Below are 72,089 nucleotides of genomic sequence, written 5' to 3'. Positions count from 1 at the left end.
GGGATAGATGGAATGAGCTCAAATTGGATGAAAAGCAATTAAGAATTCTTGAATCTATCTGAAAGGGGGAACTCGAATGATTACTAATAAAGAGCAGTTAAGTATTCTTTACTAAATAATCAAAATGGACGAACTAGAAAACATGAGCAATTAAGATTTCACTATTTATCCTAATTCAGAAGAAAACATAGAGAATAATAACGAGTGAAAATAGAGTGCAATCAAGCATATTCCGAATTACTCTTTTTCGTTTATCATTCAGATATGAAACATAGATGATATAATAAACAAGGAAAACTTTAAAACATAAGGTATAGAGGACTTATTGATCCGGGGTTTGATTCAAGAAATCCGTGGAAAGTCCTTTGCATCAATTCTTTATCCTGCAAACGATACAAAGTTGGTCCAATCAGCACTTTATTCCAAAATAATCAATACTACAGAAATGTCTAAGAATCCACCCTCAATACTCCAATTGAGGGAGTATTTAAACAAAAAATTTTACAAAAAATATCTCATAACAGAGTGAGATATATTCTAGGATGACTAGGAATAAGTTACAAGAAAGTAGAGACAACTAGTCTCGAAGATAGGAGAAAGGTAAACTGATGTTGTGCTGTTCCTTTTCTTGCTGAATGTGCTGAGGCAGGCCTTATGATTTGGCTTGCTACTGTCTTCTTTAGTAACTCTGTGCTGGCTGCCCTATTTTGACTGATACTATTTACCTGTTCTGGTACACTTCGACCTGTTTGATCTTTGTTCACCTTTGTTTATTTTTACCACAGTAAATAACCAAAATTTACGTTTTATCAAGGATAAATTTACAAAAGTTCCAACATGTCTTCCCACCATTTTTTCTCTGGCAATCTGTGTTTCTGAAGTTTCCTCAGGGTCTCATCAGTTTTTGTATATCTGAAAAATGTGGTTTGAATTGGGAACAAGTGTTTCAGCTCATGCTTGACATAGAATAAGTTCTCTAAACTGTCATAAAGAACTCGACCTATGGGGAGTGCTTTTACTCCTGATGCACTTGTTGATGAACTAGCTTGATTGCCAACATATTTATTTAACATATCTACATAATCTCTATGCTTCATCAATATGTCATTGTAGAGCTATAAAAAGGGTCTCTTTCACCTCTAGTTACCTCACATTAATATGTCAATTCGGGATCGTCTGGTTATTTCAAAGGGTGTCTCAGTCTGAGGCTAGCATTTGCCAGAGTAATGCTTGTAGTACAGCTATATACAACTACGAAAGTAAACTAATGCAAGTCTACAACTTAACTACTTCAAAGGACTAAATCACACCAAGTATTGCATCAGCCAAAGGTTCGGTAGCAATAACCCATCCTTTTCATAACTGATGAGAATAGATCAGAGGTCTGGGAGCCAAATAGCAGATGCTGGGCTCGCTACAGCCTAGGATCGTTCTTAATGATTAGAAATGAAACAACAGATGAAAGAAGTGATAATGAAATGGAACAGCACATCAGCCAAGGGCTTGGTAGCAATAACACATCCCTTTCATAGCTGACGGGAGCAAATCAGAGGTCTGGGGACCAAGTAGCAGGTGCTGGGGTCTTCTACAGCCTAAGTCCGTCCTCAAGAAACAGCAAATTATCAATCTAGAAATGGAACAACAAATTGAAATGGAACAACAAATAAATGGAACAACAAATAAATGGGACAACAGATAAATGGAACAACAAATAAATGGGACAACAGGTAAATGGAACAACAGTTCAAGAATAGAACAGTAATCGAAATAAGTAATAATTGAGTTCTTTAAGCTGCAAATCTATTTAACCATGCCAATCAAAACACCAATCCCTCAATCTTATATGATGGAATAATACTATAGAACCTTAGAAACACACCATACTTAATCTGCTTCTATTAAAACACATACGACTGTATCTCATAATAAAGGATAGTCACATTCGATACCCATGTAAAACAGATCTTTCCAGATGACTTGTTATAATGCAAAACACAATCGTGAAGAACTCTGTAATAAAGTAACAGTGTCCTGTAGGGATTAATCAATGCTTAAAGAATTGGTAAAATAACATAGCATCAATATAAAGTTCAAGAACACAGAATGACTTAATCACAACAGAGCATGTAATAGAATATTCTCAAAACACAGCAGATTACCAGAATACGTCTATGAACAAACCACACGGAAACCACGCGTAATGATACAAGAGCAAGTGTCCTCCAGGGCCGGGCCCTTAGCCTCCAGGGGTACACCGCTTAAGATAGATCCAGGCTCAAAGATAAAAGGGTGAACAAGTCTGTATTAAAGCATGCAATAAAATTACAGGAACTCAAGTCTTCAACCGAACATAAAGATCATAGTCCTGATCTTCCTTAAAAGAAATTACACTCCCCCAAAAGATCCTCCCTGAAGCCAACAGTGCTACCCCTTTTATAGGGAAGATGGCGGAGATATCTAGGTACAAAAAATAGGCAAAATAGTGATCCCTCAGGGTCTCAGATCCTGAGGGATTCGCAGAATCATTAATACTGCGTTACTTCTTTCTTTTTCTGTTTCGTACTGGTATCTCCGCGTCCTTTCTTGGGTTGATTCGTTGTGATCTGGTTTGTTTCCAGTCTTCCGCCAAAGGGACAACAGTTAGCTTAGCTTTGTCTTTACTTTTGGAATGGCCAGTTCTCGTATTTCCTCCCTCCTGCACACAGAAATGACGACTATCAGTGCTTTTCATTAATCTCTCATGTTTCGTTATAAATTCTTATCATTATCTAGATTTCTCATGCAAAAGGCTTCTGAGTTCTGATGAAAAGATACCAAAATGACCATCGAAACATACCTTCCTAGGTACTCCACACACCCCCCAGCTTACCTTTTTTCATGGCCTCATGAAAACATTGTAGTTGACATGCAGAGCAGTGAGGGAGTAGGCTGGAGATGGAATTTCGTGTGGGGGCCTACACCCATGATGTGAAACTAGATGATCAAAGAAATGGCTTGTTTGGCCCTCGGGCATTTCATACAGGGTTTGGTATCCGGGTGCAGGATGCCAAATGATTGGACTCCGGAACCTATATCCTAACCAGGATGGCCCTGCCCTCAAAACAATTTCACCATAGAGGGGGAATCGGTTAGCAGCAAGCTTAAAATTTTCATACTTAAACGGCTCTCGAAGCTGAATATTTGGATTAGATACCCGATATCGAAATTTAGCTGCTTCAATGGCAGGGTCTTTAATAGAAGAAAAGAATTCAAGCCCTTGCCGAATGATGGCTTCATGCATGGGTCCTAATGCTTCAATTACGCCTGGAGCCCTCATGAGATTTCTATGAATTTTCCATAACTGTTCCGGGTCTCTAGGCTCAGCGCTTACCCATAGGTCTAATCCATTTTCTTGTCCCTAAAATGCATTGTAGGCTTTGAGCCATTTAATCTGATTAACTGCAAATGAAATGAATGCTTGTAATTGAATATCTCCGACAAAAGGGCCAGGGTTCAGTTCGGTCTCCTGTTCTAGTACAAGGTTATGCAGGTAAAATTCACACAATAACCTTTGTAATTTTACCCCATAATGCTTACAGCCGTTTATAAAATCGTCTATAGTGTTAATTTCTATGGGAGCACCTACCCTAACGGCTTTAATTTTCAATTGTAAGTATCTTTCCATTAGAAACAGGGCATAATTTTTGGCAGGAGCTCTACATGCTAGGGCATCATTGTACAGAGCACACAAGGTATCTATTTGTTTAATGACTACATCTAATCTACGGGTTACCTTGGCAACTTTCTCTTGCTCCTTTTGCCATCCTTCGAAGGCTTGGCTTTCTGACAGGTTGACGTTCCTTAACTGCTGCTGTAATTCCTCATATTTTTCACGGAGGATCGTTTGTTCCCTGAGCTTTTCTGCTTCTTGCTGAGCCTGCTTCAAATGATGGTGGAGGGTTCTTGTTTTTGGGTCCTTTTTCCATGCATCTATGGAGGCTGGGAGCTTTACTTGGATTTTCTTACTATGCTGCTTTAAATTCATAACCCTTATTACTCCCGAAGGTGGTGCCTCCGTCTGAACCTCCTTATCATCTTTTTCAATTTTAACACGAACTCCAGCCCACTGCTGTTCCTTTTCAAATGGAACAATAGTCTGTCCTTCTATTTTAATTGGAATAGCAGTTTGTTTTTCTGCTTCATTAGGGACAGCAGTTTGGCTTCTGTCAGGATTTTGAATAGTGGAACGACTCCCGGTTCTTCGCCTTTTATTCTTACGGGGTCTCATTGGCATGGCCGAATTTTTTCTTGTTGAGGTCCCTACCCCCCTTTGGCTTACTTTTAGAAGCCTAATCTGCTGGCAAAGCCTGACTATCACGTTTAACAGTGTCCCTTTTTCCTTTTGCAATTCCCTTATTTTCATCAACTTCTCAGAAAGAATAGCTGACTGTTTGCCGTGGGTTGGAGTGTGACTAATTTCCAGATTTTCTTCTTGAGGTGGCTGATCCAGGGTGAGAACCTTTCTTGGCTCTGTTGTTTCTTGGGCCAATTCTTCCTCTGCCCTTATTTCCTCCGGATTCTCCTCTGGTGCCTTCTGATCAGGAACGGGCCGTTCATGCCTGATATTTTCTGTTTCCTTCTCATCATGGACGGGTGAAATTTCTACTTCTGCTTCTTCCGTATGCATTTCCTTGGGTGCATATTTTTCCTGGGTTTCTTCTTCAGAATAGAGGTTGGATGGACTCAGGGGCTGGCCATATTCGCCCATATTGGCCAGAATATTGGCCAATTCCTCTTCCCCCATTGGGTTTTGTACTGGGCTTCTTCCCAGCTGTTCTATTTCTTCCTCCTGCTTGGGCCGCTCAACTTCTTCTTTCTCGTCTCCTTCTTCTTCTTCATCCTGTTCTTTTTCTCCTCCTGTTCCTATTTCCACTAACTGTTCTTCGTCTTCCTCTTCTGTTTCTGCCTTGGCGGACTGCTCTGTTTCCCTGCTATTTTCTTCTTCCGCCTCTGTCCCTGTGGACTGTTCTACTTCCTCATTACTTTCTTCTTCTGTATCTGTCTCTGTCGATTGCTCATCTATAATTTCTATTGCTTGGCTCGTGCGAGCCCGGGGTTTCTTCAGCTCTGCTTGTAACCCTGCAAGCCGTGCCGACTTTCTATGTTTTGCTGGTTGCTTAGATGTACCAGAGTCGGGTTGTTTCTCAAGTTGCTTTTCTGCTTGTTTCTTGGCTTGTCTTTCAGCTTGCACTTCTGTGCAAGCATCCTTCTTTCGCTTCTCTCGGCGTTGGGGTGTGCTATCAATTTGTTTCCGTTTTTCTGGGCGTCCAGACGTGGCCGTCCCTTTATTAATAATATCAATTAATTCTTTCTAGCTGCTCTGCTGCTGGGTAAGACTATGGTTTACTATCAAACGAATTAATCGGTGGTGGCTAACCACAGATTCTTTGTGTTGTGCCTTTTTCATGCTTCGTGCCACATCATGCAATAGCGAATTAAGCAATGCAGGTAAATTCACAGAACATTTTTGTTTTAAGACAGCTAGGAGTTTTAGATGTCGCTGTCTTACCACATCTTTTCTGCCTTCGCAAGTAATGTAGCTCTAGACAATTTTCGCCAATTCCGCCCATGGCTCTCCTAGCGTTGCTGGCAGCACCCCTTTTCCTCGAACCGTTAAGCTCTGGTCCTCATCCTGAAAGATTTCCACAATCTTCTGCAGCCTTTCCTTCTTTGTTGTCCACACAGGCCCTGTGTCCGGTAGTCCTGTGACTTTTGCTATTATATCATCCGTGACCTCTATTCGTTTTCCTCTGATTGTGGAATGTTCTTCCCTCAGGTTTTGTAAAAATTCCTTCGCCACAATTTCATTAGACTCCTTCAGGTGGTTGAGGTAGGTCAACCATCCTGCTTTCTTCAGAATTCTTCGGGCTGCAGTTGAAACAGTCAATGTCTGTGGTTCTCTGCGGACTGACCTTCCACCCATGGCTTTACTTGTAGATTCTCAGCTGTTCGTTAAGACGCAGAGAAGCTGGTGGCGAGTTTCTCGCTCAAATTTAAATACAGCGGCGTATGCAATGGAAATAACTTCGAACAACGATTCATGTAGAAGAAACAAAAATGGCAAATGATCATACCATTGAGTCGTGCTATGCTCGAGTACAAGGTCTTCTCGAATAACGGGCTGACACGTATTCTGGGGAATAATGAGGTTACTCCCCCCCGCAATATGATAGGCTGTCCCAGTCGTCAAATAAAGGAGCAGCGTTTGCTTCGTTCGCAAGGCCTTTATGGAGCAGCTTATGAAAATATGCCATGTTCGCAAAAACAGCGTAGTACGGGGATCGAGGTGAAAAGTTAAATCACTTTTAATACGTAAGCGACTGCGGTGAGTTGATGGAAGTTCGGGAATAGACATTTGCCATAATTAGTGAGCCCCATGCGGTCACTGTCACTAGCTCCGTAATGATTGGCGGTAATAAATAGTCATGCGGGATATGGCTGGGTAATTAAATTATCACGTTATAAGATACAAAGGTTATAATTTCCTTACCCATTGGTATAAAGGTTACGACTTCAATACCATTAACAGAGCTCTGCTGCCAACAGGTGTCCATAACCTTGGCAGAGTTGTTTATTTCACCCCGGGAACCATAGTCCTTTGTGTATGCGAGGAAGTGTTATGTGATGTCAAAACTGTAGGCCACTATGCAGGCTTGGTAACCAGTTAGTCATAGTGCCATTCACGAGGAAGGAGCGAATAGTGGGCAGGCCGGCTCGTGGTGAGACCTCCTGTTTCAAGGGTTATTTGTTTATTTTGATATACCTTTTGGACCATTTCCCGGGTGTGGTGGCCCTAATGGGAATGCAACTTCGCTTCCATCCTGATGATCATGGTAGGCCAGCTCGTAATGAGACTCCCTATCCTGCAATTTGACAAACTGCTTTGGTTGCTTCTTTTTTCTTTGGTTTCAATAGAGAACCTTTCCTGTTTATACACAAAGGGTGATTCCACACTCCTTAAGAGTAGGAATGGTGGAAGAAGTCTTAAAATCCCAATAGGAAGATATAAACTCTTTGATCTTATTGGTGAATGATAATTAAAATAGATAAAAAAAATCAGCATGATAGAGATTACCAATCAGAACAGAGTTAGTAGAACAATGGAAACAAAAGGTGATAAGTAAGCATATCTTTCCCCTACATCCTTTCATCAATTCAGGGCAGTTGCTTAAAAGGATAGCGATTTATGATTTACCGATTTCCGTATACTGTGCTTTTGTTTCCATCACATAAGTAGATAGTTGTATTCTAAAGACCATTAGCACTCTACATCCTTGAGAAGGGACAAGCTGTAGTGCAGTTTCAAGGGAAGATACAACAGCAGTGGAAATCAATGGTGCAGTTCAATAAAATCAAACAAATGTCGTTCCTTTGGAAAAAGATCGACAGAAATCAAACCGTGCTGTTTTTTTCAGAGACAGCAAAAACACACAAATGTTGTTCTTTTTTGAGAAAGGAACAACAAAAACACTCAAGTGTTGTTCATTTTTAGAAAAGGAACAGAAAAAATCAGAAATGCTGTCCCTTTTGAAAAAGGAATAGCAAAAATCACAAGTGCTGTTCCTTTTGAAAAAGGAACAGCAAAAATCGCAAGTGCTGTTCCTTTTGGAAAAGGGAACAACAAAAATCACAAGTGCTGTTCCTTTTGAAAAAGGAACAACAAAAATCACAAGTGCTGTTCCTTTTGAAAAAGGAACAGCAAAAATCACAAGTGTTGTTCCTTTTGGAAAAAAGGAACAGCAAAAATCGCAAGTGTTGTTCCTTTTGGAAAAGGAACAACAAAAATCCCAAGTGCTGTTCCTTTTGGAAAAAGGAACAACAAAAATCCCAAGTGTTGTTCCTTTTGGAAAAAGGAACAGCAAAAATCACAAGTGCTATTCCTTTTGGAAAAAGGAACAACAAAAATCACAAGTGCTGTTCCCAAAAATCGCAAGTGTTGTTTCTTTTGGAAAAGGAACAACAAAAAAATCACAAGTGCTGTTCCTTTTGGAAAAGGAATAGCAAAAATCACAAGTGCTGTTCCTTTTGGAAAAAGGAAAAGCAAAAATCACAACATGCTGTAAAAAAATATGTACAAAAATAATTCAAAGAATTATGTACAAATTGTAAAGAAAAATAAACTTCTTAGCGAGTTACAGGTGGAGGAGACTTGCCTTCCTCCCTTAAGATCTCCATATCTGAATCTTGGCGTAATTGTTGGCAAAAGGACTCCCGAGTAAGTGGTTTGCGATAGAGACGGACTCGATGGCCGTTTGCCTTAAAGGTATACCCAGAACCATCAATAGTAATTAGTGTGAGGGTACCATTGTCATGTACTTTCTGAATTTCATATGGTCCCAACCAACGAGTCTGGAGTTTCCCGGGGAAGTCCTGAAATCTAGAGTCATATAAAAGAGCCCAGTCTCCTTCATGGAAGACTCTGTTTTTGATGAGAGCATCATGCCACTTAGCTCTTTGCTGCTGTATGAGGGCAGTATGTTGAAGTGCAGAGAGTCTAATTTCATCCAGCTCATTAATCTGTTGCAATCGATTAGTTTGCGCCTCGGTTAAGTCTAACCCTACTTCTTGTGCTGTTCGTAATGTCTGGATTTCAAATTCTATAGGGAAGATAGGTTGTTTTCCAAACATAAGCTGGTACGGTGAGTGGCCAGTGGTGCTTCTCCATGTTGTTCTATAAGCCCACAGTGCTTCTGGTAGTCTGGCAGCCCAATCGCGTCTATGTGATGCAACTGTTTTGGTTAGAATTGTTTCTATTATCTTGTTGCTGCTTTCTACTTGCCCATTTGCCTGTGGGTGATATGGGGTGGTCATTTTATGCTGAACATGATAATTGTTGAGTGTTGCCGCTATCCTGTTTCCAGCAAATTGTGGCCCTCCATCTGTGATTATCTCTCTAGGGAGGCCATAGCGGACAAATAGATGGAGCAGGAACTGTATAACAAATTCTTCTGTAGCCCTGGGCAAGGCTTCCGCTTCAACCCATTTAGTGACATATTATGTTGCCATTAGAATGTATGTTTTCTGGTTTGACAGTGGGTTGATTGGCCCCACGAAATCAAGGGCCCATCGCTCAAATGGTTCAATGACTAGCTGTGGTTTCAAGGGCATCTCATCTGAGTGACTAGGGCGTCCCGCCCTCTGGCAACTATCACATGCTTGGACAAATTTCTTTGCATCTTTAAAAATTGTGGGCCAATAATACCCTGTGTGTAATACTTTATGTGCAGTCCTGCGATCAACAAAATGTCCACCGCATGGTTGGTCATGGCATGCTTTCAATATATCAAAGATTTCATCTTGTCGAACGCACCTCCTGATTTGCATGTCTGCCCCTGTGTGAAACAAATAGCCCCCAATCCAGGAAAATCTGGTACTTCGCTGGACAATCTGTTTTCGTTCATTAGGGGTTAGATGTTTTGGTAACTTACCTACTGCTAGGTAATTGGCGACATCAGCATACCAGGGTGTTTGAACAACAACAACAAAGAGATGCTCATCTGGAAACTGATCTTCAACTGCTGCTGCATCGACTGGTTTTGGCATTCTTGAGAGGAAATCAACTACCGGGTTTTCTTTGCCAGGTCGATCCTTGATTGTAATGTCAAACTCCTACAATAAAATCAACCATCTGGTTATTCTGCCGTTTGTGACAGGTTTATTCGCTAGATACTCTATAGCAGAATGATCTGTGTACAAGATAACGGGATATCCAGTGATGTAATGTCTGAATTTATTGAGAGCATGTATAACAGCTAGAAATTCCTTTTCAGTTATAGTATAATTTAATTCAGCAGGGGATAGATTTTTGCTGATGTAATAAATGGCGTATGGTTTTCTATCCTCCTCCTGACCAAGGACCGCTCCAATGGCTGTATCTGAGGCATCGGATGATATTTGAAATGGCAAATCCCAGTTTGGTCCGCGAAGGACTGGGGCTGTAGATAGAAGCTTTTTCAGGTCATTGAAAGCACGTTCACATTTCTCTGTCCAAAGGAAATCAATATTACCAGTTAGTGCATACAATGGTGCAGCAATACGTGAATAATGTTCTATAAATCTTCTGTAATAACCAGAGAATCCAAGAAAGCTATGTACCTCTGTTTGAGTAGTAGGAGTAGGAATAAGCAAAAGTATTTAGATTTTGGCTGGGTTTACCTGTATGTCGGCTGCTGAAATATAATGCCCTAGAATAAGTCCTTTTGTCATCATCATGTAGCACTTTTCATGGCTTAGACAAAGCCTGGTAGCTATACAACGTTGTAGGACTTTTTCTAGTGTTTCCAATGCTGGATCAAACTCTTCTCCGTATGGAGTGAAATCATCCATATATACTTCCAATCCTTCATTTATTAGATCTGCAAATATGCTAAGAATAACCCTTTGGAATGTGGCAGGGGCATTACATAAACCAAAAGGTAAAACTCGGTAGGCAAATGTTCCCCAAGGACAAGTAAAAGTAGTTTTATCCTGATCTTCAGGGGAAATTTGTATTTGGTTATACCCACTGAAACCATCAAGAAAAGAAAAGGATTTCTTGCCTGCCAAAGTGTCCAATACTTGATTGATGAATGGGAGAGGAAAGTGATCTTTCTGCGTTGCCTTGTTTAATTCTCTATAGTCCACACAGATTCTCCACTTCCCATTCTTTTTCGGTACCACTACAAGCGGGGAGACCCACTTACTATCAGAGATAGGGTAGATAAAGTTAACATCTAAAAGTTTTTGGAGCTCAGCTTTTACTACTTCTTTTAGATGAGGATTTAATCTTCTCTAAGGTTATCTAATAGGTTTTGCATCATTCTCTATGTAGATGTGGTGTGTACACAATTGAGGATCAATTCCTTTCATATCGGGGTAATCCCATGCAAATGCATTTTTATATTTTGTTAAAACATGGATGAGTTTTGTTTCTTGTTCCGGTGTAAGGTTGGCGTTAATGTTTAAGGTCTTCCCAGGTTCGATTTCCACTATTTTACTATGTGCAACTGACGTGACAGGGATTGTATGGTCATGCACATCTTTCAGAGGTTCCTCCTCTACTTCGTTATCAAATGCTGCTTTTATCATATGACACTGGGTACGAGATGTGAGTTCAGTTTGACTAATAAAATTACTGATGGCATCATCTTCTGTTTGATTTTTGAACTCTAGTGCTTCTTGTATAGTTAATGGAGATCTAATGTTGTCAGTAAGATATGATACAGGGTGCCTATTAGTTTTGACTATTGTGATGCTTGGCTGCATTGGGGGATATAGTACTAAGTTCTTAATATCTGCCCCCTTAGTTATGATCATGTTTCCTTGTCGACAGCCGATGTAGGCATCAGCGGTAGCGAGCCAAGGCCTTCCTAAGATCAATGGATGTCCATCTAGTCGGGTTTTAGGATTTATTATCAGGAAATTAGTTGGGTATTCCCAGGAGTCAACTTAGACCATAACATCATGCAATATGCCTTCTGGCCTGACCACAGATCGATCAGCCAATTCCAGCAAAGTTGAAGTAGGTTCTGCAGATGTAATTCCTAACTTTTGGCAAGTGGAGGTGGTCAATATATTGATTGTAGCTCCAAGATCAACTAAGGCATTAGTTAAGGTTTGGCCATAAATTTGAACAGTTACTATTGGGTTTCCTGGGTCTTCATACTTAATAGGTGTTTCCTTTCCTAATAATAGGTCAGATAAAGTGCTGACTACTTGAACTCTTGGATTATCTATTACATTCCTTCTTGGTCTTTTTATGCACAGTTCCTTAATAGTTTTAGCGTATATTGGGATGTCCTGAATGGCCTGAAGGAACGGGATTTTTATGTACAAATTTTGTAATTCCTCGAGAATGTCAAAATTAGGTTGCTGTATAGGTCGAGGTACGACTAAACGTTCTGGGAACGGGGGAGAGGATGTAGTTGCTTGATTCTGAGTTTGTTGCCTGTTTTCATCCTCTTCTTGTGACTGATGTTCTCTAGGTAATTGATCTTCAATCTGAACTGTTTTGTTTCCCTCTGTTTGAATGATACGCCCAGATCTTAACTGCAGATCATTGCATTCCCTCAGATCGGGTCCTTCTTCTGGTGTTTCTAAAATTTGGAGTGCTTGGACCGGTCTGTTATTTGGATTGGGATTGGGCTGGGCTGGGAGTTGGGGTCTGAGATTAGATTGGGGGTTTTGCTGTAAAGCTGGTAGTGTAGGTTGAGGGCAAGGAATGTTTCCTACTGGCTGCTGTGTTGGTCTCTGCCAGTTATTCTGCCAGCTTGAACTTTGTGAAGTGGGGGGAGTCCATTGCGGTGGATAAGGGTTGTTTTGCCAGTATGGTGGGGGATAAGGAGGATTTGACCAGCCAGATTGGCTTGTCTGATTTAGCCACGGGTTTGCAGAAGGGTATGACTGTGATGACCAATTTGGAAATGGGGGTTGAAACTGACTTTGCCATGTATTATACTGTTGAGTATTGTATTGCGGATACTGAAAAGAAGAAGTTGGGTCTGAAAACATACCAGTTTGTCGCTGCTGCCACTGACGACGCTGGTTAAGTAGATACACTGCTTCTGGTTCTTCTTTCGCTTCCTTATATACCGCTTTTAGTCCAGGTAATGAGGGACAATTTTCTGTAGAGTGATCCCTTGTGCAAATGGCGCATGTCTGAACTATATCTAGTGGGCATTCCTTGTGGCTATGCTTCTTCCTGCATCTGGGGCAGAAAATTGCTAAATTCTATTTTGCCTCCATTTGTTTCTGCTTAGCCTGCAAAACGTCCAATTGTGTAGTCAGTGTTCCTAGTATATCAGTTTTAAAATTTTCAAGTAAATTCCCAATTTCCACATGTGTTACTCCTTCTGATGAAATTTTATTTTCCCGTGCAAATCGATCATGTTCTGCTGGTTTGATTCGTGTACTGCCTCTCGAACTCCTGATACATAAATCAATTATGTCAGCCAAACTTTCCTGATATATATCCCCTTTCCCCATAATGTTTAATGTTTCAATCCATTGTTCTTTCATGCCCCTTGTTAATGCTGTTTTCAACACGTTATCAGGCAAGGGCAATGATGCATAAGGGGATCTTTGCAGATTATACTGGAAACGTTCCACGTATTCTTCTAATGTTTCATTTGGTCTAGCTATCATCTGAAATATTTCATCTTTCAGTTCTCTAGACCTACAGCAATCTTGATATTTCTTTAGGAAAGATTCTTTCATTTGCTCCCAGTTATTTATAACTCCACCACCTAAACCCATAAACCATCTTAAAGCCACCCCTTTCAAAGTGGAGGGGAACAATTTTAATTTCTGGGGGTCAGTAGTGTAATCATATCCCCTGCATAGCACATCAAATTCAAATAAGAATGCATCGGGGTCCTCTGATGTCAGTCCGTGAAAGGTAGGAATGTGTTGAAGGGGGATTGCTTTCATAGGAGCATTTGCTGCGGAATCCACTATGGGGTATTGTAATGTAGAAGTTTGGGTGTTTGGCGGATTTTGAGCCATTGGGTCAAATAAATGCCAATAACCTTCCGGAAGATCTAAGAGGGTATTCCTAGGTTGAGGAGGAATATTTTCAACAGGAACAGTTTTAATAGCACTTCCCCTATCTGGAATTTCTGTCTGAGGAAATAGGGTGTCTTCAATAATAATTTTTACCGCGCTCCCCTTATCTGGGCTATTTAATGGCTGAATTATCCTAGGAGGAGATTTTGGCTCCCCAACTTCCCCTGTTTCCCCTTCTCCTTCACAAAGATTGCTTAGATTCCCTTCCTGCAGTCATTCTGGAATAGAACTTTCAATTTCTTGAAAGTCCTGTTCGTCAGTCTGATTATGCACCTCAGCAAAGGCTTTAGATGGTGAGCCTGAGGCCTGAAGGGAACTAGTAGGTTGTTTGGAAATAACTTTCCTGGGTCCTACTGAAGGCTGAGATTCGGCTTTCTTATAGATTTTGTCTATGTATGTCGATTGACCAAGGGTCACCGGTCCCTTAGCTTTTTCTGGTTTCGTTAACGGTCTGGGATTTTTCTCTAGCTTTTTCTGCTTAGTCATGCACTCAATTTAACTACTAAATTTTAAGCAGATAACAGCAAATCTGCAGGAAAGCGGGCAAAGGAGCAGGGCTTTTACATGCTCCATACGTAGGTTCTTACCTTCCGTTTTCAAAACCCAATTCTTCCCTAGCAGGTTCGTACACTACTCTGAAGAAGACAAATAGCTACACTCCTTCCTCGGCAATGGCGCCAAAAATGTAAAGCTATAAAAAGGGTCTCTTTCACCTCTAGTTACCTCACATTAATATGTCAATCCGGGATCGTCTGGTTATTTCAAAGGGTGTCTCAGTCTGAGGCTAGCATTTGCCAGAGTAATGCTTGTAGTACATCTATTTACAACTACGAAAGTAAACTAATGCAAGTCTACAACTTAACTACTTCAGAGGACTAAATCACACCAAGTATTGCATCAGCCAAAGGTTCGGTAGCAATAACCCATCCTTTTCATAACTGATGAGAATAGATCAGAGGTCTGGGAGCCAAATAGCAGATGCTGGGCTCGCTACAGCCTAGGATCGTTCTTAATGATTAGAAATGAAACAACAGATGAAAGAAGTGATAATGAAATGGAACAGCACATCAGCCAAGGGCTTGGTAGCAATAACACATCCCTTTCATAGCTGACGGGAGCAAATCAGAGGTCTGGGGACCAAGTAGCAGGTGCTGGGGTCTTCTACAGCCTAAGTCCGTCCTCAAGAAATAGCAAATTAGCAATCTAGAAATGGAACAGCAAATTGAAATGGAACAACAAATAAATGGAACAACAAATAAATGGGACAACAGATAAATGGAACAACAAATAAATGGGACAGCAGATAAATGGAACAACAGTTAAAGAATAGAACAGTAATCGAAATAAGTAATAATTGAGTTCTTTAAGCTGCAACTCTATTTAACCATGCCAATCAAAACACCAATCCCTCAATCTTATATGATGGAATAATACTATAGAACCTTAGAAACACACCATACTTAATCTGCTTCTGTTAAAACACATACGACTGTATCTCATAATAAAGGATAGTCACATTCGATACCCATGTAAAACAGATCTTTCCAGATGACTTGTTAAATGCAAAACACAATCGTGAAGAACACTGTAATAAAGTAACAGTGTCCTGTAGGGATTAATCAATGCTTAAATAATTGGTAAAATAACATACCATCAATATAAAGTTCAAGAACACGGAATGACTTAATCACAACAGAGCATGTAATAGAATATTCTCAAAACACAGCAGATTACCAGAATACGTCTATGAACAAACCACACGGAAACCACGCGTAATGATACAAGAGCAAGTGTCCTCCAGGGCCGGGCCCTTAGCCTCCAGGGGTACACCGCTTAAGATAGATCCAGGCTCAAAGATAAAAGGGTGAACAAGTCTGTATTAAAGCATGCAATAAAATTACAGGAACTCAAGTCTTCAACCGAACATAAAGATCATAGTCCTGATCTTCCTTAAAAGAAATTACACTCCCCCAAAAGATCCTCCCTGAAGCCAACAGTGCTACCCCTTTTATAAGGAAGATGGCGGAGATATCTAGGTACAAAAAATAGGAAAAATAGCGATCCCTCAGGATCTCAGATCCTGAGGGATTCGTAGAATCATTAATACTGCGTTACTTCTTTCTTTTTCTGTTTCGTACTGGTATCTCCACGTCCTTTCTTGGGTTGATTCGTTGTGATCTGGTTCGTTTCCGGTCTTCCGCCAAAGGGAGAGCAGTTAGCTCAGCTTTGTATTTACTTTTGGAATGGACACTTCCCGTATTTCCTCCCTCCTGCACACAGAAATGACGACTATCAGTGCTTTTCATTAATCTCTCGTGTTTCGTTATAAATTCTTATCATTATCTAGATTTCTCATGCAAAATGCTTCTGAGTTCTGATGAAAAGATACCAAAATGACCATCGAAACATACCTTCCTAGGTACTCCACAGTCATTAATCACTGAAGGACTTGGTAGCCCTTTATTCTGAAAAATAGTAAACTTCTCCATGAAAGCATTAATCTCTACCTGCATATCATGACATCTTCTTTCTAAATTCTGCATCAAAGTTTTTTTGGTTAGCACCCTTTTGATTTCCAAAATGGTTTCTGTTCTATCTGTGATGCCAAGTGCTTCCAGCTGTTCACTATTCTTAGTATTCAAAAAGTGTATGAGCTTGTTGGCTTCATGAGAAATTTGTCCTAATAGTGCTTTTGTCTTTTGAATTTCTTCCTGTGCTGCTTTCACTAGATCATTCTGCTAAAAAATTACTTGAATGGATGGCCACACATCATTTATAGATTGAGTGATGTTGGCCCAAAGAATCTTCTTAATTTCTGCCAAAGGCTTGTCAAAAGTGAGATCTTTTTCTAATGTTTTTGCTTTATTTTCTAATGCTTTAATCTCCCTAGTTTTTTCCACAATGTTTATCTTTTAGAGATCATAATTTATTTCCATCTTAGCAAACTATTCTTTTACCTGTTTTAATTCTAAAACTTGTAGTTTCATGTCTTCCATTGACTTTATTAGCTCTTCTATGCTCAAATTGGTGCTATTGCCCTGTGCTGCTCCTGCTGTTGCTGTACCTGTGACCACCTCTGCTATGGCTGATGGGATGTTTGGGGCTAATGCTGTCCCAAGTGTAGAGGGGATTGCTATTGAGACTATTGGTATTAAATCAGGAGGCTGAGAGGTCGACTCTCCCTGCTTTTCCTTCAGTGTTTTTTCAAACGCCTGCTCTGTTTCATTCAATATTTCATTGAGTTTTAAGAGTAGATCCATCATCTCTTCTTCAGATTTTTGCTTTATGAACTCAATAGTCTGTGGATGCCTTGAAGGAGGCAACTTAGCTGCTTCCTCAAGGCAGTGATATCTTCATCATCCTTTTTGATTAATGCTTCTATACCCTTTACATCTTTGGGATCATGTCCCAATCCAATGATGATTTCTTCTAATGACTTTATTTTGTTATACTTAGCCTGAGAGGAGGCTTTTTCTAAGTTTAGCTAGGTAGTTGTATTATCCAAAGAATTTTGAAGCCTGTGGGCCATCATTGCTTTACCAGTTAATGTTGAATAGACCATTTCTTCGGTTTGCTTGTGCAGTTCAATTTGATCCATAGGGTGAATATCCTTTGCCAAGACTTCCAAATTTGTTCTAAGGTAATCTGCTGCTGATTGAGGTTGTTGTATCTTTGGCTTGAAGTAGCTCATTATCATCTTGCCTTCTTTAATGTCATAGGCTGACATTAATCTTTACTGATTTGTGGAGGCCATTTTTACATATTGATTGTAAATTTGGAGCCTCAATGGATCATTCCTAGCCTTTATTTCTGTGAATGTTTTCTTGATATTTGAGGTCTCTTTAACTGGTGGCCTGAGGGATGATACTTCTGTGCTATGTTGTCTTTCCAGCTCTTGCCTCTGTGAGCTAGTGGATGTTCCTTCCAATGGGAAAGTTTGCTAGCTTACTACTCTTTCTTCTCTTTGACCATCTGTGGTTTCTTCAACAATTTCCTCCTTTGAAAGAGGATTCAACCTTTGCCTTTTTGTCCCAGGCTATCCTGTAGGTCCACTGGCAGGGGTAGTAGTTTCCCTGTCGCTGTTTTTATTCGTTTCCTCATTTAGAGGAGTCTGTAAATTTGGAGTTTCTTCTACCCTAGTTTGAGTTGGAGGAGTTGGTATTTGGACCTGTTCTTTGGAAGTTTTAGGCTGCTTTGACATTGTAGGCTGTTTTGTGGTCTCTACTTCCTTGCCTTTAGATGTTGCTATAGCTGGTGTGCTTGTTTCCTGTGAAGGCTGCTGAGAGGTTCCAGCAATGGAGGCACCAATTCCTGATCTTTGAGATGGCTCAAATGGTACTTGCCCAAAAGAATCCAGGTCAAGGGTTTTCTCAAGATCTCTCATAGCATTTTCTATTTTGACCTATTCACTGACATCTTCTACTAGGGTCCCCTCTCTCCATTCATCCATATTTGCAAATTGTTCAATTTCTGGGATCCCATGATGTATGTATGGTGACAACGTGTTCTTCATTCTTCTATCATTTATAAAGCTATTAGGTTCATATGGCCTCCACCCAAAAATCTTTTGTAACTTAAGATGTTCTTCTAAAATTTTCTCTGCTTCTCTCCATGCTTTTATATCATTGCAAATATAAGGGCCTAACTGATTCTTGATTCTAAGCTGAGCTTTCTTTTTGGCATTACAAAAATGGACTAAGTCTGTATGCAGCATCTGTCTGAAGTATTCCAATGCAAACAGTCTCATTGGAACATACTTTGGGAGCTTGAAGGGGCAGAGTTCACACCCATAGATCTTGATTTCTGTATGGTTCTTATATAGGTACCAATCCCCTATTCTGTATTGCTTGGAAAGTTGGAGGATCTTCTTTATATCACCACTGATCCTAGGAGGGGAAACTCCTACCAATAAAGTGGTTGCAGGATGCACAAATAGATCAATGAATTCATTATAGGTGTAAGGGGACTCAATGGTATTATGAAAAATGGGATTCCAAAATATGACAGACCTTGGGTTTCCTTTGGTGTCAAGCTTCTTGACAGGAAAAGGAAAGTTCTCTGACTGATAATACGACATAAGATGGTAGATGAAAGTGGTGTATTTAAAGACTCCTTCATTGTCTAAGTTCAAGAATTGGTCATGAATTTTATTGGTAATATAGGGGGCTGTCCAGGGGTAAAGATTGACAATAATACTAGGGTTATATCATCAACATATTCACTAGTGTTAAATCCCATAATTAGAGATATCATGTCAACAATGAGTGTTCCAGTTTCACTGAAGCGAATCTGCAGATAAAGAGGTGGACCTTTCGGCTGGTGCTTTGGTAACATGAAGGTCTGACCGATGTGGTTTACTTCTGATTGGGACAACTGAGATGCTTTTCAAAGTAAATGTTCCATAGAAAGTGGAGTGAGGGCTTGACCAGGAAAAAAATGCAACATTTCATTGATGGATGCAGCTGTTATGGGGAATAACACTGTTTGGCTTGGGTACATAACAACTCTCAGGTTAGGATCATAATTGGCACAACATTGGTGAATTATATCAGGAAAGACATGGAATGAGGGAAGAAAATACCTGGGAAGGTTGGATTCCCACAGTCCCAGGATGTCTAAGCCATTCAAGTAGTTGTTTCTGACTTGGCAAAAGGCTTTCAGGTGGTTATGGTCTGTGGTCATGTCCTTTATTTGGAAATCTTTATTTGCAAGAGGCAGATAGTCTTGGTCCTTATGAGGGGCATTGATCGGCGTGATATCCAAAGAAGCGGGGGTTTCCATTTTTGGTTCTTGTGGATTCAAAAATGGGATTTGGGTTTTCTGTGAGAAAATAGGCCAAACAGCAGGTTTGAAAACTTTTATGGAAAACACAGGCTAGACTAGAATCGAATTTGGCCCTTTCTTGTATAATTTCAGTAGAAAACCAAAATTACAGGGTTTCAGTGAAAAATGGATAAATACTTGTATCAAGGAAATGAGCAGTGCAATGACGGGTTGAATGAAAGGTTCCAGGCTGAGTTACTGCGAGTTTCTTGATCAGGTGGCAATTGGAAAGCTTAAGCAGTTGACTTGGACGTTGTTTTGCATGGGAGCATGGGTCGCAGCATATAACAGTGAAAATGACATTTTGTTAATTTTATTTAACAAAGTCAAGGTTGGTGGGGTTTTTTGGGATTATCGGGCGGATGATGCAAGCAGAGAAGTGATGTTTTGTCGCATATGAAGGGCGGTAAGGGGTACAAGATCGCACTGCTTTTGGAGTTAGGCAGTATTGGGCCGAGTGCGAGCGATCACATAGACTGCCTGACGCGTGGCGGGAGTACGGAGGGAATACCACCCGGTGATCGCACGTTAAAGCATGGTCACTAGTGGGGTAGCAATATCAGCGATGATCATTGGATGATGGGGAAGTGATCAGACGGTGGACGGGGAGTGGGGTACGGTGGGAGTTTAATTGCAGCGGACCCAACACAATAAAATATTTTAATTGTATCGGGGGCAATGCTATTGGTTGGGGGTGGTTCTTAATTAACCTTTAGCGTTAATTAATTCCAATTAATCCTGTTTGACACGTATTTATGGTTATATTTAACCAGGGTGGGATATATAAGATTTAGGGCATTTCTATGTATATTTACATATTACGGGAAAGGGTACAGTTGTGTAGGATTTACATAATAGTAGTTAGGAACTAATATGATATGAAATGAAAGAGCTAAGTTAAACGTTTCGGGTATACATTCAAACTTAGTCTTCACGTGGAAAAAGGGGTTTTTTAGGTGATATTGTGTATTTTCTTAAGTAAATAGGATTTTACTTAGGAAGTGAGTTTATGAAATCAAATGAATGGTTTATGGATGATTTTAAGTACTTAGGCTTTTAAATCATTGGGCCGAGGGTCCGGTCCCTTCAAAAGTCAGAGAAATTCTTTGAGCCCTTTTAATTTTCAAAGACCTTAATACTTTAGGGGAAATTAGTGAAATCTTTACGGAAAAATATGAAGGGAAGTTAATTATTTAACCTTGTCTTGCTTGAACTGCATCAAGTGAAATGTCTGCCTTACACTTGTGATAAAAGTAACAATTAATACATTTAGAGACATTATCGATCACAAGTAATTCTGCAACACCATATACCCACCCTAACTACTTTAACCTAGCATTTTTTCCTTCTTTATTTGGGTGCACTTAGACTGGCAAACCCTTATCAAATCTTCCTTTTCTTTTACATGGCAAGCCTACCTAAGTCTGCACTTATTACATCCAAGGGCTCAGATTAAACTATTGAGCTCCTTTTATTTACTCTACCTATCTACTCATCTGCCAAAATTAAACAGTTTGGTCAGATTTTATTCTTTATCTCTAAAACATGAAATTGAAAAATTAATGAGCCAATTTTAAACAGTTTGACTCTTCATGAATTGTGGCATAAATAACAAGCTGCACACAATTTGATTAATACACAATTGAAAAAGTAGTGGTATTTAGACTTGCACACTTTCCTGGTCTTTCTTTGTTTGGGGTTCATTTCTTCCCATTTTTTGACCATTTTATTCTTTTCACCCTTTGATTTTTCTTTTAGGGTATACCCTCTTTACATTTTTTAAATTTTTTGATTTTTTGACAATATGGAAAAACTTTGCAACAGGAAAAGGTATGAACATATTACAGAGTTCATTAAGTCAATCATGAAATATGACACCTATTAGTATAGGAGCATAACAGGGGTCCAAGTGGACTTTGCAGGTGGCCACCAATATCCACCTCGATCATTCCTCGCCCCTTAGGAAGCAATGGTCCCCATTGCGTTGAGTTCCTCCATGAGATGAGGAAACTTCTCCTGAACTTGGTCCTTGGTGAGCCACTTGCCTTGGTGAAGGAGTTGGCCTGCTTTGACAACTCGATATAGTTGGATATTCTGTTGGCGAGTGTCCTTGATCTATGTGTCCATGATCCGATCAGTTGCAACTTGTTCCATGCAATTTGGATTTAACTATGTGGGTGTGAGCTGTTCTGCAATGTCGGATGTGTCTAGTAATGGTGGAAAGTATGGCCGAAGGCGGTCCACATTGAACATTGGGTGCAGGACAAGGAATGGGGGAATGCTGAGCTCAAATGCATTGTCTCCCACAACCTTGGTAATGGTGTAAGGACCATATTGGAGTGGTATGAGTTTCAGATAGGCTCCGGTAAGGCGTTCCTTTTGAAAATGCAACCAGAATTTTTCGCCCACTTGAAACTTGTGTGGCACCCAATTTTGATCATGTCACTGCTTGTACTTGGCATTTGATTTCTCCAGAATGTCATGGACCTACTAGTGAATATGTTGGATGTGATCAATGAAGTTTTTTGCCTTATCTGTTTGGGACTAGGCATGAGCCGAATCTGCACGAGTAGCTGTAAATGGCATGGCCACATCAATGGGATATAGTGGCTGGAATCTCAAGCCCACCTGAAAAGGGCTGTGGCCAGTCGAGTTGTGGAGAGCCCAGTTGAAGCTAGGATGAACATAGGGGAGGATCTCATCCCATGTGTGTGGGTGCTTTGAGTTGTACATGCGTAGAATGTGTACGATCATCCTGTTGACAACCTTTGTCTGGCCATCAGTTTGAGGATGGAAGGTTGTGGACTTAGTGAGTTTGGTGTCAAGCATCGACCAGAGACTGGACCAAAATGTACTGAGGAACTTGCTATCCTGATATGAGATGATAGACTGTGGGATCCCAAAGTGTACCCACACTCGTTCAAAGAAGAGTTTAGCAGTGGCTTCTTCTGTGATATTTTTCTTGCAAGCAACCATAATGGCCATCTTCGAGAACCTGTCGAACAAAGGTAAAGCATACACATACATTTAAATTTCAAATTACACTAGACAACCAATAAATTGACTTAGTGGCTCACTTATTAAGAATTAATGCACCAATTATCTATAACTATGAGGGATTGCATAGGATTTCTAATGAGCTAATGAGTAATTTTGGGTCCACATTTCTAATGAGCTTATGTTGGTTTTTTTTGGATAAATAGGAAGAGTGCATTTGATTTTTGTTGGTATTTCAAGCATCTTTAAGTTGAGTAGGTTGGAATCCCACATATAATTTAAAGTAAAGGATGGAATTTTAAAAAATAAAACCTTCACCAATGATAGGAAACTGCTAAACTCCCAGCATTGATTTCTTAATGTGTCATTGACATAATGAACAACACTTTGGTTGCATTCATGTGAAAAGTTGGAGAAAACAATTACACCCATAAATTATTGTGACTCAACACATGGTTTTGTATCGTAGGAAGAAATTAATAAATGTCGATTATGACAAGTGTCACCACCATGCATAGCTTACTGCCAACTGGTAATGAATAGGTAGATCACATTGCATGTGCTCCACTTGTTACTACAATGAAGACAACATACCTCACCAAATTTGAGTTCACAGAGCGCGATGTCGATACAACACCTTGCTTTCTCACCAAAACCATGTTTTCAATTGACAAACACATGAAGCCAAACAAAAGAATCTGAAGCATAACACTCGAAGGAAATGGTCACCATGAAAAACCTAGCGACGATTGTCCGTAGTTGCAAATGCCTCGCACTCAGACCACAATGGCCGCAAATTAAAAATACCTCTTGCCTTGCAAACAACATTGTAAGTTTAACTGTAATTCAAGCCTTTCACAGTGGAAACCCATTGATAAGCTAAAGATATGATTGATTTCCTGGGGAGGGTTTCAGAATTAGAAAAATATTTGCTAGAAGCGTGTTTGCAACGGCCAGATGACAAACTTGATGAAGAAGAAGAAGAAGAGGTTAGGGAAGAGGTCCAAACATGATCCAGATTTAAATGGGAACACAAAAAATTGCAGAGATAGCCATAAACACAGAGATGCAACAGAAATAATACTTCATTTCATTAATGTAAAATACTGAAATATGCTTACAAACAGCAATGGAAATAAACTAGCTAGGGCGATAGTAGCTTATCTTTGAGAAGAGATGTGGCAGATACATGCCTCTGAACTGTGTTACAATGAGGCGCGAAGGCCTATTTATTGTTGAGAAACAATGGAAAACCCTAAACATCCAAAAACCTAACCCTAAAAGATGAAATGCCAAATTGTGGGCCCTGTTTGGGTAAATTGGTACATCAACTTCCCGGGGTTGTAACTTTGGCATACAATCTCCGTTTGATGTGCACAATATCTCGTTAGAAAGATATATCCGAGAACTACAACTTTGGGAAGAGAAACATCAAACCATGGGCCCATGTTGCTCTCAATTTTCCCAAAAAACGTTGTTTAGGGCCTTAAAATGGCTCCGTAAGTTTAGGACCCGAAAAACTGCTAAAAATAATAAACTGTCCTACAATTAAGGAAACTGAAAAGCTGAAACAAACAATGGTGGGGTTAAAGTGGACTTTGCAGTAGGCCACCAATATCCACCTGGATCATTCCTCCCCCCTTAGGAAGCAATGGTCCCCATTGCGTTGAGTTCCTCCATGAGATGAGGAAACTTCTGCTGAACTTGGTCCCTGGTGAGCCACTTGCCCTGGTGAAGGAGTTGGTCTGCCTTGACAACTCGATACAGTTGGATATTCTATTGGAAAATGTGCTTGATCTATGTGTCCATCATCCGATTAGTTGCAACTTGTTCCATGCAATCTGGATTTAACTCTGTGGGTGTGAGCTATTCTGCAATGTCAGATGTGTCTAGTAATGGTAGAAAGTATGGCCGAAGGCAGTCCACATTGAACATTGGGTGCAGGACAAGGAATGTGGGAATGCTGAGCTCAAATGCATTATCTCCCACAGCCTTGGTAATGGTGTAAGGACCATATCAGAGTGGTATGAGTTTTAGATAGGCTCCGGTAAGGCGTTCCTTTTGAAAATGCAACCAGACTTTGTCGCCCACCTGAAACTTGTGTGGCACCCAATGTTGATCATGTCACTGCTTGTACTTGGCATTTGATTTCTCCAGAATGCCATGGACCTACTGGCGAATATGTTGGATGTGTTCAATGAAGTTGTTTGCCTTATCTGTTTGGGACTGGGCATGAGCCGAATCTGCATGAGTAGCTGCAAATGGCATGGCCACATCAATGGGACATAGTGGCTGGAATCCCAAGCCCACCTCAAAAGGGCTATGGCCGGTCGAGCTGTGGAGAGCCTGGTTGAAGCTAGGCTGAACATAGGGGAGGCTCTCATCCCGTGTGCGTGGGTGATTTGAGTTGTACATGTGCAAAAAGTGTACGATCATCCTGTTGACAACCTTTGTCTGGCCATCAGTTTGAGGATGGAAGGCTGTGGACTTAGTGCGTTTGGTGTCGAGCATTGACCAGAGACTGGACCAAAATGTACTGAGGAACCTACTATCCTAATATGAGATGATAGACTGTAGGATCCCAAAGTGTACCCACACTCATTCAAAGAAGAGTTTAGCAGTGGCTTCTGTTGTGATATTCTTCTTGCAAGTAGCCATAATGGCCATCTTCGAGAACCTGTTGACGACCACAAAAACACAGTCGTTTCCATGATTAGTGGAAGGAAGGCCTGACATGTAATCCATGGAGATGGATTCCCAAGTTCGACTAAGGGTAGGAAATGGGGTATAGAGGCCTTGCTTCTTGATGGTCGACAATGGCGCAGGCAGTGCATGATCTGATGTACTTCTCGACATCCTGTTGAAGATTCGGCTAACATAAATAACTTTTGCAGTACTGCCACTGTTTTCTTGACCCTGAAATGTCCAGTAGCCCAACTGTAGTGTGCTTCCCAAATCATCTTGGCACGCTCGCTGGAAGGAACACAAAGGTGACCCAGGTGGCATAATAGGGCATCTTGGAGGTGAAAATATGGAACATGTTGACCCTCCAAGAGTGTCTAGTATGTGTGGCCGAATTCTAGGTCACTTTTGTAGAGAAGGGCCAATGAGGAGTCTCGTGCCCACAAGAGTTGAGCATAGTGGTTAACACCATGATCGGTGGTCGATTGAGGCAATCTGCAACAATATTGGTGCTACCCTTCTTATACTTGATATTCAAATGGAAATGTTGCAGGTATGTCGACCACTTCTGATGGTGATCATTCTGCAATTTCCCTTGGGTTTGTATGAATTGCAGGGGTCAGTGGTCTAAGTGGATGACCGTTTTTTTCCCCAAAATTTAATGCTTCCATTGTTGGCAGGCCTGCACAATGGAATACATCTCTTCTTCATAAGCAGGATACTTCTGGATTGTGTCTGAAAGTGTCTCAGTGTAATATGCCATTGGATTCCCATGTTGAGTAAGGACTGCCCCATTAGCATAGTCAGAGGCATCTGTCTCGACCTCAAACGATTGTTACAAGTCTGGTAATGCGGGCACTGGTGCCGTGCAGAGGCGATCTTTCAACTCTGTGAATGTCGTCTATTGAGATTCAGACCAAAAGAATTTTTCTTTCGCTCCTCCCTTGGTGACTTGACTCAAGGGCCAAGTGATATGAGAAAATCCCAACATGAACCTACAGTAGAAGTTGGCAAGACCTAGAAAGCTACGGAGCTCTGTCAGAGTGGTTGGAGATGGCCAATCTCGAATGAATTGGATCTTGGCTAGATCCACATGCACCCCCTGTTCATCAATAATGTATCCCAGATACTGAACTTGGGTCATGCCAAAAGTACATTTCTCCAAATTGGCACATAACTTGTGTTGTCGCAGTTTCGAGAACCTATCGAATGTGGTGGAGGTGCTCCTCCCAAAACTGGCTGAAGATCAGGATGTCATCCAAGTATACCACTACAAATGAGTTGGTGAATGGCCACAAGATGTCATCCATTAGCCTCATGAAGGTTGCAGGAGCATTCGTCAATCTGAAAGGCACAACCAACCATTCGAAAAGGCCTTCCTTGGCTTTGAAGGCAATCTTCCACACATGGGAGGGTTCTATTGGTACTCGGTGATATCCTGACTTCAAATCGATCTTGCTAAAATATTTTTCCCTCTTTAGTTGGTCCAAGAGGTCATCAATCCATGGGATCGGGTACCTATTATGGATGGTGATCTTGTTTAGCATCCGATTGTCAATATAGAGTCTCCAAGTCCCATCCTTCTTCTGTACCAACACAATCGGGCTCCCACAGGGCGATGAACTTGGACGGATGTGACCTTTCTACAGCAGCTCCTGAATCTACCTCTTGATTTCATCATTCTCCAGAACGGAGTGCTGATAGATTGGTCCATTGGGTAGCGGCACACCTTGGGTCAGATCGATGGAGTGCTTGACCTCACAGTGCAGAGGAACCCCTGCAGGGGAGGTGAAGATGTCCTCGTACTCCTCCATGACCTTGTCCATCTGTAGTTGTCGTGCAAAGGGGCCCTGTCTAGAGCTCGTGGCCACCGTCTTCTTCTTTCCTTGAGGGCGTATCATAAGGAAAACAAATTTCCCGGTTTTGGAAATGAGCTTACTGCATTGTTTTGCAATAATCAAAGAGATGGCGGTAGGCAGTGCTATCTCCGGTATCCTATACAACTTATTTCCCAAAGTAACAATAACAACACAGGGTCTTGATTCATACACAACATGTCGCTTCCACAAGTATGGTTGTCCTAATAATAGATCACAAAATTCAAGGGGAGCAATGTCACACAATACCTCATCTGTGAAGGGCTTGATGTTGTATGGAAGGCGACACTATTGGCTCACGCAAAGATCCCGTCCTTAGTGAAGCCACCCGATGGTGTATGGTTGTGGATGTGTTGTGGTCAATAAACCTAGCCGCTTCACGACCTCTGCCAAAATGAGGTTCTTTTGGCCCCGCTGTCGACAATGAACTATAGCGGGGAGCCCTTTACCCACATCTAGGAGTGGAAGAGACACTCCTCCTCCTCTAGATTTCAGGTTCCTCCTTCTGGATCTTCATGGTGGCAATGGTGGCATTGGGCTCCACATCGATAATCTTCTTCCCTTTGTCATTCCCCTTGTCGAGTTCTGAATCAGAGTCAAAACATGCATCTGATTCTAAAACCTTTAGCTCGACCACTAGTGACTACTTGGCCCGACACTCACTTGTGTTGTGAGTGGAGCTCTTATGGAACTCTCACCACTTTCCTGTGTTCTTTTTTGGCTTCATGACGCTGTTCTTTGCTTGCAGCTTTGGCAGGTTGTCTTGGGCTGCCCCACGTTGGCTTTGTCCTTTGTTCTACAGCTTGGGCGAACCTCTCCCTTGCTTCAGATTAACAGATCCAGAGTCTCGCTTCTTCTTTTTAAACTTTTGCTCGACCTTGATGGCATATCGGTATGCCGTGCCAACAAGGGGATGTTCAGGAATTATATTTCTTCTTGGATGTACTTGTGCAGGTAGCCGCGATATTTGAGTATCAAATGCTGTTCAAATCCCTGATACCCAACTTTGTGCGAATGGTATGGAAAATATTGGTAAACTCTGGCACGTCTTGGTCCCTTCCCTGTCGTAGCATGGTCCACTTTATAAATTGATCCTCATAGCTTTCGACAAGGTAGTACTACTCCTTGATGGCATCTCTAAATGAATCCCAAGTGGGTGTGGCTGAAAATAGTGAGCCTGTACTTTCATCCTTCTACTCACAGTAGTTTTCCCACCAGTCCTTAACGTGGGGGGCTACTTTGAGAAGAGCGAAAATAATCTTTTCCCGACTGGAAAAATCATGAACAGAAAAATAACCCTCTAGCAGATTTAACCATTTATCGACGACATCTACGTCTATTTGACCCTTGAATATGGGGATTTAAAAATTAACTTGTACCTTAAACGATGTGGCGTTTCCAGAGTAGCTGTTGGAAGCTGATGCATCACACCTAGGTAGTCACTGAAGGATTTGGGCAAAGTTGTCCATCATCGCATTCCTTTGTCGCTCGAGGGCTTCTTCGAGCAAGATTTTGATAGGATATTCTGCCCCCTCATCTTTCTTTTCATCCGCCATGGGAGGCCGTCGGGATTTGCGAGGCTGGTCTTGCAAAGGTTCGACCAGTTCAAGCCCTAACTCCTTATATCTCGACCTCGTTGAGGACATGTAAAGAAAAACAGAGAAAAAACATACCGCTCTGATACCACTGATCCAGATTTAAACAAGAACGCAACAAATTACAGAGATAGCCATAAACATAGAGATGCATAGGAAATAATACTTCATTTCATTAATGTAAAGTACTGAAATATGCTTACAAAAAGTAATGGAAATAAACCAGCTAGGGCAATGGTAGCTTATCCTTGAGAAGAGATGTGGCGGCTACATGACTCTGAACTATGTTACAATGAGGCTCGAAGGCTTATTTATTGTTGAGAAACAATGGAAAACCCTAAACATCCAAAAACCTAACCCTAGAAGATGAAACGCCAAACTATGGGCCCTGTTTGGGTAAATGATACATCAACTTCCCGGGGTCGTAACTTTGGCATACGATCTCCATTTGATGCCCACAGTATCTCGTTAGAAAGATATATGTGAGAACTACAACTTTGGGAAGAGAAACATGGGGCCATTGGTCCCAGTTTTCCCAAAAAACATCGTTTAGGGCCTCAAAATGGCTCCGGAAGTTCAGGACCCGAAAAATTGCTAAAAATAGTAAACTGTGCGACAATTAAGGAAATTGAAAAGTTGAAACAAACAATGGTGGGGGTCCAAGTGGACTTGGTAGGTGGCCACCAATATCCACCTGGATCAAAACATCACTGGCTGTCAGAATTATTGGAGCTCCAAACGCCGACGACAACCCTTATTCTAGGGGATCAAAATCAAAATTTTGTATTTAAAAATTGCATTGTTGAGGTATTTATCCTTTCAAATTTTCCCTCGGCAATTATGACAATACGATTACATATTGGGCTTTGAATATAATTTATAATATTCGGTCGCATCTAGGGTTCAGATGTGGAGCCTGTGTAAGATGTGTTTTTGATATGTGCCTATTGTGTATTTTATTTTTGTTGTTCAAGTTTTCTTAATAAAAATCAGAATTATGTTTCTAAATTTATATAAATGAACATCCAAACAGAGTCACAGGGATTTGACTGAAAAAATTGATTAAATATAGGGGAAAAGGCTTTTTAGACATATACATTGTGTTTTGTATTAGGATACCGAATACTTGTTCATAGAAATGCATGATTAGTAAACTCCCCTAAAATCGTAATAAACAAAGTTTATGTGGAAAATTTCCAATTTAGATTTTGTAAATCAAACCAAAACCTCACATGAAAATTTTCCTTTTTTTAATGAATACTGTCACATCCTTGTGAACTCAAATTTGGCGAGTTATGAACCACAAAGAGAGTGACCAAAATACATCAGAGAAATCCTCAACCATTTGAAAATACCCCAATCAAAATGAAAAATAGAGCAAGTTCTAAATTTAGTAATGTAGAATGAACTACGACTAATTTAAAATCCATATTCAAAAGGATTTATTCACGGCTAAATTGGCTAAGGGCTTACTTACTGCATTACGTATTAACACAATAATTAGGATGTGGACTATCTTGCAGACAAAGGGATTAGTTTGCATCAAATCACCCTTATTGGAGTTAATACAGAGATGCCAGAGCACTTGAGAGTGTAGAAGAGTTGTTGGAAACGTGGATTCCCAGAAATAAATGTTGAATGCAATTATCCCATATTGCGCAGTTGGAATTATTCCATATTTAATACGGGCATGACGGAGAGCTTGTGAATGCAAAAGAGTAGTTGGATTTAAATTTACGCTGAGTGGAATCCCTCTGATGATACATGTATCACAGTTTTCTACGTTTAAATTTGAAATCAGACGTCATTTTGGGAGGCTGCAGATATACAAGGGATGTCAAACTTGACAAGAAAAAAATTCCACTCGTCGTAAAATACATTCGGAAATGGAACATATGTCCCACAGGATGTCAAATTCTAGGCCTGTAGGCTCTACGTCTTCTACCTCCACAATGTCGTGACTTCTACCTCCACAATGACGTGTTTGACTGGCAGGACAATCACGATTCATATGAAATCTGGCAGTACGGTTCACTATGCTGCAAAGTACATAAATATAATGATGGAAAAATAAGAGCCCAAGCAAATTACTCAATCAAAATTGAGAAAAAAAATCTAATGTTTACATTAGAAAACTTATTTTAATTTTTAGTCAATTTAGATTTAACGTCAAAATCAATGCATTCTGAATGCGTTATTACCCTACTGCAACATGGAATAGTAATAAGCAAATAAAGTGAAATCTATAAATTCAGTAGATCATATACACTTTGTTGAGTATGCCTTTAGGATGCAAATATTTAGCAGATATTCTATTATTTATTTTAAGAAGAAATTATTCTTTATTTTTCAAATACACAATCTAAAAATTGAATATTGCAGATATATTTAAAGTTAAAAGAAGTGTAGAACAACACAATGTGCATTAATGATGAAGTTATGGGTTAGAGTTTGATTACTATAAATATTAGCACAACCACATTAGTAAATGTGGTTGATATATGCAATAGGTTGTGGTCTAATGGTTAGGTGGGGAGAGGTTTGATCCCCACATGTTTTGTGGTCCAATTCTGGGTAAGACTATGTATGCCTGAAAGCTACCTTAATAGAATAGACTCACTTAGTAGATTAGCCTCACTTAGTAGATGAATCTGTATGATGAAAGGATAAGCATACAACTTTGATCTATGTGCCGACATTGAACAAAGGATGACATATTTGGTGATCAATAAATCCATTGCTATAGCCCCATTAATGCAAGGGGTATGCCATCCGTTAGATTTATCCAAGTACATTATCCAACAGGTGGCATATAGGTGGCGTATACTGCCGTGCACATTAATTGGGCCATAGCATTAGATTTATTGATCCCTGCAGGATTTCATGTACTATAATACCCTATGAATTAGTAATCAATAATCATTTGCTAATATTTACCAAGCAGAATTGCTGACTCATCACAAAGAATCACGTCACTATTATCAACTCTTTAATGAATCACATCACCATCAGGAGCACCTTTCACGAAATTTGTAGTGTGATGTCACTGTTATTTGCCATTTGTGACAGAGTAATATGGCATCCAGTTGGACGCTAATTTGAATTAAAAATCAACCAAACGAAACCTAGTAAACAAAAGAATTGATTAGATTCCAAGTCGGTTAACACTTAGTGAAATAAATAATATTTAAATTAAATTTTTTATTTTATTTTATTTTAAACTAAAAACCATTCAAATACTTTTCATAACAAAGAATATTCTCTTGAAATCAAATCTTGTGTATTCATTTATTGAAAAATCAAAATTCTTCAAGCCCAATTCTAATATAGACCACACCCTATCACTATAATTAAATTATATATAATTTAAAAAATAAAATAAAATTGAATAAATGAATATTTAAATTAATAATAAGTTTATAAAGAAATAATTTTTTTTTGAAAAACATAAAATATTTCTATAAATTAAAAAATTTGTATAAAATAAAGTTAACATTATTAATAAAAAAATTAGGAATAAAAAAAATAATAATTTATGTGATAAATCGGAGAATAGAGATTTGTTATAAGTCAAAATCACAATGGAAACATCATACTATTCACAACATTAAAAATAAATACATTTTTTTTTGTTTGCTAAGTTGTGTGAGTCATGAGATGATTGCACAGTTAACCTTTGACTTAACAAAATGTGACTCAGGGGCATCTAAACTATCAAAATCACTTGGAGATAACACCCAACATGTGCCACACCAACCCTTAACATAGCTAAATTTTTTGCTCACAAAATTTCGCTAAACTGTCAAAATCACTTGGAGATAACACCCAACATGTACCACACCAACCCTTAACATAGCTAAATTTTTTGCTCACAAAATTTCGAACATATTACTTTCACATCACAAAGTACTCCCATAAACATAAAAATAATTATATTATTCAACCATAAATATAATCACACATTTATGCACAACTATTTAAAATGAAAAACCCACCTAAACATAAAAATAAATATATTATTCAACCATAAATATAATCACACATTTATGCACAACTATTTAAAATGAAAAACCCAATTGAAAAACACACTTTTCAAATCAAGAGTTTTTTTTATATAATTTACAAAATATTTGACATTTTCACTCTCTTTATAATTGAACTTGCTATGTTACTAGGTTAAAGGCTATCGAATCCTTTCTGTGTTTAGAGCATCTTCCTCTTCATTCTTTGATTCTATATTTAGTGGTAATTGTTTATAATAGTTAGTCTCTCAACATCTAGGCTCAATTTTCAACTATATTATTCTCCTAGCTACATATGCGTGTTTTGGAAATTACTTCTCTTCTTCCTTCAAACTTCCATGTGTTTCGTTCTTATTCACGTACCATCTCTTAATTATGATTTGTATTCTCCGTCTTCAACTACCAAGTAGCATGTTGCGATTGGCCCATGTCAATATATGGATTTTTGGCATGTTGCGATTGGCCCATGTCAAGCTTCTTAGAGTCCTCCCAAAAGATGCTCGGGGCCATCCCAACATCTTCCCAATATTGTGGGTCAAAAAATTAAATTAATAATAATTCTTAGTAATCAAATATAATAATTATAATGTTTCTGTTTTATAAAATTTAATTATAGGTATACATTATATTGATTAAGATATGATTTTGCTGATGATGAAGATGGGATAAATATCTTTGAAATAATAATAATATTATTTTTTATTTATGGTAATTTATTATAATTATTATAAAAAAATATAATAAATTAATTTTATGGTAACAAATATTTTTGTTTATGTGACAAATGATTTGTCTTTGCTCAATTATTTCACTGTTAATAATTTATCTCATTTGGATTTAAACTTATGACCTCATTCGAGTGAGTACATATTTTTAATTATTAACTGTTATATTAATATATTAATTAGTATTAATATTATATTAAGTATAATTTGTTATAATAATAATAATAAGAAGAAGAAGTAATATTGGTATTATTAATAGTAAAATAAGAAATTTACCAAGTTCAATATGTATTTTAAAAATGTCAATTGAGTTTAGCTTATATGATTGAGAAGATTGATTATTATCTTCCTTTTAGATGTTTGAATTAACTATTATAATTAAATATAATAGCATATTCTATTTAATTATTGTTAGGTAGTGTTCAATATATATATATGTTTTCGTTAATTGACATTTTCATTTCATAAATCAAGGGGGGGACAAAATATGGAAGAAATGAGCAATTCTCAGGTGAGCCTAGCTCAACCTAAAGAGTGCCTCCATATAGGACTTGATTCATTCACCAAATCATTCGTTCATAAATAAAATTAGAATTTTGTTGAGCAAATTGAACAAATTCCTCAAAAATATGATCTAATCTAACTAATCACAACCAATGACTAATAATAAAATAATATGGAAAATCCTACATTTCTCCATTATTCCAAGTCTCTCCCTTCATGGAGAAATTCACTCAAAGTCATGTTTTTCCTTGTCTTACCATAGGCCACATGATGTGGTTTGTATCGATCATTGGTGATAGATAACACTCTAGAGAGTGCAAGCTTACTTGAAGCATTACTTCCAATATCAATCATTTGAGCATGGGAATCTTTCCACCCACACAAGGTTTTATCTAATTCCATGTGCTCCTTGTGAGTCACCCCATTAAGGTCCATTCTCCTTATTATTAAGGATGTATAATATGATATATTTTGTCCTTCGTAGATTACTTTGGAGCTTTGAGATTATGATTTCCTTGGATAAAAATTGTTAGTTTCCTTGAACACACTTTGGTTTCCTTTCTATCTTTTTTGTGCTCTCAGTATTATGTTGCATTGATCATCATCTGTATCTTTAACAACAAGTTCCCAACTCAATTGTTTGCACCCTTCATCATGGACAATGGGCATCTCTTTAATAGCAGGATCCTATGGAGTAAATTGAGGCTCATGATACTCTTTGTCATCAATATAATTACATTGTTTGTCTAAAAATTCTTCTAACTCAAAGATACTACCTTACCCAAGAATGCTTCTGAATGGACTCATGAAGAAGGCATCATCAAATGGATCAATGTCAAAATGTCTAAAAATACATACATATTGGCAATGCCCCACTTATCTCACCTCCAAATTTTCATCTCAAATTCAAGAGAGGGTAGTTGTGCTTTCTAAGAAGAGTAGTTTGAGCATGAAACAACACAAGTACCAAACAAAAAATATGTTAATGTCTGCAGCGGTCATTCCACGCTAGATCTGCACAACACTTGGCTCGACACAACTTTTCCTTACATGTTGGCTAGCTTTGGCATATGCTCCAACCACTGTTTCACTCTCCAATGCTCTTCTTCTTGGCTTGGTGTTGTAATTCCAATTACAAAATCATTCAACATGGGTTGAAATCTATGCTCACTAATGCAACACCACATAATATGTTGTACTTCACTTAATATATCACCACGAGGTACGTCACATCTACCAAAGCCTTTTAATCTAGATGCTTAAAAATACATTTATGAATGATTTCATTACGAGGGCCAATAAGAATTCAATTCCCTTATTTTCATTGTGAAGGAAACTCGGTTCTCCTTGTAGTATACTGATTCAATGTCACTGCACGTAATTTGAGTATCTTTGTGGCTTCTATAACAATTTAAGTGCACACAACGTCAACTTCACAAGAAATGCCTGAAAAAACATTCACAACTCTTACTAGTCAAGTGATTGTACCCACGGAACCTCTCGATCTTTGGAAGAGCCTCCTCCCACATTTACCCAAGCTAACCGGTCCACTAGGGTAAACATGTGACGAAGAGTTACTATGATATGATTCAACTCCCTAAGTGCATTTAAGGAAGTGTAACTGAAGAACAAACACTTTACAGACCTCCCTCAGGTGCTATAGGACCCCCATGAGCTAATCCACTACTCCAGTTGCCCAACCCCTAAGTTAACCTAGCCTTTCACTGAACTAAACCCCCAGTTGCTCCCATGACAAGGACTCCATGTGACTAAAACCCTCTAGTTGCTCCCACAATCATGCAAGGGAGAGAATGTAGTCTTTTTCAGCTAGTTCTGTGCTAGAGACTACGCGATTTAAGCCAGTTTTTTTAGGGCTAGTCTCCAAAATAATGCCCTGAAATTGATGAGACCTTCTAAGACAATAAATGACACCAAGAAAAAGCCTCTAACACAAAACTTGATTAAGGTCTTGAACTAATCAAGCCTAACCATGATAGATATTATGTCAAACAAATGATGAACATGAAATCTAAATCTCATAAATACACATCTGAGCATAGGGGTCTCATACTTATCTGAGAATCGTCAAGAAGGTCGAATGCCCTCTCATATTAGTTGCAATAACATATATTAGGTCATGTATTCGATAACCTAGCACATATTCATCAAACATGTCAAGATCCATAAACAATATACATCATATAACCAACATATAACCAGCTAATAAACATCATATAAACCAACAATAAACAACATATAAACCATGGAAAATCAACCATAATGTCATCGTCACAATCAATACATATGCTCATAGATCACAATAGAAAATACCTCTTATTAACATATGAAAATGTCAGCCAAGTCTAGGACTTCCTTGTACCACATGACCATAGACTAGACTGAACCAAATATTTCTTTCAGCCATTCACCCCCGTGCCATATTCCAAGCATGAATGTGGGATCTCATGGAATAAACCAACAAAACTGTTAACACTAGAAAATTGTACACATGTTTGTATAATATAGAAGACACTAAAAGACGTCTAACTTATTGCACACGTGAAGATTTTCCAGCTGAAGTCATCATGAAGTTTAAAAAATTTAATTTCTACTAAGGTCCAAAGTTTATAAAGTTTAAAAATTGAAGACTGCATGACTGTTTCTTTGATAACCACGCATCGCATGAAATCTTCTTCGAAAGTCATGCAGTCGAGAAAATGGATGACTCAACAAATTTAGGACCAATTCACATACTTGGAGGCAATTCCCTAATAGGATCTCAATCCAGGACAATCGAATTCGAGCCACCTTGAAGATATGCAACCCTCAATGGAATCATCTTGTCCTACTCATGAGTCATTTTCATTCATGAACTAAGAGAGGGAAGATGGATTAAAAAATTCTACATAAACAGGCCATGGGATAACTAAAATAATACGCAATGTTATGCTGACCAAATTTCTATTAGAGAAAACCAACATTTCATTGTTGAGAACAAAGAAAGTAAAAGCACTAACATGTTGGACATATTTCTTCTAAGAAATCCATCATCTTAGTGAGAGGAAAAGAGTACACCATTGCAAGAGTCTTCATACTTATTTAAGATATAGGACAAGCTTTCAAAGAGATTGAGGAAAAGAACCTCCTTGCGGAGGATTTTTTAGCACCATAGCTCAAAGAATTCTCTTCAAGTGTTTAATATTCATCTATTGTATTCAACTTCTACTACCAGTAGTCAATAAAGGGAGCTTTTTCCATTTCTTTTGACTTGTTTTCTCCATTGAGCATTGTTTGTGTATTTATCTCTTTGTTTTAGTTTATGTTTGTGTATGCATTGTTTTCACTATTTGAAATGCTTTGTTTATCTAAGTCTGTTCAATAAAAAAATCAACTATGTCCCTGTTACTTTGCAAGGAACAACCAACTGTTAAGGAGGTGTCTTTTGGTACACCATTGCCACAAAAACAATACCACAGAATTGCCGACCATACTGTTGTCTTTTCTTTAATCTAAAGTTTGTGTTTGTAGAATCTTCTATCTACATAGTCAACCTACAAGGTGTTTAGTACCTCTCTAGAATTTTTGTAGGACCCTCTGAACCTGTGGTAGGCTGAGAAACTTGTTAATTTACAATTTTCGGTCGAATATACGACTTATTCTTAGACATACGTACACTGAACGACTTTTCCTCTGATAGACGTGTCTCCATGTCTGTGCATTTTGAAACCTGCATGATTTTCCAGAAAGAAAAAATAGCTTGTAATTTCACATTTTTCAGGTGATTGGTAGCCTTTATTGAATTTCCCTCACCTCTGCAAATCTTTTTATATTCATCATAGATTTCTTAGTTTCTTTATTAATCACAATTAGTAGAGTAATTAGATTATATTTGCTTTTTGTTCATAATCTTCATATAGCTTAATTAGTAGAGGAGTAAGTGGCCCATCATCCACAAATATTGTTACTAACCAAAGAGTTCATTTCTTTCATTTTATGGGACTACGAGCAAGTGTTATTACATAAAGTAAGTAACCTCTGCTTCCCTTATGTGTCTTAGACGAACTTTAGCTTGCATATGAAAACTTTCTTAAAGCATTTGAATTTTCATCTCCCTGTTTTGAAATTCACATAGTGTAATAGAAAAAAGATTAAGTGGCCAATTATCCACTTATCACTTCTTTTTCATGCAAGGAACAATTGAGATCTAGTATAAGTACGGGAATATTGGAACGGATCACTGAATATCCACATCTTCTCACACTTTACATGCTTACTTCATCACTTGCACACAATTACACACCACACTAAGATTCTATAAAATTTGTATAAGAAGGAATCCGGTTTCCGAAGCTTTTGATACTTAGTTTATTTTAGTTTACATGTTACACCCTAAAGAAAAGTAAGACCCTTAAAAGAAATTGTCTAGTCAATTTAATGTCTTAAATTGCTCTACATAAATTATCAATCTGGGTATCGTAAACTGATGAAGTGTGGTGCACCATATGTGCTTAGTTAACCTTTTTATTACTTCGTTGTTTTATAGTTTATGTTGTTTTGGGGGTTTTGTTCTTGTTGGTTTCCTAAAGTGTCTAATGCAAATGAAAATCCTATTCTAAGGTCTTAAGAATACTTTTAAAGGACAAGTATGGATAGAGATTTCAAGACAAGGCCTATGTCCCTAATGGTAACTTCCAAAACTTAGCACTTCAAAAGATCTTAAAACATGTTATTGATGGAATTAGTACTTAAACAAAAGTGTAAATATGCAGCTACTTCAATCAAAATAGAATGCAATAACCAATCAATGAGCTAGTGACTATGAAACCCAGTATTCTTGCTGCAGTATAAAAAGAAAACTGAAGAAAGTAAAAACTGAACTTAAAGCAACTCAAAGACTGAAAGCAAAGCAACTAAATCACACTACTTCAACCCCTATTCTGATCCTTTACCCTTCAACTCAATCTGCCTATGGGGAGTAATCATAAACAAGCTGAGTAATATGATATCTAAATTGCAGGAAATTAAATTGCATAAAAGGAAACTAATCACACTACTCCAACCCCTGTTCTGATCCTTTACCCTTCAACTCAATCTGCCTATGGGGAGTAATCATAAACAAGCTGAGTAATATGATATCTAAATTGCAGGAAAGCAAACTAAATCACACTACTTCAACCCCCGTTCTGATCCTTCTCCTTTCAACTCAATCTGTCTATAGGAAGTAATCATAAACAAGTTGAGTAATATGATATCTAAATTGCATGAAAGTAAATGAGCAAAACAAAACTGAAAGAAATAACAATGCGGGAATTAGAACTCAAAAAAATAAATCAGCAGAAGGACAAGATGATTCTGTCATGTCATTAGTCATTAAAAAGCTATGTGCATTACTAACCTACAATCAACCAGTTGAACACACTTGCATGAATTAAAATTGCATGAATGAAAAATCTAATATACCAACTTGAAAGCAATCAAATGACATAATGAAATTAAAGCAAAATTTACAAAATGAAATCTACTCTACCTTACATTCTAATATGCTCCATGACATCTACTTCACATCTCCTTCCATGTTGAGAACATCAAAGCTTTATTCAAATTATTCAAAATTACAAAGTACAACAAAGCTCTCCAAAGCTTTCAAAAGCCATCAAGGAAGAACTACAAACTCACAAGCTAAAAAGACTTAAGAACTCCAAACTCTAGGCTAAAAAGGACTAACAAATGAAGGAGAGAGATCTCCTATTTATACAAAAAGATGAGAGCCATCTCATTAATGAGAATCCATGAATCTCTCCCTCAACCTCTAGAGTCCTAATCAAAATAGGAACTGATAAGACACATGTCTTCTTAGAGTTACAATACAATTAGGAGATGTGACACATATCCTCATGATCCCATGATTCTTTCCACTCAAATTCGAATTTTTCCTTAGAGTGCCACATAAGGGTCTTCTAGAAGCCTCCTTTCAACCTACACATGTCAACAATCTCAACCCATTTGTTAGGTATAAGCATATGCACATTATTTTCTAATTTTTAACCACAAATTCACTTAAAAGGCTTAGAATTAATAAAGATTGGAAAAACATTAATGTGGCCCAATGATAATGAAAGTGGGATGAATGTGGTGACATAGTAGTGAAATGGAGATGAAATGGACGTGATATAATGGACATAATAGTGAAAGTGTAATGGAAATGAATGACATTTTCAAGACTCAACATACCCCCCAACTGAAGCTATTGCATGTCCTTATGCAATATATATTACATTAACTCTTTTGATCCTTGAGATTTGGCTTAACTTTGCATGATATCATTTGATAACTTCATATTTCTGCAAAGTGTTTCACTTGAATTGCAACATGGTTGGTTCTTGTGTTACAACCATTTTTTTTTTTGTTGTTGCCTTCTATGTTGATCTTTGAACTTTGCATAATGATATTTTGATTATTGTTGCAAAGTATATCTTTATTGGATAATTGCATGATGGTTGGTTCTTGTGTGACAACCATGATTTTGTTTGTATTCAATTTATCCTTTAAGCATTTTTTTCAAAAGCCATTGTATGCTCATAATAGCAATGTAATAATTAATATATGTTGGAAGTATGTGAGCTCCTGAATATCATATGGACATGGCAAGATATGAATATGAATGTATTCGCCCCCCCCCCCAACTGATGGTATTGGAAATTTTATGAAATGAGGAAGAGAAATGTTTTTCCAACAATTATCATTCTAGCTTTTTATGGAATTCTATGGTCAAAAGTTAGAAAATGACGCACCTTCACTTACCCTTTGGAATGGATGAGTTGTATGTGTGGTGGCTGCAAAATTCTGATCATATTCTTCTTCAAGTGGCTGAACAAGAGGAGTCATGGATAGAGAGATAAGATGACTTCTTATTGCTTCTACTAAAACTTGCTAAATCTGCTCCAAAATGCTGAAAATAATAGTCTTCATGTCTTCAAAACTCATTGGCACAATTCCTACTATGTGAAAAGATGTTTTGATGTCGAACATAGTAGGAAGTTGTTGGCTTAGTGGCTGTTAATGGATGCCACTAGTCAACACGAGAACTCTCACCATTGATGACAATGAGAGTCAAGATGCCCAAACAAATCTTGCTAAGTACGAATGAATTTGTCGATGTCGAGTCACCTAGAAGATCTGATGAACAAGGGACATTAATGTATTCCCATTGTTTGTCAGCATGAGAACTTGCCATTAAGGCATGCAAGCCTCAAGGTGTTTTTTTACAAAGAACTTAGACTCAAAGGACTATGGACTCAATAATTTGCATTGAAGCAGGGCTTATTTGCGGAATGAAAATGACAAGGAATGGAAGATGAAAATGGAAAATGGTAATGGAGAACAGAAATGGCAATGGAAATAAGCATGTGAATGAGCCTCTTGCTTTTATTTGTGGGTTATGAATGGACAAAAAGAGATGGAAAGTGTATGTGAATGTAAATGGAAAATATGGAGGAAAATGAGATGAATGGTTTATTATGAAGTATGGATGTGATGGAGACAATAGTATCTGAAAGTTTTTCAAGTGTTTGGATCTGATTTTGCATCAGCATATTTCCTCTTTGTTGCTGATCATCCTCTTATGAAACAAATTGGTCTCTTAGAGAGACACCATTTTCTTGTAGTCATTTGTCCTTCCTCCTGGAACCTGCAAGAAAAACTAATACTTCTTCTGCAATGGAATGTAAGATTATCAAAGGAGAGAGGTGATCAATCTCTCTAGTTATGATATTTACACACAAAACTAAGAATTTGTATTAGTGAAACAAATTCTCAAAGGAAAAATCAAAAGAATTTATACCTGCTTTGGAATTAGTGCCCAAGTTGAATGTTGCTTCTTTTCAGCAATTTATTTCATTATTTGCCATTTCAAACTCTAATGATATATTTCTCATTGTGTAGATATTGTTGAGATTTTTCCAATGATACTTAAGTCATCAAAATCTGATTTTGTATGAGAAAGATAGGCTGATTTGAACAATGATGTTTTTCTGATTGCGGAATTAGAGAACAGCTGCGGAATTGGATTTTAGCTGCGGAATGTGCATGGTTCTGTAGCTAAAAATCTTGGATACAAAGTTAGCCATTCATTTTTCATCATCAGTCCAAAATTAATCAATACCTTCAGAAAAGTGAGCAAATAACTTATTCATTTCATTGATTCAAAATTATCATTTTTTTTCTTGACATCTAGTGACTCAGTGTGGTGACTCAGTGTGGCGACTTAGTGATAATACACAACTTGACTTCCCTTTGACCGGGGTCTTTTTCATCAAATTTGACCGAATGAATAGGACACCATCCATGTACTGACATTCCCCCAGCTACCCATGTGGCTTGTTTTGCTTAATGACACCTGCAACCTAGAGTTTAAAAAAATAGCTGTAGAAAGTTGAACCAGCTGCAGAAAGTTGAACTAGCTGCGGAAAGTTGAGTCAACTGCGGAAAATGGATGCAACAATCAACCATCAGTTTGAAGTTATTTTCTTCATTGTCTGCATGTAGGAACTCTGTGAATTGTAGCGGCATATAGAGCAAACCAAGGTACTTACTCTTTTGCTGCATTTTTTTTTCGTGTGCTGACGGATTTTATATCATCGCATGCCTTTTGATATTCATATAATACAAATCAATTGAACACAGATTCAGATTGTTTGTGTGTGACATTTATAGTTTATACCATCAGCCAAAAGAAAGTTAAGGTGTTGACGAATTGACTTTTTCAGCAAAAGCACGTGAAGTGATAACAATTGTGTTAGCGGGGAATGGAGAAGGTTTGACACAACGTCCACATATGTAACATGAAACTGTCCGAAGAAACCATTCACGGATTCAACCAAACAAACAACGACATCAACCTTGGCATAATGAAGTATGAGTAAAAGATGGAAGTTGTGAGGCATGGTGGGAGACGTGGGCGAGTCTGAGTTAAAAATGGAATAGGATTAGACGGGTGGTGGAAGACGTGTTACCTCAAACAACCAAAGCGTGCCGTGTTTGAATTGTTCTCTGTTCATTTAATAAAAATCTTTTTTTCCTCATATTCAGTGACACCGTGGATGACCTGGCTGCCAAGGAAATCGGATCTGAGCAGATTTCTCAAGGAAATCAAAATATGGTCGCAACTGTTAAAAAAAACACTGTTTTTTCACACGCGGCAAGCAAAAAGAAGCTCCAAAGAACTGAGGATTTCTCCCAGACCGCCACAAATATCCTAAAATGGTTTTTGGGTTATCTAATTGACTCAGCTGGAGAAAAAACCCATGTTTTATTTTCTTCAAATTCACCTCCGTTTGGGAAAATCGAGCGTTTGAAATTTAGACGTTTTTCTGTGTTGCTACATTCGGCTGTGAAATTAATTTTGAATTTTGTTTTTATATGCGATCACAGCACAAACATATTTAACCATTATTTAGTATCTTCTTTGATTTCTTCAGCAAAAATATGCCTTCTTGCTCTTCCTTCAGTGCAACCTGAAGACCTGCCATCAGCGTGCAGTTCCCTGCGACCTTTAGAGCTTAACGACAAACTGCAAAGACATCTCACAAATTCTATCATCTTCGCATCTTCATTACTTGCCTAAAACAACTTTGTTTGCCCTTATTTAAATAGCCCATGTTCTCTAGAATTTAAACTTCGCCATTTGCAATTTGGGATTTGATTGTTGGCAAGATTTCTTCAACATATGAAGATTGTGGCTGCTAGCACTTTGTCTCGAATTCAAAGTCATGGATTTTGTTTGGAATCAGATTTTTCGATTAGACTATGTAAGCTTCCAATGCATATTCCACCATCGTTATGATATAAACTCACTTCTAAATGCATTTTTTTTTATAATGATTGTGCAGGTTTGTTTCAGGCCAAAGCTTAAACAGGGAGGTAGATTTTCTTGTTGAAGCCACAGTGAAAGCTAGGATTCAAGATAGCCATAGATTGTTTTTCTCTTCTTTTTTTTTCTTCTCTGAAATTTTAAAATTTTATAAAAAGGATTAATGATTTTCAATTTCAGGCAGCAAATACTTCAAGAAAAACATGCTAAAAATAGGACTTTGACTGAGGTCTTATGCTGGTTTTTCATCGATCTGAGCTGGGTGACTAGGATAGGATCCATGTCAGGACAATTATGAAGATGCCCATGTGGTCGGTTTTTTCATTGGATGCTTGTAACCTGCTAAAACTTGAAACAACTATGGAATTCTCAACTAGCTGCAGAATCAGGGCACTTTCCGCAGCTAAGTTGCAAAACCTTATTAAAACATGATACAGTGTTTTGAAGACCACTACAAACCATAACCAGACAATTTTGGACAATTTGAACTTATCAAAGCAGTTGAGTTTCATTTTTTCATTTATTTTTTTATTGAATCAATTGAAATGATGAAGTTTGTTTTGTCTCCATTTTTTTTTCTTTTTTACATAACAATTCTTTTTCTAATCCTCCAGATCACACAAAAAGCGTAGGAGGAGAGCATACTCAATAATTATTATTTTTTTTTACTTAACAATCCTTTTTCTGATCCTTAAGATCACACGAAGTGCAGGAGGAGAGCATACTCAAGAATTATTAATTTTTTTTAGATGTAAGAAATAAGGTCTCCTAATTACCCTTCCCCGACAATGGCGCCAAAATGTCTAGTCAATTTAATGTCTTAAATTGCTCTACATAAATTATCAATCCGGGTATCGTAAACTGATGAAGTGTGGCGCACCATATGTGCTTAGTTAACCTTTTTCTTATTTCGTTGTTTTATAGTTTATGTTGTTTTGGGGGTTTTGTTCTTGTTGGTTTCCTAAAATGTCTAATGCAAATGAAAATCCTATTCTCAGGTCTTAAGAATACTTTTAAAGGACAAGTATGGATAGAGATTTCAAGACAAGGCCTATGTCCCTAATGGTAACTTCCAAAACTTAGCACTTCAAAAGATCTTAAAACATGTTATTGATGGAATTAGTACTTAAACAAAAGTGTAAATATGCAGCTACTTCAATCAAAATAGAATGCAATAACCAATCAATGAGCTAGTGACTATGAAACCCAGTGTCCTTGCTGCTGTATAAAAATAAAACTGAAGAAAGTAAAAACTGAACTTAAAGCAACTCAAAGACTGAAAGCAAAGCAACTAAATCACACTACTTCAACCCCTGTTCTGATCCTTTACCCTTCAACTCAATCTGCCTATGGGGAGTAATCATAAATAAGCTGAGTAATATGATATCTAAATTGCAGGAAATTAAATTGCATAAAAGGAAACTAATCACACTACTCCAACCCCTGTTTTGATCCTTTACCCTTCAACTCAATCTACCTATGGGGAGTAATCATAAACAAGCTGAGTAATATGATATCTAAATTGCAGGAAAGCAAACTAAATCACACTACTTCAACCCTCGTTCTGATCCTTCTCCTTTCAACTCAATCTGTCTATAGGAAGTAATCATAAACGAGCTGAGTAATATGATATCTAAATTGTATGAAAGTAAATGAGCAAAACAAAACTGAAATAAATAACAATGCTGGAATTAGAACTCAAAAAAAATAAATCAGCAGAAGGACAAGATGATTCCGTCATGTTATTAGTCATTAAAAAGCTATGTGCATTACTAACCTACAATCAATTGGTTGAACACACTTGCATGAATTAAAATTGCATGAATGAAAAATCTAATCTACCAACTTGAAAGCAATCAAATGACATAATGAAATCAAAGCAAAATTTACAAAATGAAATCTACTCTACCTTACATTCTAATATGCTCCATGACATCTACTTCACATCTCCTTCCATGTTGAGAACATCAAAGCTTTATTCAAATTCTTCAAAATTACAAAGTACAACAAAACTCTCCAAAGCTTTCAAAAGCCATCAAGGAAGAACTACAAACTCACAAGCTAAAAAGACTTAAGAACTCCAAACTCTAAGCTAAAAAGGACTAACAAATGAAGGAGAGAGATCTCCTATTTATACAAAAAGATGAGAGCCATCTCATTAATGAGAATCCATGAATCTCTCCCTCTACCTCTAGAGTCCTAATCAAAATAGGAACTGATAAGACACATGTCTTCTTAGAGTTACAATACAATTAGGAGATGTGACACATATCCTCATGATCCCATGATTCTTTCCACTCAAATTCGAATTTGGCCTTAGAGTGCCACATAAGGGTCTTCTAGAAGCCTTCTTTCAACCTACACATGTCAACAATCTCAACCCATTTGTTAGGTATAAGCATATGCACATTATTTTCTAATTTTTAACCACGAATTCACTTAAAAGGCTTAGAATTAATAAAGATTGGAAAAACATAAATGTGGCCCAATGATAATGAAAGTGGGATGAATGTGGTGACATAGTAGTGAAATGGAGGTGAAATGGAGGTGATATAATGGACATAATAGTGAAAGTGTAATGGAAATGAATGACATTTTCAAGACTCAATAGAAACCATAACTTGAACTGACTAAATTCCCGACAGGGGCCACCAAAATATTTATAGTTTAGGTTAGGCCCATTGGGGTAGGAATCCTGTAGGCCAACATGGTCATGTTACATCTTTGAAACGTAGTAGTTGACTTTTTAGGGAGCTTAAAATCCTTCAATCACCCCACAAAAAAGAATACTCGAGCATGGCAGAGACTTAATTTAGAGGGGGTTTGACTTAGTTCTAGTGTGTGTGGTACTCTTTGGGGCTACCCGACCCATCCAGTGCTTGGTACGGGTAACTGAATACCAAGAAGATAAAGAATTGAATGCTCGCATGGGACGAAGGTACTTTAGTGGCAAAAATATAAGGCATCCTTTCACTATAGGTGATGGTGCGAGCATCACTTGAGCCTCATTTCCAATACCTTGGTTGATTCTTCAACTAATAGAGGAGCCGACAGTTCTTTCAGGACATTTCCCCAGGACCCATTAGAAGATATCTCCATAAGGACAATTTACTTTGAGAGTGGTGAGGATGAATAGGCATTCTTAGGATTTTTTTTCATATGCAAAAACAAACGGAAACAATTTTCTGTTTAATTGATCACATAGGCTAAAGTTAAAGGGAAAGTAATGTTTTTATTTTTCACTTTGTTTTATGTATGTGATTTATTTGCTTTGAAGAATCATCTCCTTCCCTCACCATACACAAAGTAGCACACACTCTAAGTGACACCATAGGGGACCCCATGACTCCCCGTTGATCTAGACACTTCTTAATCCTCCCATCACTACCGGAAGGTGTGCCAGGACTCCCGCCATTTAGGCATTGAGGAAGTCACACAACCACCATTATAGGATCTTCCTTTATTAGTGCATCTTTTCTTGGCACTCCTCCCCATCAAAGCACACCCTTCATGACCTTGCAAGGGTCACCACACACTACCACTTTGGGGAGCCAACATACCACTCCTCCGGATAGTCTGCAAGACACCCATTGAGTTAGTTCTCCTGAAACTTCCCCACAGAGGACTCCTTTACCTAGAGCTAGCCAAAATCATTTCACGATGGTGGATAACTCACATATCTCGTTCTTAGCTTCTTTAAACCTACCAGATTTAAGCAAGCTAACCAATGACCTGATTGCTCATAACTAGAATTGGCCAGCCATGCCCACCAAGCTTTGTTTGGACATTCCAAAATTTGAAGGAAAATAGGGAAGAGACCCAGGAAACCATGTCATGACTTTTCACCTGTAGTTTTTCATCTAATAGTATCACAGGCGATACTATTCAATTACAACTATTTCAATGCACCCTTATTGGGCCTGCAATGCAATAGTACATTGACTAACCTTCTATGTCACATGGAAACTTCAGCTCCCTAGCTACAACTTTTGTCACATTCTTCTAGCTCCTGGTTTGTCATGATTCAGGCATGGGAATCCTCACCCACTTCAAATATACACTTGCTACCCACATATTAGATCATATACATGAATGGAAGAAACGTCGTAGCTTGTGTAAAGCTCAGTTTGAAGACAAAGTCCTTATCGACTTGTTTTTGAGATCCCTCAAATTGGAAAGTTCAAAAGACGTGGAAAATTCATCCTTGCATAATGAGGAAGAAGCCATTAGTAAAGCTCAACAGTTAGAACTTATATACACCCAATCTATATATATCTATCATGTGCTTCCAGATGCCCCATGCCTGTAGAATTATAAAGAGACACCATGCCACTGATGGATTGATTAGGTCCATAACCTAAAACCAACTATGCAACACCTACAACTACCCTAGATACTTATTCAGTGGCCAAGCATTTGATGCTACACAAAATTCACCACCACTGCGACATACAAGATACTACCCTAGTCAACCCACACCGATATGGAATCTGGTTAGCAAGATTAACCAAGATCAACCCTCTCATGGAGGCGCATATTCTCCCACAAAGGGAAACACTTACTCCTCTAGGAATACATATGTAATGTCCTTGATTCATTTAATTAGGAGATATTTCTCCGCGATCTCATGCTCGATTAAGATCACCAAATATAAAATGGAAAGACCAGTAGAGATATAATAGTGTCCCAACCCAAATGATCAGACATACATCATGAAGTTTGTTCTAATACTACAAGGAAATATGTGTTTGTCTAGCCTCCTCACAGGTTGGGGAAGGATTTTGGGTTTGATGCAGATTCCTGTGCTCCACTTGAATGATTTACCTCGACCACACCTGATCTCGATCCCTACACACAGACAAAAACAAACAAATACAACAAGTAACATTTCTTGGAAGATCGTTAGATCAAAATATAATAGAATCAACCATATAGCATGTTGAATACAAATTCATACAGGGAAGGAAAATGTGTTTCCATTAATCATGAAAAACATATTACAATGCTTATACCTTCACCTTAAATCTTTCTCTCCTTGATCCAACATATTTTCCCCACTATATCGAGGAAATGAGCATGAAGAGAAACAGACAAGTAGCAAAGACCTCACAATATCTCTCACTAGTAGGAAGATGGCAGCATCAACTCAAGATCTCTAACCTAGAAATTCGGCTCTCCAAAACTCTGTCTCTCCCTTGAGTCTAACCCTCTTAATGTTGAAGAAGGTGTAACTAGGTTCAGTATTTACAAATGTAATTTTGATATTTGTACTTGTAAAAAAATAAATATTATTTTCGAATGATAAGAATGACGTTTCTTGCTCATTTCATTGGTCCGGGAAAGTCAAAGAGTCAAATAGATCTTCTAGAGAATATATGTAATGTATATAAGTCTACTTAGTGACTAGATTAGCCCTCCAAGACTAGCACAATCCTCATGAAGAAGACAACTAGAAAAATGATAAGGAGAACAGTCATGTCAACCTCAAATATATATATATATATATATATATATATATATATATATATATATATATATATATATATAATATACTATCATGTCGGCTCAATAAACAGACACAATGTTACATACTGTATGTCGGCTCATTGATGGAGACATGAAAACTATAAATACCCCACTAGGGTCACCACAAGAAACACAAAGTGTTGCATAAGCCTTTGTAATTTCAGATGGATACAGTCTCTACAATTTTAGATGCATATAGTCTCTATAATTTCGGATGGATACAGTCTCTGCAATTTCAGATGGATATAGTCCTTGCAATTTCGGATGGGTATAGTATTTGCTACACTTCGGCTGAGTACAACAGAGAAATTCTGGGATTTCGGTTGGGTTAAAGAGATTAGGATTCATATCTCTCTAAATATTTCGGATGGTTGAGACAGTAAGGATCTCAGTTACCACAGTGATCACAATGTAGACTAGTGACATTGCAATGATGTCTTCCTTGCAGTATTGGCACACACTCACTATAATATGGATGATGTTATGAAACTAGCTCACAAAAAGATAGAAAAGATAGTATAATGCCTTATAATTCCGCCTCTTCGCGGGGGCAACCTCCTTTACATTACACACGTGAACAATTATTGGATGATTCAAATGACAAGACCTCCTTTCTATATATAGGAGTCTAAGGAGTCACAATATAACCCAGTTGACCTAACAATAATAATTTAAAGCCACAAAAATAACAATAGAGGGATTCTATGGGACACAATAATAACAATATGGGGGCAATAGGGGCACAACAATATTAATAAGGGATACAACTACAATAGTAATGGGGTAATCACTAGTATTATAGGGAGCTAACATGCCCCTCTCCTTCAGAAAAGTGTTGTCCTCAACGCTTGAGTAGTTCTGGATGCTTCTGTATAAAATTCTCATCCTCCCATGTGGAATCTTCAGCGGATAAGTTCTTCCACTTGATGAGATACTCCAAAATTGATCGATTTCGTAGCTGTCGAGTTCTTGTTTCTGTGACTGCTTCCGGTTCCAATATAATTTTCCTTCCTCGTCAAGCTCTGGAAATATTGTTTGAACTGGGAGCTTGTCGCATATAACCTTCTTTAAACATGAAACATGGAAAACTAGGCGCACTCGAGAAGCTGCAGGAAGCTCTAATTTTTATGCCATAGTACCAATCTTTTGCAACACCTTGTACGGACTATAATACTTTGGTGATAATTTATTACCTTCTTAGCTTGCTTGAGGGACATTTGTTTATATGGTTGTAGCCTTAGGAATACCCAATCACCTACATCAAAACTTCTTTCGCTGCGATGTTGATATACTTGTTGTTTCATTCTATTCTGTGCCAAGACGAGGTTATCCTTTAAGAGTTGGAGGACTTGTTGTTGATGTTCTATGTGATGTTCCACTGCTTGAACCTTAGAATTTTCTCTTAAATATGTTGTGATGGATGGTGGCTGATATCCATAAAGTGCCATAAATGGGGTCATTTTTGTTGTCGTATGGAAGGAAGTGTTATACCACCATTCAGCCAGATGCAACCATTTGACCCATTGTGTCTGTTTATCAGATACAAAGCAACGAAGATATCCTTCCAAACATTTGTTTACTATCTTAGTTTTCCCATAAGATTGAGGATGATAAGACGAGCTATGTGCTAACTGAGTACCAAGACAAGAAAATAATTCTGTCCAAAAATTTCCAGTGAAAATGGGATCTCTATCACTTACAATAATCTTTGGATGTCCATGTAGCTTTTGAATTGTTTCCATAAATGTAGTAGAAACTGTACTGGCTTTAAATGGATGTGATAATACACAAAAGTGTGCATACTTGGTAAGTCTATCAACTACCACCATGATGACACTCTTTCCCTCAAACTTGGGTAAACCTGTGATAAAATCCATTGAAACCTCCTCCCAACATTGGCTTGGAATGGATAAAGGTTGTAATAGACCCGGGGTCTTAATTGTTTCAACTTTATTTTGTTGGAAAACCAAACATTCCGCCACAAACTTTTGAATATCAGATTTAAGGCCATCCCAAAAAATTCCTTCTTAACCTTGTGATAAATTTTTAAAAATCCTGAGTGCCCTCCTAAGGTAGAAGTGTGCAATTCCATAAGAATCTTTTGTTTGAGTTAGGAATTCTTACAGAGGTATAAGCCATCTTTGTACCATAACAAATCATTTTGCCAGCTAAATGTATCAGATGTACTGGAATCTTGTTGTAACTTTCGAATAAGTGCCCACACTTCTTCATCATTCTTCCATTCCTCCCTTGCTTTGTTTATCCAATTTGGTTGGATAATAGAAATGGCGCACAACAATGCTTCCACATCCTCTTCATTTCTTGAGAGTACATCTGCCACCACATTTTGCTTCCCTTTTTTGTAGATGATTTGAAAGTCATAACCCAACATCTTTGTGACCCACTTTTTTTGTTCTTCAGAGGATAATCTTTTTTTTAAAAAGTATTTAAGGCTATCATGATCTGTTTTTACCTTGAAGTGTCTTCCCATTAGGTAGGGTCGCCATTTCTTAAGTGCATGTAGTATTGCCAACATTTCCTTCTCATAAATAGCTTTGTGTAAAAAATTTCCCTTGATTGGACGAATTTCAAAAGCAATGGGTCTTTCATCTTGCATTAAAACAACACCAATTCCATTTCCTGAAGCATCACATTCCACAATAAAGGTTTTTGTGAAGTCCGGTGTAGCTAAGACCGGTGCTTGGCACATTGCCTCTTTAAGATGTTCGAAGGCCTTTTTTGCTTCTGGAGTCCATGAAAATGCATCTTTCTTCAATAATGTTGTTAGAAGTGCTACTATTCTCCCATAATTCTTAACAAACTTGCGATAATACCTTGTCAACCCGAGAAATCCTCGCAGATGCTTTATGGATGTGGGGATTTTCCATTCCTTAATGGCTTTAATTTTGCTAGGGTCTACCTTAACTCCTTCATGAGATACAATATGACCCAGATATTCCACCTTTTGTACTTCAAAGAAACGTTTGGATCTTTTTGCATATAATTGTTTCTCCTCCAATAGTTGTAGCACCCTGTCAACATGTTCAACATGATCCTTCCAAGACTTGTTGTAGATTAGTATATCATCAAAAAATACTAACACAAATTTTTTAAGGAAGGGTTTGAAAATGGAATTCATCAAACCTTGAAATGTAGAAGGTGCATTGGTAAGGCCAAAAGGCATGAAAAAAAATTTATAATGACCCTCATGAGTTCTAAATACTATTTTCAGAATGTCTTCAGTCTTCATTCTGATTTGATGATATCCTGAACGAAGATCCAACTTGGTGAAGTAAATTGATCCATGCAATTCATCCAGTAATTCATCAATGACAGGAATGGGAAACTTATCTTTAATAGTGAGCTTGTTGAGCTCCCTATAATCCAGACACATGTGCCATGATCCATCCTTCTTGTGCACCAATACTACTGGAGCAGAGAAAGAACTTTGACTAGGTTGAATTATACTAGCCTCTAGCATTTCTGCAACCATACATTCAATTTCACTCTTTTGGGCATAGGGATATCTATACGGCCTGATGTTTGGAGGAACACTTCCTGGAATCAGATGAATAGCATGATTATGATCATGAATAGGTGAGAGACCTTTGGGAGTCTCAAATACCTTGGAATGATTGTCCAAGACTTTTTGGAGATCTAGAGAAATAGATGATTCTGATGTGGAAACATCTAGCGAACATAATTGTGCAATTACACCTCTTTTTTATTTTTTTAGAAGCTTTGTCATACCGTTACAGCTGATATCTTTCCCGATTTCCTTGCAATACCCCTTAATTCATCTTGCTTTCCTTCCGCAGAAAATTTCATGAAAAGTTCTTGAAAATTAAAAGCTATTGTACCCAAGGATTGTAGCCATTGGACTCCTAGTACAACATCAACACCTCCCATTGGAATGGAAAGCATTGGGCTAATCAATACATATTCTCCCATAAATAGCTTGATATTATGGCACTTTCCAGAGAAATTTATCGTTCCTCCATTTGCAACCATCACTTGACACTCTGGTGCTGGATATGGGAAGCAATTCAATTCTTTTGCTATCTTACAATGAATAAAATTGTGGGTACTTCCTGAATCAATCAACACTATTACCTTTTTCTTCTTGATTTGTCCTTCTATATTGATGGTTTGAGGAGTGGTAATTCCAACCAATGCATTACAAGATATGGTCGGATTCATTTTTTCTTTATCTAGGCCTTTTTCCTGGAGTATATCCTCTTCTTTTGAACTTTCTTGCTCCTTTTCTTCTTCCTCTTCACAATATATGTAGAATAATTTATTCTCAGCACACTTATGATCTTTAGTGTATTTTCTATCACAACTGTAACAAAGCCATTTTGCTCTTTTTTCTTCCAATTGTTGTGGTGTCAACCTTATAGGTTGTGGAAGACTAGGGGCAACAACACTTCCATCTTTATAGTTGTGAGTGGTATGCTTCCTGGTTGCCATAATTTTTCTTTCCATTTTTCTTGCTAACCTGAATGCCTTCTCTAATGAATCAGGTTCCCAAAGGCGAACATCGTGTTGGATATTATCCTTTAAAGTCCCTATGAACACATCAATCCTATGCTCCTCTAGAATAATTTTTACCCTTATGTTCAATTTTTGGAACTCCTCAATGTGCTCCAATATTGAACCCTTTTGTTTGAGACTTATCAATTGGCTAAAAAAAGTGTTGCTTTTTGTATCCTCATAATGTGCTGTCAATTCTTCTGTAAAAATTGCCCAAGTGATAATCTTTTTACGAGAGCAAAGCCATTGATACCATACAAACTGATTTGGTTCTAAATATAAAGTTGCAATACGTACTTTTTGTGTGTTTTGCACATTATTGAGATCGAAAAATTGCTCCATCTGTAATATCCATGTTGCGAGATCCTTGCCATCAAACTTCCTCATATCGATTTTTGGAATATGGTGGGTCTTTGATCCAACATTAGAGTCTATGAAATCATGATTAACATTTCTTTTGTTCTCATCATGAGTTTCCTTTACTACCATTTCATGATTAATAAGCATTTCTTGTAGAAACTTTGTCAAATCTGTATTCAAATCTTCCATGCCTGTCTTTAAATAATTCATATTAGCTTCTACGCCTTTCTTTAAACCATCCATCTTAGCTTCTACATCTTTCTTTAAACCATCCATCTTAGATTCTGTTGCTTTTTGTGCAAGTGACACTTGTTGCACTTGGTTTCGTAATTTTGATATATCATGTTGCATTTCTTCCTCTTCTTCATGAGTCATGCTAGAGATTTTAGGTTGCTTACTAGGTGTTTGCATTTTCTTTCCTTGGGGAATCAATTAACGATAATAATGCTTTACTATGCCCCTTTGAATTCCTTCAAACTAATTTTTCAAACCAAGCTTATGCAAAAAAAAAAAAAAAAATTACACACCTTTTTTCACTTTGTAGGAGCTTGATATTGAATCTAATGTATCTCTGTAATTTCAATCATCCAGTTCTAATATTGTGACCTGCGGTAGCCCTCTGCGTCCTCTTTCCAATGCCACCAGTCTTATCCAAATTGGATTCTCCAGGGAAGAGTTATGCCAAATCTCCCACAGTGACATGATTATAGACTAGTTCAGTAGAGCGAACTTGTACGACGTGCCACAAGTCACTGTTTCGACCTTTGGCTCTGAAAAATATATACAAGAAACTGCAGTCATTCTCTTTCTGTACCTTCTTACGAAATTTCAATCCGATGCTTAGAGAGAAAGTTATGACGATTTTCCCCAGGTCACCTATTTGGAATGTAATTCAGGAGTTTGCAAAAAGACCAACTTCCTCAGATCATATCTTCGCAAATATAGTGCGAAAAGCTCTGAAATTCGGACCCAAGGTTCAGTGCGATTTCATCTCAAATGGGTTTTTTTTAGCTTCTGAAACATCGTAGAAAAAAAGTTATAGCGAAAATTCCACGATGACCTATTTGGAGCAGCGAAACCCTAGAATCCAAAGCTCTGATACCAAATGTTATTAAACCAGCTCACCAAAAGATAGAAAATATAGTTGAACACCTTAGAATTCTACCTCTTCGAGGGGGAAACCTCCTTTACATTACACAAATGAACAATTATTGGATGATTCAAATGACAAAACCTCCTTTCTATATATAGGAGTCTAAGGAGTCACAATATACCCAGCCGACCTAACAATAATAATATAAAGCCACAAAAGTAACAATAGAGGGATTCTATGGGGCACAGTCATAGCAATATGGGGGCAATAGGAGCACAACAATATTAATAAGGGATACAACTACAATAGTAATGGGGAAATCACTAGTATTATAAGGACCTAATAGATGAACATATCACTGTAATATAGTTTGAATAAAGGTCTCAATAATATGAAGGTGTTGTGCTAGTTGAAGAGACAATTTGAATAAGGTCTTAGTGTTGTAGGATCTTAATGATTTCAAAGTTCTTTGATCAATATTAATATAATTATCAGTGATGGGAGGTGCTATATGATACAACTGGGAGCTACACGATACATCTCGGACCCAATGACAGTATGAAGAAATCAAAGAATCAAGGAAGAGGGATGATTGTGTCTTGCTTTGGAAGTGGCATCATAGCTCAAGGGTCATGTCCTTGGTATTCATCAATTGGAATCTCTATAAGAAGAATTTCCTTTGGGTTTTCCTCTCAAAGAGTGAGAGGTTCTGGCCTTGGTAGAAAGCCAACATCTTGTGTTCTTGTTTATTTGTTTTGGTAACTATTTTATGAACTAAGAAGACACACTCTAACATTAACAAGCAAATATTGTGTTAATAAGAAAAATTAAAAACACCTCACAAATAGTTATCATGTCTAGAAGAATATCATTAACTTCATTTGCCCTAGATTCTTTAACATGGTATCGAAGCTAAGGTGATAAAGTCAAAGTAAGGGCAACGAAAGTGACATAAAAGGACTAGTTTTCAAGAAGGGCATCAAAGCAAGAGATTTGTCAAGATTAAAGGATTAGTTCACAGCAACAGTCTACAACAACAAAGGCTTTTTTCAAAGAATGAAGTTTCGATCACAAGTACTTAGAACTCAAGTTCACGGAAGTAGTTTCGATGCCTCACATAGTCTTAGCCTATGTCATACCACATGGATCTCAATATAGAATGAAGTTGTTAGTTGATTGATCTCAATACCATAAAATGATCATCATGGCAAGCAACATCAAGACTCTATGGTTCTACACAATGTTGCATACTACAAGGTTCCATAATCCACCTATGTGATAGCAATACAATGCTATCTCAAGTTCATCAACAATTTGCTAATCATAAGAATCAGATGGATAAGTCAAAGAAACTTAAAGACAAGAAGGCAAGCTTCATACCATTACATCAATGATCTCATTTGGAAGAAGCATCAATGCATCTGATTCAACCATCATCAAAGCAATCAAGGTGAAGATTTCATCTTCACATGACAAATAAGTATCTTTTCAATTTATATATTTCGTTAAATGACTTCATGATTGCAAGGACATATATAGGTTGGATGGATCCTCAAGGTTACTTGCATGAAGAAGGAGGATAGACATAGTCCTCTAAGTAGCCGAAGTCATTAAACATATCAATAGGTATCCTCTGAATTTATGGAAAGGGATGCTTATGAAATATCCCGTCACATAGAAATATTGGAGACATCAAAGTGATGTAGGTGATAAAATCATTCTCTAAATATGAAATGAAGAAGGTCACGTGGAAGATATTCTTCATGAAAGTAAAAAGGGTATCAAGGGATGTAGGATATCTTCATAAGGTCCCATCTACAAGATCTAGGAAGGAAGATAATCATCATTGTTCTAACTGATAGGCACGATAACAAATGTCCATGAACAAGAAAGTTACCTCATTCAACAACTTGTGGTCTCTATGCTAGATAGATAAAGACAAGTTGATGGAAAAAATATTGAAGGTTAAAAGAACTCAACCACGCGTAGAAAGGAAAGGCAAGGTTGGTCCTCAAGTAAGACAAAATAAGTATAGTTAATATTCAATGCTATAGAAAGATTTTGGAAGCTCATATCACTGAAAGATGGAGGATGCTAAAGAAAAGGGCCAAGGAAAGAGGGAGTAACAAATCTCTCCTATGAGTAAGATAGTATCCCTCACAAAAGGGTCCTATCATAATCTCGTAAATCTTGTGTTATAAGATATGAGAATGATAATAAGATGCATCATGGAAGCATTAGAAACAAGAGCTCGTAACTTCACCATAGGGATCATGAAGGACAAAATCCATGGAAAACAACATGTACGATATATAGCTCTTGGGAACCTCAGTGGAGATTGAAGGAAAGAAAGGAGTCATCTAAGGCTCAAAATACATCAAGTCAAAAAGGAAACATTCTCCAGTTGGGGATATACATGATCCTCAAAATTCTCTGATAGAATCCTCATCCTAGGGTTCACTAATATATAGAGCAAGCAAGTGTTTCAACAAGAACTCCAACTTATGGAATCCATGAGATGATGATATGATGACATCAAGGGATTGAAGATCGTTTAAATCAAGGAAGTTTCTGGAAGAAAAATTGATGACTTGAAGGTAAAATAAGGTATGTATGATTGTGTTTAATATTATAATGTCTGTCATATGGTTGCAGGTAACATGGATTATTTCTTCTATCTTAAGAATCAAAGAAGGCATAAAGTCACACTAAGATGAAATCAACATAATATGTCCTCATGTGAAGTATGTGATGGTTGACTATAGTTAAGAAACTCTAATTGAAAGATCATGGAATGGAATGAGCGAGGAAGGAAGAGGTTGTGAGATATGCAACCATCATGAAGGCAATCAACATCTAATAAACCAAGAAGATTTGACTTGGAATCTCCCAGAAGGATATGAAGACTCTGATGAAAGTATGAAAAAGATGGAGACCCTTGACAATGAATATTTTTGGGAGATGTGTCAACATGAATGTAGGCTGTTGATACCTACAGAAAGATGTCATAATGAAGAGCCATCTAGTAAGGTATGATTTGATTTAATGTTATGTGTTGATTTCTTGAATAATATCTGGATGAGTGCATTCAGGGCTACTGGAACAAGAGTTGTAAGTACAAGTACATGGCATTCATGTGGTGGATGGAAATTCCTGAAAGAAGCATGATGGGAAAGAAGTAGCTATATAACGAAGGTTCCATATATGTATCAATAAGGAAACTTTCCATAAAGAAAGGAATGACATTACGAACCAAGAAGGAACGTGATCGATGGATGCTGCCCTATGTTAGAAAATTATATATTAGGAGCAATGGAACACATAAATATTGCAAAAATATAAACACAGAAAATGCACAAAACAAGAGAGACACAGATATACGTTGTTCACCCAGTTTGGGCTACGTCCACCCCGAACAGCCAGTCCTTCCTTTCTATTATCCAGCAAAATTAAGAGACACAACCTACAACAAATCCGCTGTAATATCCTCTGTTTTCTCTCACAGTCTCACCTCTCTATTTCTCGCTCACAGAATACACATCTATTTCACTACCTCAAATACAATACCCTCATACAAAGAGAGGGGTTGCCTTCTAGGGCAAAAAACCCTAAACTAAACATAATTTCTATCGTCAGATCATCCGCCTAGTGAATGACCCATATTGACTAGAAATTACTATACTTTTACAAGGCAATTTTACATTTGTTTTTAGCTTTGGGGGCGTTACCCCCGAGCCCCCGCCAGGGGACCGTTGGCCCCCGGACCCCCCAGCCGGGGGGGATAGGCCCCCTCGGACCCCCGCGGGGGGGACAAGTCCCCCCCGCACCCCCCCGCGTGGAGGGGTGTACAAGACTTCCTGGGGTATATATCTAGCTGAAACAAGGACCTTTGAACAATCATTCTCCACACACAACACCCTACAGGAAAGAAGCTCAACTGAATTTTATGACATCAAGGAAATAGTTTAAGAGAATTTTTTTTTCGGTGTAAATCACATGGTAATACCATGACAAATGTATTACCATGTGATTTACACCAATTTTTTTTTTTCTCTTAAACTTGATATGGATCACAGAAGCCTCAATTCAACTATCAAGGAAAGAAGTTGATCAAACAACTGAAGGACCTAAGAAGAAGAAGTTTTTGATGAAAAGGAGAATCCCTTATTAAGAGGGAGCTTGGATTGGGTCACCCTTGATTAAAAAGGAGTGACAATTGTGTTTTCTATTTCATGTGTCATGCACTAGACCAAGACTAACAACCGTAAGTCTTAGTGAAGGCCATGAAGAGACATGTAGACACATGGTGGATGTATCCTCCCTAATTGTGAGGGAGAGATAGACACAACATTCTTGTCTTCACCTGGGAAGAAATAATGGGAGGATTGGGTAATAATATGGAATCCGATACTCTTTGAGGATGTGTAGGGAATCCAAGATAAGAGTAAGCAAGAGGACCGATATTCCTTGAGGGTTGGGAACCCAAGATAAGAATAGTCCTAGAAGGTCATACTCAGTGAAAACTTGGGTGGGTATGTACCTTGAGAGACAATGACGAAGGTGTCTATAGTCATTGGTATCACCAAAATTATGCTCTGATCTAAATGAGAGATAGAGTTGTCATTCAAGCTCTTACTATGGAAACAATGTTAGTTACTATGATGCTATACAGATGGGTTACCAATCCGATTCTTATTATGATAAATTATTTAAATTGAGAATAACTAAGTACCATTATAAATACCTCCCTAGTTAAGAGGGAGAGTTGAAGAAAGTGTAACTAGGTTTGGTATTTATAAATGTAATTTTGATCTTTGTACTTGTCAAGAAAAAGAATATTATTTTTGAATTATAAGAATGAAGTTTCTTGCTCATTTCACAGGTGTAGGAAAGTCAAAGAGATCTTCTTGAGCATATATGTAATGTATATAAGTCTACCTAGTGACTACATTAGCCCTCCAAGACTAGCACAATCCTCATGAAGAAGAAAACAAGAAAAACGATGAGTACAATCATGTTGGCCTAAACAATATATATATATATATATATATATATATATATATATATATATATATGTTGGATTATATAAACAAACAAACAATGTTTCACACTATATGTCGGCTCATTTATGGAGACATGACAACTATAAATACCCCACTAGGGTCACGATAGGAAACACAAAACTTCACATAGGCCTCTGAAATTTCATATGAATACAATCTCTACAATTTCAGATGCATACAGTCTTTGCAATTTCTGATGCATATAGTCTCTACAATTTCGGATGGATACAATCTTTGCAATTTCGAATGGATACAATCTTTTCAATTTTAGATGGATACAATCCCTACAATTTCGGATGGGTATAGTCTCTGCTACACTTTGGATGGGTACAACAGAGAAAGTTTGAGATTTTGGAAGGGTGATAGAAATTAGGATTCATATCTCTCTAAAGATTTTGGATGGTTGAGATAGTAAGGATCTCGGTTACCACAATGATCACAATGCAGAATAATGAAATTGCAGTGATGTCTTCCTCTCATTCTTGGCACATACTCACTATAATATGGATGAATATTTCCCTGTAGTATAGTTTGAATAAATTTCTCAATAATATGAACGTGTTATGTTGTTGATCAGGTGCTCACAAAATAGCTCAAAATTCAATGTTGTCAGATCAGTGTAAACCTAGACAACCGTGTAGTGCTCATCATCCTTAATCTAGCGCAACTCATTTCATGTGAAACAAACAACGTATGCTCCCATAATCATGTTCTGTTCACTTTCCAAAATAGTTGAATTTTTGTAAAAATTTGACAACCCAGTCAACAGTCTGTACTGCTGACGTGGCACTGACTGGGAAGGTTTATGTGGGAGGTTGAATAGTCAACATTCTCCTATGAATCAAATTATTCTAAGTGGCACATTCTTATTGGGCTAAATTCAATGTTTAATTGGCTGGATTGGTGGCCAATCACAGGCTAATACGTGGCCCGCTGGAGGCCACCACATGGCAGCTCGGGGGTCACCAAAATTTTGGGGCGAGTTTAGGCAGCAGCAGCTGGGTTAAACCTGCGACCTCACAACATAAGTCCAAAGCCTTCCACCAACGTGCTATCACAATAAGTCTTAAATATAAAGGGTTTCGACTTATATTTAATTTCAACATCTGCGCCATTCGGGGGTAGGGCCAGCCCTTAGGAATGCCCAGCCATGCAACCACCAATGGAAAGCATGTGGCCTCGATGTGTCTGAAATTTTCGGATTTAAGGTGTTAGTGGAAATTTAAAGTGTTCGACAATTTGACCCGAAATTCCACGAAATTGTTGCTTCGTTAGTGCATTTTGGGGCAAATTTGTAGGTTGTTGCTGGATTTTCGGGAATTTGCAGTGTGATTAGTAGAATATTGGGAAAGGCCATAACTTCTTCAATTTTTGACCAAATCAGGAGCAGAAAGAGGCTGCACAAGCATTTTTGGGCATTCTGCAGCCATTGAAACATGTTTTAGAGCTTTCTAAGCATTGTAATTGATGTATTCACATGTTTAAGCACAATAGAGAGGATTGGGCCATTGGAAGTTAGACTAAGGAGACGTAGTCCAAGAGGGGTCAAATCCTTCATCATGTGTTGTTGTGATACTGCTTATGGTGATGTTTATGTTTGTTATATGGTGTTGTTCAGTCATTTTTTTATGTTAATTTTCACATAAAATTTACATAAAGCACTAAAAAACCCATGTTTAAACTTACAAATAATCTCATAAATCCTCAAGCATATTTAACATATTCTGAAAGTAAATTTTAGCATAGCAAAACTAATTTTCCCAATCATATCAACTATAGGATCTCAATGATTTCAAGGTGTTGTGGTCAGTAGTGCTATAATGATCAGTGATGGGAGGTGCTATATGATACAACTAGGAGCTACATGATGCATCTCAGATCCAGTGACAGTATGAAGAAATCAAAGAATCAAGGAAGAAGGATGATTGTGTCTTGGTCTGGAAGTGGCATCATAGGTCAAGGGTCATGGTCTTGGTATTCGTCAATTGGAATCTCTATAAGAAGAATTTTGTGAGGGTTTTCCTCTCAAAGATTGAGAAGTTTTGGCCCTCGCAGAAAGCCAATATCTTGTGTTCTTGTCTCTTTGTTTTGGTAGATATTTGATGAAATAAGAAGGCACACTCTAATATTAACAAGAAAATATTGTGTTAATAAGAAAAATTAAAAACACCTCACAAATAGTTATCATGTCAAGAAGAATCTCATTAACTTCATTTGCCCTAAATTCTTCAACACTTAAATGATCTAGTATAAATAGGCAGAAGAGAGGTCCCAAGAGGATGTATGTGGATGCTCAAGATGATGAGAATTCATGGAAACTTATAACTGATAAGTCTTGCCCAGCTTGAATAGGTGACAAATCGAGCTGATCTCCTAGTGACTAAGGCACTCTAGAAGTCATCCCAAGTCGCTAGCACATAAATAAGTGAAAAAGACCCTGGACACTCCCATAAAGAAGGGATGGAACTGACTAGGAGGCTCTAGATGCTCCCATAGGCCTCCATCCATGTGTCTAGGGGTCAAATCTAGAGTCGCTCCCATAAAGAGGGGCTGGGAGTGACTGGGAGGCTCTAGACGCTCCCATAGGCCTCTATCCAAGTGTCTGGGGGTAAAAATCGAGAAAACTTAGGTCCTAAGTCTGAAAAAAGTAAAAAAACCATGAGGACTAAGGGTCACTGATCTAGGGGGGAAAAATAGGTTGATAACTGATGCCCCTTAATGTATGAGGTCATAAGAGAAGCTAATGGATGAAATAAATTATGATAAATCTTAGAGGTCAAAACAAGAGTGAGGAAAGAAAGCCAAGGATGAAGATAAAAAAACTTTGGAGTTAAAGTTTGACTTGTGTTGATAACATCGCTGAGGCAGGAATGCCCATGCTTAGTCATAAGAAGATACTAAACATGTCCGTCAAAAAATACAATGCAGATCCATGACATGAAATGCTAAAACATGGCCATGAAATACTTACACAATGAATCCATGTGACTCATTAAATGAAGCATAGACACTAACAAATACAAGTGTGGATCTATGTCACAGTATACATAAGTAGGATTGTGGACACATGACAAATAGAGAAGTGTCTCAAGAGAGCCATCAAAGTATATAAATGATACATAACTCCCACACAGCTTGGGAAGGATGCCATATCAGAGTGAGATTTCCCTTACCTAGGGTCTTCAACATAACCCCGATGGTACAAATATATGAGCTGAAGTCGAACATGGTAGAAACCACCTGATTACTAGCCAATGAGGTAAAACAGTAGCAAATGCAAGGGAATCCACCAATGAGGAAAATGGACCCCAAGGTACCTAGTACAGTCCACTAAGTGTGAATAGATGAGCTGATGTCGAACACTAGTGAACTCGATCAATAAGGAGCCAATGATGTAAACCCACTATCGATCACGAGGAAGCTTGCCACTGAGGTTTGAAAGCTCCAAGGTACTACCAGATCCTAGATCAAGCACCTGGATAATGAGATGAAGTTGATAGGAGAAGATCTATCAAAGGAGGGACTTAATGTACCCCCCATGAATCAACACAGAAAAGACCAGGATGATGTGATGAATGGATGATGTCATGAAGCGATGAAGTACAACTGACACAGGTATGGTTGACTCAAAAAGGTTAATAGGCTACCACAGATGGATGACACAGGCTGAGACTTCCCTTGAAGAGATAGTGGAATGACACAAGAGTGACTTAGTAGCTGTTACAGGGAAAAGTGTCTACACAGAATTGATTATCCCACTAAGGTGTGGTAGCTACCTTAGAAACAAACAAAGTAAAGCTACTTTCATTTTTCCTTTATGAAATATAGATGAGAGAAGAACAAAGAAGACCAACCTCTGTCTTGCGCTAATCTCCTAGTTCGATTCCTCTCTCTCTTGATAGTCTTTCGCTACTTGCTCCCTTGTACGCCCAGCTTCACAGAGTACCTGTAAGATCACAGTAGCATAGCACTATACAAGAACATGGATCTATAATCATAAACAATCTAGGATCAGATGTAAATTAACCATACAAATGCATAAAACATAAATGACACAAGAGTATGGAGGAAAACTTGAATAGATTTTATTGATAAACAAGAAAGAGCCAAGGGAGTTACAACCAGTTGTTCTAACACAACATCATCCTCTCAGAAAGGAAGCCCCTCTTCACCTCATACAAAGCTTAGATCACCCAACAATCTGATGTTGTCTCAAGAAACCAACAGCAATTCCTTACAATATGCAAAATTTCAGCCTCCGGATCTCTGGGATGAGGGATCCATATATAGATATCTGTAAGGGAGATGAGTCAACTTGTGATTTGATTAGTGTCTTCCCTCTGATAGTTCTTGCTTCCACTTGGAGATTGATGATCTCTTACTCATCCTTGGTCGAATTCACAGAGGCAAGTGTCATAGGAGAATTTTCTGGAAGTTTCCATGCCTCTCCACCTCGCAGAATGACACTACCATTTGTTACTTCTTGTCCATCGCACCCCATAGAAAGGATTTTTGAAATGCGACGCACCCACACAGTGTATTTAGGTGAGATGCAATGCACTTTGCCTATGGAGCAGCGAAATGATCCTGTTTTGACCAGTTCTGAGCAGTTTTTCATGGAGAACTTCTGGGAGAAGCTGTAATCAGTTGACCTTGTTCCTTTAGGGGTTCGAACAACACTTTTAGGGACTTAGGAGCCCTTGGTTTATGGAAATTTCATGCTTGGTGTTGTAGTGCCCAAAAATGTCTATAATAGTTGCCCCCTAAAGCATGAGGTCGTTAATCTTTTGATGTCGGGTGAAATGCTTTATTATGAGGATCCGAAGTTCTTTCAAGTTGGGAGGAGACCTGTAATAAGATACAATACAATACGTTATCTTCATAATATTTTCATGATCTAGCTGAGGTGGGCATTCCCATGCTCAGCTTTATAAATTCATTTTCATGTACATAGGATAGACAATCGTCTGAGTGTAGACTGATGATTCTGGTAGAGTCATCATCATTTTGATTGGATGATTATCTGTGCAGCAATGATGTACATTTGATTTCTTTATTTCCCTGAATATATATCGTAGCCTGGATGGATGAAACTAGATCCGGGGTCTTCAATCTCGTTCGATCTTCACTCGAAGTACAAGTTTATCCATGTGAGAGATGTTCTGGAGTCAAACACGGAAAGACATCGCCTGATTACTAGCCAATGATGCAAGCTGTTAACAGGCGTGAGAGGAATCACCGATAATGATAATGACCCTCAAGGTACTGCAGTACAATTCACGTGGTGTGAATAAAGGACTTGGCATCGAACACCACGCAAAATCTTTCGGTCGAAGGTCATTGATGTAAACCTGTCACCGAAAGTGAGAAACTTTCCATTGAGGCATGCAAGCTTCAAAGTACTAAATGGGGTGTTCCTAGATCGACTTCTTGGATAATGAGCTGATGTCGAAAATAAGCGATCCGTCACAGGAGGGCCTTAATGAATCCCACATCAATGACACGGAATGGAGCAAATGATTTTAATGGAGGTGAAAACAATCTGATGACATAAGGTTCAGGGTGGCGGTCATGAAAGAATGGAGTGTAAATGTATTGTAGCGGGTGAGACACAGGTGAATTCTCTGAATGAATTCTCTTGAACATATCGGTGACACTGACGTGATGGACTGGTAGCATTAACCCCAAATGTGTATGGTGTGATGGGACCATGGTGATGTGACCGGTGAATGAAACAACCCAACCCGACTTGGATGCGGAGTGAAAGTGTCATGTTCAAGAGCGACTTTCTACCAACAAAGTTTCTTCAAGTTTTCTTCCCAATTTTTCCCCAGTCATTGCTGACCAGTACCTCTTTATTTTTGTCAAGCTTGAGGAGGATAACATATGCTTGTTCTATAATTTTCCCTTCGGGCAAACCCATCGCTATGTTTTAACGAGCCTAGCGATAGTGAAACTCGTTCTTGTCTGCTACGGACAAGTTTGTCGTTATTAAATTTTAACGAGTTTGACGACAAAGATAACTCGGTCCTTTTCAATTTTAGAGAGTCTGAAAAGGAACGTAAAGGAAACTCCAAAATTCCTTTTTCGTCATCTAATCCCTTAAGTCCGAAAAAGTATAAATCAATACAGAAGGGATGAATTTTCGATACTTTTAACGAGCCGAACAAAACAAGCGCTCGATCTTTTTGTGTAATAATCCCTCAGGTCCAAAAAGATTAAAATCTAAAGGAGGGATAGCACTTCCGGTCCCTTTAACAAGCTGGAAAGGCCAATGGCTCAGCAATATTTGCATATTTTACGAGTCAGTTGAAAAGAGCTTAAAGGAGACTCGTCTTTTGAGGAACGAGTGATAAAATTGGGTAGCAGCTGATTCCATGTAAGGTTTGGAATTTTCCAATCACGATAGTGTTACAAGGATGGCTAGTGAGATCACTCTTCACAGCTGTTCCTCAAAAGGGGTAAACAATCAAATGGAGGTGAATGATCGGCCAATACAGAGTGGAGGTGATGATGAGAACACGACCAAGGCTTTTAAAGGCTGAAGTACTACTTTCACGATGGTTATTTACCGGGAAATAGTTCATTTTTTAATGAGCTTAAACGTGGGGAGAAACATTTGGTCATGGCTTATGTTTATTTTTTAACGAGCTTGAACTATGCGCTAAAACTGCTCGATTAATCCATTCGTATAATAAGAGTGTTCCATTTAAAAATGGCAATTTTTAGAGTTTTCCCCCACATTCTTTCTTTATGCAAGTTAGGAAACGACCAATCCTACGAGTTTAAAGGGTTAGAGGACTTACAAATTTAAAAAATAAATAGTCGCTCTTCGCTTGCATGCCAAAAGGTTTGCATGCCCCCAGGTATAAAACAGAGTTTCAAGGTCACCTTTCAAATCTCCAACGAAACATTTGTTTTATCAGGAAAGGTCTACCTCTTTCAGGTTACCAAAGATTGTTCTATTCACAGCGCAAACAAAACACTTCTTCGGCGATGTCTACCGAAATAGACAAAGGTGAGACAATCCACTCACATAACTTTGACAAGAGAATCTTATTCCAGTCTAACCCCCTTTTCCAATCACGGATAGGAGTACAGTCCGGTCATATATCTCTCGCGGAAACCTACCCTATACCCGAAGTTTTCCTGCCGAAGTAGACCAGGGTGCATGCCCCCTAGGTTTTAGTCATATTCCCTGAATCACTCGCGCTCATCGGGTGGATGGACTGGAGATTGATGAGAAATTCCTTGTGTTAAAAGACCATTCAGGGATGGCATATGACTATTTTCTCTGTGTGATTCGGGAAATGAAAGTTGGTCTACGAGCTTGACCACTCTTCCTTCGTGTGGAAAACACATCACTCAAAAGAGTGATGAGACAATGGCTCCCATGCAATAAATATAGTCTCATTCAAGGAGTAGATTATAATACAGGGGTCCTTGAACTACCATTACGTTCATGTGAACGGTTTTCCCTCTCAATGTTATGGGCACATTGGGAAGGATCCCTAATGGTCGACTGGTTCCTTTGTCAAAGCCTGTTAGATTTCTCATCTCAGGCAAAAGCGATGGCAAACCAAGCGCTTTCTAAGAAGTCGAGGAAAGGATACTCACAGAAGCCCCTTCATCTATGATGGTACTGGCCATAAACATTCTATATATTTGAGCAATAATTCGGAATGGTATACTAGCTGGTAAACGGGGTCTACCTAGTTGATTCCAGTCGAAAGAGACAACTAGGTTGCTTGGAGGTGGGACTGAATAGACGGCCGGGTATGACTCTGACGAACTTCCTTCCTGCGGTAAAGGAACGGGTAAATTTCCCCCATGTTCATTGGAGTCTGTGCTTACGAAAAGAATTTGGACGGTGTCATCCTTATTCTCTTCTGTGACTGTATCATTTGAAGATGGAACCTTTGAAGGCAAGACCGGGTCAACTGCCGCCTCGACCTTTTGACTTTCGTTTGGCATGGGTTCAGATGGTTTGTCTTCAATGATAGATGCTTCGGCCGACCACCTGAGTGGGTCAGCCGACTTTTCAACTAGTGATGGACTCGGCAAGAGTTTTTTATATCTAGGAGGAAGTCGTAACGGTGAGACCGGATGATCATCCAAAACTCTTTTAGCCTCGTCTAAGAAGGGACAACAGTGGACGGCATGGTCGCCTTTGCACAGTTTACAAGGAAATCTATATTTTCCTTTTTGTCCTGGGGCTTCACTTTCACTAGTCGATGGTGTGCTTTCAACATGATCATCAAAGGTTGACGACACCGGGTTGTGCAAACGAGGAGACCAGTCCCTTAAGATCCGAGGGATGCAAGGACAATCTCTATGATAGTGGTCTCCTTTGCAAATGACACCTGGCGATTTAGGCCTGGTCGGTGTAGTGTGTCGATTTTCGCTAGACGATGCTTGGTTGCCCCCTTTCGCTTTTGTCTCCTTCTTCTTCTTCTCTTTCTTCTTCTTTTCCTTCTTCTTCTCAGGTACTTGATTTTTGGCTTTACCAACCCCATCAAGCGAAGAAGAAGGAGGAGAGGAAGAATTGGAGGAAGTAGAAGGTTGGTGGGTAACTCTGGATTTGTCCAGTTGCTGACTCGATTGTTCAGGAATTGCGGTGTTTTGAACGATAGAGGTTGAGAAGAGGCATACGGGCAAGCCGATTGTTAATCCTGGAAGCAACAATGTGGCCATATGGGGTGCACCAACATCTCCCCAAGAGGAGAAGTGACTAGGATTTCCTCCAAGGGGAATTCCTTGGTTGGTGGGTTCCATTTTCTCAACCTAAGATAAACGTAGGAAAAGGTGATGATTATTCCGTTTAAAATAAATTTTAGGCACTTTGACACAACTCGTTTTTTCAATTTTTAAGAGTCGAGAAAAAACAAAAGATGACTCTAGTCACCTTCGATTTTTAATGAGCCTGAAGTGACAAGTGCTCAGATGGACCTTTTCCATTAAGGAGTCTGAAAAGGAACGAAAGGGATTGCTCTGGAAATCTAGGTAGAGGGATTACCAAACCAATTGCAAAACTGCAGAATACCTTTTACGGTATGGTAGTCAATCTTCCCGAATGCTGTGTTTAGTGCATTGCGATTGATAGGGCGATAGACACGGCTTCCTATGGATAAAGGATTAGGCCTATTGTGGTCTCCCAAAATATACTCGACGGTACGTGGGAGCACAAGTCCGTATTGGCACTTATCATCTTAAAGTGGAGGAATCACCCAACCATCAGTGAGAACAACAATTACCAGGCTTTACGACACCGGAATACGTCTCTAGCCTAGACTTCTAAATGTTGTGCGTTACGTTCCAAAGCGTTGTTAGATTCATTGAATTTATTTTATAGTTGATCTTGTTTAAGAAATTTTCCTTTTAGGTTCACCGCGAGATGTAGATGTATAATTCTTAAAATTCAATCTAAGATGATAAACAGTCTTTTATCTTCTTTGTGCAATGAAAATCCTAGCTACTAAGGAAAGAGAGACAGTATTTTTTCACAAAGAGCAAAGAGCACACACTAAATGCACAGTCCTAAATCAAACAGTCTAAATGCAAATGCACATGCATGTATTTTTTTTCGACTTTCTTAGTATGTGAATGGTAAAAAAGAAAGCTAATGCACAAATCTGAATTACTTTTCAAGTGACAATTATTAACAAGTTTCTTTTCAAAATAAAAAATGGAGACAATCACAACATTTTACGATTTGGAAATGAATACTTGTTTTCGACACTAGAAAAATTACAAATTCAGACCAAATACAATAGTAACAGGATAATCGACTATCTTCAACAACCAAACTTTTTTCTATGACTGAAAACGACACTTGCGACACTTTCAAATCAAAGGACGACAGAACGATTACGTTACTTTTTGCAAAGGAGAACTGAAAATGACTCAACAAATACACAAAAACATTTACAGTTCTTTTGTACAACGGAGGTGGAATAACAACAAGGAAAAGGGGTTTCAAATAGAGATATACTGATTACAGGCAGCAAAATTCATGAATAGAACTGGAAAGAATGAATCACTGAAACCAAAACTGAACAATGCCTAGTCTGATCAGCACACCTGTAACACAGGGAATTTGAAATGCAGCGTACCTACTACACTCGGGAAGTGCGCTGAATTTCAGATTCACAGAACAGTACCTGTGTTGGACCAGAGACGAGACTTTGCTTGGGTTCTGGGTCACAGTTTGCAGTTCAGTTCATGGGTTTTGGCTGAGCAAATGGTAATCAGTAATGCAACAATCAGGGGTAGATCTAAGGAGGTTTTGAGAGCTACCACAAGGGGCAATCAGAGAGTTTGTGAATCAGTTGTTTAAGTTATAAACAAATCCCGGAGATTGACTGAAGCGACATTTATCTACATTGCATTTGCATAGAAAATGCAGTTCTAAAGCTACCTGGCTCGACTTCAGGCTCTGTCTGTAAGTTTATAAAATAGACAACAAGGAAGATAAACAAACAAACTAATTCGTCCCCAGCGGAGTCTCCATTTTGTTACAGGGAAAAGTGTCTACACAGAACTTCTTATCCCACTAAGGTGTGGTAGCTACCTTAGAAACAAACAAAGTAAAGCTACTTTCGTTTTTCCTTTATGAAATATAGATGAGAGAAGAACAAAGAAGACCAACCTCTGTCTTGCGCTAATCTCCTAGTTCGATTCCCTCTCTCTTGATAGTCTTTCGCTACTTGCTCCCTTGTACGCCCAGCTTCACAGAGTACCTGGAAGATCACAGTAGCATAGCACTATACAAGAACATGGATCTATAATCATAAACAATCTAGGATCAGATGTAAATTGACCATACAAATGCATAAAACATAAATGACACAAGAGTATGGAGGAAAACTTGAATATCTTTTATTGATAAACAAGAAAGAGCCAAGGGAGTTACAACCAGTTGCTCTGACCCAACATCATCCTCTCAGCAAGGAAGCCCCTCTTCACCTCATACAAAGCTTAGATTACCCAACAATCTGATGTTGTCTCAAGAAACCAACAACAATTCCTTACAATATGCAAAATTCCAGCCTCCGAATCTCTGGGATGAGGGATCCATATATAGATATCTGTAAGGGAGATGAGTCGGCTTGTGATTTGATTAGTTTCTTCCCTCTGATAGTTCTTGCTTGCACTTGGACATTGATGATCTCTTACTCATCCTTGGTCGAATTCAGAGAGACAAGTGTCACAGGAGAAGTTTTTGGAAGTTTCCATGCCTCTCCACCTCGCGGAATGACACTGCCATTTGTCACTGCTCGCCCATCGCACCCCATATAAGGGCTTTTTGAAATGCAACGCACCCACATAGTGTATTTAGGTGAGATGCAATGTACTTTGCCTATGGAGCAGCTGAAATGATCCTGTTTTGACCAGTTCTGAGCAGTTTTTCATGGAGAACTTCTAGGAGAAGCTGTAATCAGTTGACCTTGTTCCTTTAGGGGTTAGAACAACACTTTTAGGGACTTAGGAGCCCTTGGTTTATGGACATTTCATGCTTGGGGTTGTAGTGCCCAAACATGTCTATAACAGTAGCATGACTAATGAGTGGCATGTCATATCATGCAACGACATAGGAGGCATCGAAGCATGCTCCATATGATTGGAAGACTAACCAACCAGAGGAGTAAATAGACTCATATGGATGGTACGACTCCTAGGCAAGCTAAAAACCAACTGTGAGATAATGAAACAGATATGTGCCATGTTCAAGGGCGACACAACTAACATTGCCATTTCGATGACTAATGGAAAAGCATGTTTCCTCCCTTTTCTTTATATAAGTTCATTTTTTGTAAAGTTGTTCCCCAAGCCTGAAAAAG

The sequence above is a fragment of the Pinus tabuliformis genome, chromosome 4_1 (assembly GCF_031772625.1).
Source record: "Pinus tabuliformis cultivar Carrire ecotype Pingquan chromosome 4_1, CPIR1, whole genome shotgun sequence".
Classification (NCBI taxonomy): domain Eukaryota; kingdom Viridiplantae; phylum Streptophyta; class Pinopsida; order Pinales; family Pinaceae; genus Pinus; species Pinus tabuliformis.
This window is presented reverse-complemented; position numbering follows the sequence as displayed.